Source organism: Emydura macquarii, unplaced genomic scaffold (assembly GCF_026122565.2).
Source record: "Emydura macquarii macquarii isolate MOO-44397 ecotype Brisbane River unplaced genomic scaffold, CSIRO-AGI_Emac_v2 contig_1119, whole genome shotgun sequence".
NCBI classification, from domain to species: Eukaryota; Metazoa; Chordata; order Testudines; family Chelidae; genus Emydura; species Emydura macquarii.
In genome coordinates, this window is record NW_027131256.1 from 13,772,694 (window position 1) to 13,838,514 (window position 65,821).

At 39.9% G+C, this 65,821-nt stretch overlaps 1 long non-coding RNA gene across 2 annotated transcripts; it reads left to right on the forward strand.

Moving 5' to 3' along the window:
* Positions 1-22,140: 22,140 nt before the first annotated feature.
* Positions 22,141-58,664, forward strand: LOC137151888 (uncharacterized). Of its 2 annotated transcripts, none has more exons than XR_010919395.1 (3): positions 22,141-22,772; positions 44,624-44,753; positions 57,372-58,664. It is a non-coding gene; the product is annotated as an uncharacterized lncRNA (long non-coding RNA). The 2 variants fall into 2 exon arrangements; XR_010919396.1 differs by lacking the exon at positions 57,372-58,664 and adding an exon at positions 45,213-45,247.
* Positions 58,665-65,821: the final 7,157 nt, after the last annotated feature.

Below are 65,821 nucleotides of genomic sequence, written 5' to 3' on the forward strand. Positions count from 1 at the left end.
AGAGGTAAATTCACCTGTCTACTGCTGCTCACCCTTCCCCTGTTTGTACATCCTCTGAGTGCATTAGACCTCTTTGCCACAGCATCAGACTAGAGTAGGAAATTAGAAGACCAAAACAAGTTCACCTGAGAAGCAGTGAACATAATCTTGGCCAAATCTCTGGAATATGAATACATATATTATGAAGTACTGCTTAGAAAGATACATTCTGTTGCCAGCTCTGACTAATTTGAGTGAAAATGTGTGTTGTGAAAAGATCTTATGCTTATATACATGTAGTAGAGAGGAAAAAGAGTGACACTTATTTGGTGACTGTCCAATACAAAACAGCATTGGAGCATTATATCATAGCTGCAGATACAATAATTAGACACAATGGAGAAAGGGGTCTGGAATTTATATTTTGAGGGAAAATGGTCAGAAATCCGGATAATTTTCCGCACTGACATGATTCATTACACATTGATCATCATTGGATACATGCACAAGAGCATAATGTGATGAGCAAGGCCAGGAGGGCAGCGGGAACACAATCCTGCATTAATGAGAACACGGCAGAATGAGCAACGTTACATCACCCTGTAGCAAGAACGAGTCCAAAGCAGGCAATGCATATCTATGTGCTTCATTTGCACGCAGTGGATCCCGCCTTCAGTCTGTCTCCTCAGACAACTGTTCCCACCCCTTTTTTAACCTGCACTTTGGAAATTAGGGGTTTGAAGTTTAGCCTAAAGTTGCTTCCTTGTGCAGCTTCCACACACCCTTGTGGTAGAGCACCACAGCGTGCTGTGAGCAGTGCAAGGGCATGCGGGATCAAGGCCAGGGAGTTTAAATTAGTTTATGATATACCAAGTTCTGCAAAGCGTCATTGTCTTGCATTAGTCCCATCAAATGAGGTCTGCTCCACGGGTCCTCTCCCTCCAAAGTGTTTTATTCAGTGCCATATCTTCTATCACACTGTAACAGAGTCCTTTGTGGTTCCTCTCTCAGGGGGCTGGGGGAACATGACCACACCCAGTCATCTATCCCAGGTGGTCACAACACAGGTCCAACTTCCCTAGTATTTGCAAGGGGGCTCTGCCCTTTGTGGGCCTCATTAAATCTCTCCAGCTAGGGAATCAAAATGAAAGTCCCAAATCCCCACTCGTTCAGGGACATATCCTCCCTGTGGCCTCAGCCAAGCAGCATCGGGGGAGCAGTGGAGTGTCTACAGTGCTGCCAACGATCCAGCTCCAATGTAATGGGTTTGGGGAAATCGCTCTGGTTGGGTTTCTGAGACCAACTCAGCCAGTCTGTCTGGGAGTCCATTGTCTCCCGTCAGGGTGAAGGTCTCCTGCCAAGGAGTTTCCTCCACAGCTTCAGGAGTCACTTCCACAGTCTTCTGTATAGAGCAATCCTGCTCCTTCCCTTCTCCCCTGCTGACTGCAGCTTCCTCCCTTTTAAAGGCCTCCTCCCTATCTTGCATGATTGACAGGGCTTGATGGGTGGGCCTAGCCCTACCCGCAGGGCCTCTCTGGCCTCCTTCCTCATCTGCACGGGGCCTAAACATCGCCCACACACCACATGCTAACGTGTCTTTCTTTTGTCAGTGACTGGGACGTGGGTGGGCATGCCTAGTGGCTGGGAGAGGAGTCAAGCTTAGTGTCCAGAGCAGGAGTTACTAGCCAGGAATTGGAGACCAGGGTCAGGACTGGAGTCAGAGACCCGAAGCCAGAGCCAAGGGTCAGAGCTGGAGTCATGGTCAGAACCACAGTCAGATGCCAGAGCCAAGGAGCAGAGCCAGAGCCCAGAATCAGAACCAGGTTACCTGCAAGGGCAGGGCTGGGAACAAGGCAGGCACAGGAGCTATTACAGTCATGAGCATGTTCTTTGCATAATCACTTTGCTGCTGCTGCTGTGCTTAAGAACCACTCTGCTGACCCTTCCACCCAATCAGGCTATGTAGCCAATCTGGCAGCCTACCACAGGCCAGCTGTGATACTTAGATTGTCCAGAGATTGGATCTGCTGCAGGCCCTGATTTCTGGCACCTTTAGGACATCCTACCACTTCTTCTTGGGTTGGCCTCTCCGGTCTTCTTCCTTCAATCTTCATCTGTTGGACTCTTGTATCACACAGGTGTCAAGATTGCACTTTACTTGACCAAGCCAACTGAGCCTCCAAGCCCTCTTTTTGTCATTTTCTGAGTGCTGCTTTGAGCAGGTCTCTAACATACATATTCTCATGTCTTTCTCGCTTACACTTCATCAACCACAACACTGACATTTCTGTGTTTGGTCATGTTTCTTCTTTCTTGCCCAACGCTCACCACCAGACATTTAAACTGGACTGACCACTGTTTTATAGACATTCCCTTTTTATCTTACTGGTCTCTGCCTGTCATTTACTAGACTAGTTATGTCTCTCAATCCAAGTCAGTCATTTATTATCCTAGCTCTAACTTTGTCCTCCATTTTCCCAGTTTCTGGAACCCAAATACTTGAAACTTTGCGTTGTCAGTATTGTGGGCCCATCTAGTTTCAAGGATAATTCCTCAATGTTCATAGCGTATACAAAATTCTGCAAATGATTCCTTAAATTAAAATGACCAAGAAAACATTTTAGGTTTCATAATTTTAAAATAACAGACAATATGGGCCATATGCTCTCAGCCACTGCACTGCTTTGCCTTGTTCTTCCAACAATCAGTCTGAAACCTAACTAGCTACTGGAGGATCCTCCCTGCACAGGGGAATCCCCCAGTGGCATTGGGTCATGGTAACACCTGGCCAGGCTAGGGGTCGTGGCCTTGGAAAAGGGTCACGGCCAACATGCTTTTGCTTACAAGCTATCCCAAGCTGCCTGAACAATCTTTTGATGTAGTTGGAAGCCTGGTGGAGGAAGGGAACGAACAAATCAGCTGCCTCTTACTCCTTATTTTATTGTTGTTGAATGGCAGAGTACTTTTCCATGGATATAAACAGCATGCCAGTTAGATCTGCCACTGGCGCAGACTCATATAAAAAGACTAGTGTGTTGGGACATATTTCCGTGGGTCACTCTAGTTAAATTAATTAGTCATAGGCTATGACACTAAGCCAGGTAAAACATGTCTTCCTGATTCTACTTCCTGGCTTGCATACTTACTCCTGGGCGCATGTGAAGTCCTTCATTTGTGCACAGAGGGATGTGTACTCACTAAACATCCTGACATTTAGATGCATATCTGAACCAAATTCTCAGCCACTTAAGAGTCATCCTATCCATTGCTGAGCCTCAATGGCTTTTTCCATCGGTAAAATATTGCAGTGGGCCATTTTTCCTCCTCCACGCTATACCAAGGGCTATATTTTTAATGATATTTACACTTAAAAATTTGACTCTAAGAACTTTTAAAGTTCACACTCCTATTTTCCTTTCCGTTAATTAGCATGGGTAACATGGTATTCTATTGCTTTTAGTTCTTATGTTTAATAAGATCCTTTCAGTGCCTTTTGCTATCCCCCAAGTGGTTGATTCCAAAGTCGGGTCATTTTAGTAATGCAGACTGTTATCAAGTAGTACCCCTTTTTGAGTATCATATTGGTATTCACTTCATACTGTGACAGGTGTCTCCCTGGCCCTGGATGCTTCCCTTTCATATAGATTTTACATTTGAAGAATTCATTTTTTAAAAAAGCTTGATTTATTAAAAGTTGTTTTAAGTGAGGACTTGATCTAACGTGCTGCACTACTCTAATGATTGAGAAATGCATTAAACCTGCTGTCAATTAGCCTAATAGATACAGAAACAAAATTGTGTCCCAGGAAGAAGGGAATTCCCAAGTGAATCTAATGAAAGACAAATTCAGTATAAAAGGAGTGGCGACTCAAGTGGGATATTTTTTGTAAGGGGGAATGAAAAGTATTTGCAGGAAAAAAACAGTGATTTTTTGTTTTCTCTCCTCTCCTTAAACTTAGCTAGGCAGTCTATCAGTTAAACAGAAGCTGATAAATGAACTGTGCCAACATAAATGTGCCATAGTCAAATGAAGGAAAAGAAACTTATTGATGTCTTTAAAATCCATGTCACATACCAAATAGATTTTAAACTGCTGTTGTTAATGAGGACATTTTTCCAGAAAGATTGACTTTGGCATCATGGTGAGAAATTCTTTATTAGTACAAATAATGTGTTTTTTTGAAGGCTAACGTGGCATTTCTCTAAATAGGCAATATTGTAGACAGTCTTTTTTTATGTAATGCTGGAGTTCTTGAAATATGAGATTTTCATAATTATATTTGTTTAATTCTAGACCATCTTTGCTAACAGTGGGTTGAAGTGATTGGTCAGTATTGGGTACTGAACTCAGCTTGCTCAGTGAACAAACAATTTTAGTATGGTGCTTGCCTTTAGAGCTACTTGCTCTCCATCTGTGCACATGGGATATGGACCAGAATCTCTGACATGATTTACTGATGTGCATTTTTGGAGGTACAGCACATTTCTCAAACATGCAGACTATGCAGTCTGCAGTTAACCTCTAGCTACTAGGACTTAAGAGGACACATCTCAGGAATAAGTTATCCCATCATTAGCTACTACAGGGTTTCATGGCTCTTTTCCTGAAGCGTCTAGTTCTGGCCACTATCAGAGACAGGATGCTGAACTAGATAGATCATTTGTCAAATCCAGTAGGACATTCACTATGTTTGCTATGTACAGTTGGGAAAGTAATTTATGTACATCAATTGAGTGTGTTTGAATTTCATCTTTTTTTCTAATACAATATAAGCATAATTTATTATTTACTAGAACTAGTTGCAAATATAAATAAGGAAATTGAATGTCACTTTGGAATTCAAACTAGCCATTATCAATTAGTCATGCACAATTAGAAGCACATGCATCTAATGTTATTGAGCATATTTTTAGCAATAAAATGTTTTAAATGTTGAGTTGACATACATCTCCGCTCTGCATGTTTGGCAATTATGACTTCTGTAGTAGAACAACTGAATTGTCAAAGCAGTTGGCCTTTGCGGTCCAATTTATCTTTTGTATCTTCAGCATCACTCAGATTCCTGTGTTCAGTGTTGCCATTTTATCTTGGCTTTAGAAGCAACACAATTCTGCTGTCTGTGATCCTTGTCAAATGATTTAATCACATCTATTCTCTTTCCATGTTCTGTCTTTCTTCATTGTTAACTCCTGACATTGCAGGTTTTGAAAAATAACCCATTCTCCCCCAAGACCTCTCAATATTTTTTCACATTCACCTGCATTTGTGGTTGTCTTTTTCTTCTGATATCAATTAATAGTGTTTTTAGGGGTTGATGCTGCATTGCTTTCCATTAAATTCCTTAGCATATATGCAACAGGGGTTGTTTCCCCTTTAATATGAGTCAAAGTATGTTCTCGAGTGGTACAACCTTTCCTGTTCTTTTACTTGTATTCACTGCTAGTACTGTGTCACCAATACTGTCAACTGACTCACTTTGTACTCCTTTAGCTTCTCACTTCCTATGCCAATATCTTTTCATGTATACCTGGAATATTTTGTACAGTTCTTTCTGAAATGGTGATTCTTTGGCTAGCCAGTCCTCCCATGCTTTTACTGCAAAGTTCCTTTTCTACACTCTACACTTTTCTACACAATCCACTCTGTCTCCAGCTGAGCGCTATCAGCACAACCATCCACACCTTATGGCACTGGTCTCTGCATATGCTGTGCAGCCACCTATCTGAAGCCAGTAAAGATCCCGTGTTATCTCTAAGATACAGTGCTGTTTGTTTGATTTGTTTGTTGTGATGATCTTACGGGGGCTTTATTGGATGCTCAGCACATGGTGACCTGGATGATCCACATGCATGCCCTGACATGTGCCACGACATAATTGCACATGATGTATCTGCCTTTTGTGGGAATACAATGCCATCAGCGCTGAATGGTGGTTCAATCCCTAATTACCCATTTTATCTAGTTCTTAAGCAACTGCTGAAAGTTGACATCCTGGATTCTGAACCAGAGAAAATGCTGATAATACTTAAAACATTCAGCTTTCACTCATGGAGATCAGCTTTGAAACTTGAAAAGGATAAATTACTAATCCATAGCCAGAGAACCTGTAAAACTTCTGCAGATGAAGCAAAGGCAAAGTTTCTTAAGCCTGGATGCTAAAGAACCTTGATCTTTCAGCCCTGGAGTAGAATTCCAACATCACAATTTCAATAAGAAATACATTTATTTCCCCACATTTACTTTCTTTATTATTCCCACACAACAACAAAATCTTTAAAGAGTTAAGGTTGAAAATGTGCTTCAGTGGAGTCCAGCGTAACACCCCAAAACACTACTACATTGCCTTTATAAAAGGTCTGCACCTTAAAAACCAAAACGATAGAAAGCCGGATGTCAGTATAGCTGTCTACTTGTATGGCTCTCATTGTATGAGAATCTGGCCATAGAGCAATCATTAATGGGTTTTTATCCTTGCAATATCCCTCTGAGTTATGGAAGTACTAGTCTCATTTCACTGATCGGAAACTTTGGAAGAGGATAGTTTAAATGACATGCCAAAAGTCTCACCCTTTGTTACCAACCCAGAAACCGAATCCAAGAATCCTGAGTTTCCAGTCCAGGACCCTAACCACTTGACATCCTTCATTCCATAATGAGCAGTTCATGGATACAGCTATTTCCTCACTGCCATACAATCCCTTCATTACTTCAACCACCCCACAACCTTCAGTTTGCATCTTTGTTTAGTTCTATAATGGCTGGCCTTGGCCATGATAAGTTTGGCAAACAGCTTTTTCCCCAACACATTCCTCCGCCACCCCCAGAAAAATCCTGACCCTTGTTCCAGCCCCAAAAAATTAACAACTGACTCTTGTCCTACATGTTCACATCCTATCATGCATCAATGTGAAGGAATAATACACAAGCTCAGTTTAGATAACCATGTGTCCCTAAAAACTGGGATGGTCTTGTTTTCAGGGTCTGTCTGTCAGTTTTTGTTCAAAACAGAGATTTGGGGAGGAGGGGTTTGTTGGTTTGTTCATTTTTGCAAACCCAAGCCAACGGAAGACCTGAAGGAGCTGCCAGTCAGCTGAAACTGCAGCCAGATCAGCTGTCCTGCCACCAAATGTAAGTGGCTACAGATCTGGACTGTTTGAAAACTGGAAATATAATTGTTTCAGCTTTTACTATGAGTCATTACCTCAACCCTGTGAAGCCAGGAGAACCTAAAATATTTAGTTGTGCTGGTGCCCGTGAAACATAACTTTCGATCTTTTGGTTCTGCACCACAATAAGGCTGTTCCTGAGCTTTCCTCAAGCTCCATGCTAAATATAGAACTACAGAAGATGTAAAACATGTAACCTCTTTAGGGGCTCAGTCCAACTCCCATTTAAATCAATGAGAGTTCATCCATAGATTTAAATGGGAATAAATATTTATTATGAACTGCTTATATTGCAATTTTACCCTGAGGCCCCTCCCAGGGATCAAGGCCCCAGTGTGCTAGGCGAGGCAGTTTACAAATATAGGATAAGCCCATCCCTGCCTTAAAATGGCCACGATCTAGGTTAGCGATGATGCAACAGATAAATAAGGAGAATGAATGGTTGGGGGTTGTGGATAGGAGAGAACAATTTAACAGTAATATGAGCATCATTTCATGCAGCACAGCTGTGCAGATGGATGATATTCCAGATTGTGTCATCTGCAGAGAATTAGTGGAACTTCTGGATTGAGGAACCAGGGATTTTAGCTCAAAACAGTGGTTCTCAACCTACTTACCATTGTGGGCTGCATATGCAGCTCTCTGTGTGTTATGTGGGCCACATCCACACAACATATACACTACCTGTATGGTCCTGAGGATGTCACATGGGCCACAGCTGTGTGCTGATTGGGTCGCAAGTGGCCCACAGGTTGAGAACCACTGGCTCAAGAATATAGCAGGCGGATAAACCTCTACTTGTGGAGTAGTCCTGATAGGGGGACAAAGCACCCCCTGTGTTAGCAGGAGATAAACACACACCTGGGTAGCTGTTATCAGCCAACATTGTGTTGTGGGCAGCATGGCAAAAGAGAGTCATCAGGAGCATTCAGAGTTCTTTCATGGAGTTTTTGTCATGCATAAGAGGCAACGTGGGAGAAAGTGCAGAGGTGTTGTGAGGGAAGTGGATTATTAGCAGTAAAGACTGGCTGCATAGGCAGTGGCTGATAAAGCACCATGGTGTGGTAGGTCGGATGAAACATCTTTGAGGATGAGGACAAGAAGTTTATAGCAAGCTTCAGGCAAGGAAGATGATTTTTGACAGCAGGGTTTTGAATGCAATTGAGCAGGACAAATCTTCAGTAGTCCAGTCCAGAGAGAAGGAGACTGCAGTAGTCAATATGTGAGATGAGAGTATTGGCAGTGTAGGCAGAGAGAGACTTTGAAGATGTTGGGACAAAAGAAGGAACTGGATCAGACCCTTAGACATTGTAACTTCTTCTTCTAAGTGAATCAACTGCACATACACTTTGCTTTATCAAGCTGTATGCGAACTGAGTAATGGACATCAGACTTTGACCTCTGTAGATTTACTACCAGCACAGTGCCTAGCATGGGGGAGGAGTGAAAGAGGGGGGCCTGATTTTGGGGCCTGTAATGCAACTGTAATAAAAATAGTAATAATAATGCTCCCAATCTAAACATGTATTATACAATGTTGAACAAGCTAGGAAGTGAGTAGATATATTTTTTAAAATGTTCCCCAGCTACACAATATCTTTGAAATATGAAATGTTCCTAATGATTCTACTTACAAGGTGTTACAGATTTATATCTCTCCCGTCAAAAATAAATTGCAAGCCTGTCACACGTCAATTCTTATTAAGGAATTACATCTGTAAACATTTTCAACACTGAAGTGACTTTCTGACATTAAGTAGAGTTCTTTGATCACTAGGAACATCAAGATACATTAAATATGAGCCCTTAAAAATAGCCAACATAAGCAACTCCAGCAGAGAGAAGTACTGGATCTTTTTTATTTTGGCCTACCTACTCTCCCTGTATTAACTAATCCCAATCCCATTTTGGTTGCCTATTTTTAAATATGTAAGTATTTCTACACTATTCTAATAACAAGCGGAGGTGCTTTGTTCCATGCATGTTTACACACATTGACACACACACCATTTAACACAATACCTCTCTCTCCAACAATCTAATTCTCCTCCCTCTCCTTTTCTCAAGGGAGGGTAAATAAATGTTACATTTTGATCTTCATTTTGTTGCCTCAGCTGTTGCTGTTTTATATGTATTCTTTCCCCCCCTGCTGTGTTGGTATTTTGGGAGTCATGGTTACATACCTGACCTGGGTAATCCAGTTTGAAAGCTGATGGACACACGGATGGAATTCTGAAAGTCAGCATTGGGAATGCTCATTTATAGGTAAATAACCAAAACACTCTTCCAGGTTATAGCGGTTCCGGGTTTGGAGCTCTGACAATAAAATGGATGCCTTTGGATGCCTTTGAACTGAGTTCTTTAATGTACTTTACAAAGCAATAAGAAATATTATCTATGGAATTACTGTCCCACTTGAGCCATACCTTTTCATCGATGACTTCTTCTGTTTTCAATAGATTATTCAGGATGAGTCAAATATTACTTTTTCCTAACAACTTAAATACTTTGAGCATCTATTTTTCCACCTACATTATGCTTCCATCCATGCAGTGGAAAGGCAACTGCATGCAACCCTATTTATCCCCAGCAGGATTACTTATCACAGAATATATTGAAGAATAAAGTAGAATGATGGTGCTTTGCTATTTGTCAGTTTTGTTTGTCTGATGTTTTTGTGTTTTTAAAAAACATTGTAAAGATTCTAAAATATTTATTTATAAAATGGGTTACTGAACAGACTTTCCTAACACAAGTCTGGGTAGCAATGATTTTAGGGATTAGGTATTTATTACACTGTTCAGTGCTTGAAAATTAACAGCAGGGGGCAATAGTATACCAAAAATGAATCAGGATTCTGTCACCGAGGAGCTGGGTGATTCAGCAAGGCTGCAGCATTTCATCTTTTTTACCTTCTTTCATGATTGAGTAGTTCAAAGGTTGCCTTAGCTCTGTCTATTGGTTTGTAATACTTTGCTCAGTGTTCACTTATGGTCTTAACTTGTCAATAGTTAATCAAACCAAATTAGTGCCAGAGAGAAAGGAAATCAGGTCCAGATTAACCAATATGCATTTGCACAGGGCACCCATCTCAGGGATGCCCTTCCCTCCCTCACCCCGACCCCTGTGGGGAGCTCTGCGACCCCACTCAATGCCACTCAGGTGGGCGGCCCTCCCAATTTCCGTAGTGCACAGGGCCCCAAAATTCTTTCATTTGCCACTGGAAGAAATCACCTCAAAATCTCTGCCTCAGGACCGGGAGAGGAAGGCCCAGTTTCTGAGCGGAAGGGCGGTGAGGTATAAAACGGAAATGGAAAGATGAATGGGCAGGTGTTGAAAGGGATGGTTTAGAAAGTGAATGCTACCCTTTAATTGTAATTTGCTCTTTATTCCCTCTCTGCCCCACCATTCTCCCTACCTTGTTCTCTTCTCCTTGCCAGGTTTTCTAGGTCTACTCTTTAAAAAAACAAAGTTGTTCCTGGAAAATTTCAGCTGGGAAAAAAAATGTCTTGACCTATGTGCTGACTAAACATTTGATCCTTAGTTAGAGCCTTAGTTTTGCCATAGGTTTTGATGGGAATAGGATCAAGCCCTAAAACCTTCATCCGTCAAACCACATAAGCACATGCTTACCTCTCAGCATGCGAGTAGTCCCACTGACTTCAGAGAGCAGCAAATCCATTCTCTGCTAAAGTAACTGTGTGCAGAATCAACAGGGTAGGAGAAACTTCATTTATTGATTCATGGATTCCAAGGCCAGAAGGGACCGTTGTGATCATCGAGTCTGACCTGCTGCATAACACAGGCCATAGAACTTCCCTAAAATAATTCCTAGAGCAGAACTTTTAGAAAAACATCCAATCTTGATTAAAAAGTTGTCAGTGATGGAGAATCCACCATGGCTCTTGGTAAATTGTTCCAGTGATTGATTGATTACCTTCTTTGATAAGAATGTGTCTTATTTCCAGTCTGAATTTGTCTAGCATCAACTTCCAGCCATTGGATCATCTTACACCTTTCTCTGCTAGATTGAAGAGCTCATGATTAAATATTTGTTCCCCATGGAGGTACTTACTGTAATCAGGTCACCCTTTACCCTTCCCTTTGTTAAGCTAAATAGATTGAGCTCCTTGAGTTCATCGCTATAAGACATGTTTTCTGATCTTTTAATCATTCTCATGGCTCTTTTCTGAACCCACTGCAATTTATCCTTCTTGAATTGTGGGTACCAGAACTGGATGCAGTATTCCAGCAGAAGTCCCATCAGAACTAAATACAGAGGTAAAATAACCTCTCTACTCCCGCTCCAGACTCCCCTCTTTATGCATTCAAGGATTGCATAAAGAGGGGAATCTGGCCAGAGTGCAACACATGTTCGCTGATTATCCACCACAACCCCCAAATCTTTTTTCAGTGTCATTGCTTCCCAGGATAGAGTCCCCCATCCTGTAAATATGACTTACATTCTTCGTTCCTAGATGTATACATTTATATTTAGTCATGTTCAAATGCATATTGTTTGCTTGTGCCCACCTTATCAAGCGATCCAGATCTCTCTATATTAGTGACCAGACATCTTCATGATTTACTGCTCCCCCCCATTTTTGTGTCATCTGCAAACTTTGTCAGTGATGATTTTCTGTTTTTTCTTCCAAGTCATTGATAAAAATATTAACTATCATAGTTCCTTAGATCTTCTTATTGTTTCAGTTAAAAAAAACACTTTTAAATCATTGGAATATTGTTGCCCACAAAACCTCCACAAAACAGACCCTGTATCTCTGTTAGTTATTTCTCAATATGCATTTCTTGACTGAGGAGTAACTCATGTTTATTGTGTACCTAGAGTTGGTTGCATGACCCTTTTCAAATACTTGATATAAATGTAGCCCCTTTCTAATTAACTGAATCTAGAGCTGGTAAAAAAACCTCACTTTTCCCTGTGAAAATTTTCAGACAAAAACTTTTCATTTAATTTTTTTGTTGTTTTTAAACTTTTTGATTGGGGGGGGGGGTTCAAAATGAAATTGAATGGAAAATTCATTTTGTTTGACTCAAATTCAAATTTTGGTTTTGGTTTTGAAAACTGAAACTTTCAACATTCTGAATTTTTGGTTTTTCCACTCTCTCTCCCTTTTTCTGCCACTGAATGATGGGTCGGGTTAGAGTTTGCAGAGTGTTTCAAGTACCTGGCATTCATATTCGTCACCAGAGTTACATGGTATTGTTTTTACTCCCGGGCTGGCTGACTGAAAGAGGAGATTAAAGATTGATGTAGAGCATACTCTATGTGAAACTCCAATATGAACTGACTCCTCACGGAGGTGGTCTATGTTGATTCTGGACACTTTGTGATCAGTGTGGTTACCAGTGAGACACGGTACGCCTGATTTGCAGATCAATAAGGTTTAATGTGCAAGGTTTTCTATAAATATACTATTTAGATACAAAGCCTAAAATTAATTACAATATATCATACTCACTAAGCCTGGAGAGCGTGTTACTCAGAAGGCTGTATACAGGAATGGCTTTTTTCAGGGGCCCCGCTAGGGAGTCAATGGATCCTCTGGTCCAACCGGAAGTACCTCCCGTGGAGTCAGATGTTGATGGACCGCCCCCCCCTTTGTCTAAGTGGTGACTACTTATACCCTTCCATAAACAACCTTCACCTAATTATCTCTCTCTCATCATATATGCTAATTACCTACACTAGGTTTCCACCCTTAACTACATTCCATTCTCACCATAATAATTGGGGTCGTCAAAAAAACATCTGGTGATAGGAGGGGCACAGTAAAAGTATGCCCCTTGGCAATAAAACAGTGTACCCCCAGACATTCAAGGATAACTTGTTGTTCCCATCACCATTATCTATGTGCAGCTGCAAGCATACAGTATCTGTATTTTGTCTTGTTATGTGCCGTGCTATGCAGAAACTGAGACATCTATAAGGTTATTCAGTCTCTGCCAACTGGAAGATGCCATGCTACAGGGGTCAGAATAGCCAAGCAAGCACTGATGCTATGCCAAGCCTGTAGGACTCAATTGTACTGAGCCTCCAACAGTCTAAAGCAGAGCTGGTATTCAGTAGCCACCATAGTATAGGCATCGGTTCCTGATGTGGTAACCATTCATGCCTATTCAGATGGGCCATGCACATGGTATTTGAACAGGTCTGTATGTCTATTACCACCATAAGATATTATCCATGTGCAGCATGCATTGGGGAAGCATGTGACTTCAGTATAATTAGTGCCATGCCAACAGGACAACATTACAGTTACAACCTGCCAGACACTCATTACTTGGCTGGGTGGGGGACATGGGGGAATGTGTCAGGTAGTGTGCTCCATGCTCACCAGAACTGATTTCCCTACTTAGCCAAATCCAACTACATTGGCCATCAGTAAGACTGCATAATTTTATACTGATTGTGGTACTGTGCATCTCTTTTTTTCTTATATTCCTCACCTGAGGCTTTCTCTTTCCAAACAGTGTTTCTTGTAGGAATGTCCGAAGGCTGTTAACATGGTGTACTCTGCAGCAATGAGTCAGAGATTCAGGTTCTTTGGCTCCCTGGTCTAGGATGTTATAAACGTGTTAATTTCTCCATTAATTCTTTAGTTTTTTACTGCCACAGCATTAACAGTCATTTGGATTTGGGGTTATGTTGGCAGACACTTGGTTTTGCCATGGCTTTTTGCACAACAATATACAAAAATGTGTTTGGAGCGTTCATTATACCCAGATGGGGGGAAACAGCAAAAATATATAAAACTCAAATAGGTCAAATGCACTTTTTATTTTAACAATCTCCCATAATCCCTTTCTCTAGGATCCTGATTCAAGGCCCTTTGAAAGTCAGTGGAAAGACTCCCACTGATTTCCATGGATTTTGGATCAAGCCCTATGTCTAGGGAAACTTTAAAAGGGGGGAAAAAACTTTGACAGTCTCTTACATGGAATCAAATATATAATCAGGTTAGACAGGAGCACTCAGTCTCTGCTGTTAAAGTCTGAACTTATTTTCTCTGAAGAGAAACACAAAAAAGAGGGAAGAGAAAAAAGACTAGCAAAAACAGCTTCTGTCTCTCGTGTGTGTAGTAGTGGTGTTGGAAGACCACAGAGAGTGCACAGTGACCCCGTGAGCTATTCCAGGAACCCCAGCTCTACTTCTCCCGGTTCTAGAAAACTTTTAGAGACCGTAAGTTGCTTTCATTTTTGTCTCACAGTAAAAAAAGTGTTTTTTACTGAGAACAGGCTACCTGTAATACTCTTGCATTTGCCAAGCAGTTACAACAAAATGGTGCAAGGTTAATTTCTATAGGCTAATAAGCTGAATTTTTATTAGACCAAAGATAAAGAGAATAGTAGGAAAGAGATAGTAAAGGAGGAAGAAGGTAGGTAGGATTGAAAATAAAACATGAGGATAGCAGGTTATCGGTTAACACTTCATGAGTTGCTTAGGACACGGCCCTAGAGGTGGTGGTGATCTTGTCTGGTTCCCCTTCTTTACCCATTCTGGTCAGAACATCTGTCAAGATCGGGGGGCAGGGAGATGAAGAAGGTCCCAGTGTGTGGTGGTAATGCTGATACTCTAGTCTCCCTGCTGAGCTGCATAGGTTGTCAAGTGCTGCCCAGAATAGAAATATTCAAAAGGGGCAACATCCTTGTCTCATCAAAAATACCCAGTCAAAGTAAGTTTCCCCTGGTCTGAATAAGAGCACTTTGTTTCTCCTAAAAATGGCTGTAGTCTATTGGGAGGACAATTTTGCAACCACACCAGAATCCTGAAAATCCCCACAACTAACAGTGCCTTTAAATCCTGCTCGATTTAAATTATGATTATAATTGATGATTTAAATTGCTTTGATTTAAATCAATCTACCCTGCTTGGGGTTGACATTTTAACCTGTCCAATGTGGGTGAAAGGTGGAAAGTTCATTTTAGCCCATAAAAAAGTTAGTATAATTGCTGTTGAAAGAAAACCCCAAATGAAAACAAAGGAAATATGTAAGCTGAGTTTGTCTCACTTAAAATATCAATTTTAATCATATTTTGCATTTGTACTTTTTTGTTTAGTTTCCTAAAGAAAAGTTGATTTTTACTTGTTGGTAACCATTAAAACATGTTGATTTGTAAAAATATAACCTTTACACTACATTTTTGTGTCTTTTTGCTAGCTAGTAGGATACACCATATTTATACACATTTATTTAAGCAATGATATAGCTTAACTTTTCACTAGTTGAACATTTTACTTGCAATTTGTATCAAGCTCTACTTGAACAGATATTCAAATACAATTAAAAATGCACAAAACCAGCATTTTATTTTATATTAAATAAAACGACCTTAAATGTCGTGCACATATAAGAAAAAAGTTTATCAAAACATATTTTGCACTTAAAACTAACTGATTAATTAAACAAAGAAAGTATTATCTGTAGCTAGTGAACTGAACTGATTATTTCTGGTCACCATGTCCTTCAAGATTTTAGTTTATTCATTGTTTGGAAGAGGAAAACAAGCTTTCATCTCCTTTTTCAACTGCCAATGGGTTTCTTAACTTTGAATGAACTATTCATTGAACGGAACTAGTTGAATAAACTGAAATGAAGAAAATATTCTCTCTGCACTTTCAGAAGAAGCCATTGCTGTCAAAAGCTGATTTAGCCCTTCAACAAACTCTGGTTCTGGGGGTTTAGTCAATGACTTCACCAGTTCAATGCTTTGACAGTCTTTAAAACTTGGCAGCAAACATATACTGTTTAACATTCTTTTTTGTATTTAATTTAAACTATTTGAATTATTTCTAAGTTTAGGCTTTAAATAAGTAGTCAATTTCAAATTTAATTTTAAATAGGATAAAATGTTTTAAAAAACCCTGTATTTCATTTTAATTAAATAAATCTGATTTAAATAAAAAACTATTTTTAATCAATTTTATCCACCCTGAACCGAGGGCTCAGTAAAGCAGCAGGAGCAAGCCTTAGCAAATGTTGTCAGCCTACAAGGATGTGTATTTCTCTAATTTCTCTGTCAGTGGGTTATTTATACAGCTTCTGATAGTATGCATGAAAGGAGCTTTACTTGACTCCTCTTTTGGCCTACACTAATCATCTTACAGCTCTTTCCATTGTCAGATTCCTAGGAAGGTCAGATAATGGCTTCACCGTTCAAGGTATCTACTGATGGGGCATCACTAATACCTGGATGAAATGGAACTAAGAAAATGTATAGATCCAAGATACTAGCACTGGATAACTGAGATAGTGACTGCAACCAGCTTGTCAGATAGGAGAGAGGTACCATCCTAGGCATATGCAATCTGCTTTCACATCAGCTTGCCCCACTACCTAATATATACATATCAGCCTGTGTTTGCAGAAAGTAATGGTTTCCCTGTGTATGCTCAGAAGTGTGTGACATTTCTCAACCCACAGCATTCAAGTGTGTCAGCCCTTCACAGATGCCATATCACTTCAGCATGCTGCGGATGATAATTGTTTTCCCTGTGACAAAAATTACATATGTGGTGAATTCTTTCAACTCTGGATTTCCTAAGATTTGGAGTTGCATATACTGCACGTGTTGCCATAGTTTCACCTGCATTAATAATAGGGAAATGTTTCCTTTCTAGAAACAGTTAATTATCAATAGCCAGATGGTGTATGACAGAGCATGTGTAGTGATGCATATGCTTGGGGGAATTTTCAGGTTTTGTTCATGATTCATTCAGTTTTGATTTGCCTGATTCAAAGGAGAGGACATCTCAGAATGTGATGATAATAATAATTATTATTATTAAGTAATATTAGTATTAATATTACATTAATTAATATTATTATTCTTATTATTATTAATAGTTAGCATTATTTAGCACTTTACACATTCCAATGTGTACTCATTGACCTACAGATTTTGGGAGACAGTCTGATGGATAATGCATAGTGTGATGTTAAATCTCACAGGATTGCACAGGCAGATTCCTATCAGGCTTCCTTGTTTGTGTCATACAAATGATAGGACGCATGAACCTTTTGTGAGATTTACTTTATCTTATTCCAAGGCCACTTTCAGCTGAGGGGGAGATGGTGGGTTGGGGCTCAGCTTTCCTAACAGTTCGTGGGTCTATTTGTATTCCTCAATTAATAATGACAATAATGCAAACGGTCACTCTCTTTTTATTCCAACGGCAAAGCTGGCTACTGATTGGCATCCTACAACCCAATACCATATTTGCATCCAAGAACACAGTCACTATAATGCCAACAGAGTGCTAAGGAATACAGTGGAATATCTTTTCAGCTTTCTGAAAATGTGCTTCTACTGTTGGCATCATGGGGCGCCTCCAAGACAACAGACGTGTCACATCAGTGTGCTGTGCGACCAGCAGCATCATTGCACTAAGAAGAGTCCCACTTCAGTTATGAAGTTGCAGTGGGTGCACTCTAGCCAGTCCAAAACATGGCTGAAATGAAAAAGTCGATTCATTAAGTTCATACTCCACAAATTTCCAGGTTCCCTGACGGAGCGGGGCTTCCCCCCTACCCCTAAAGCTATGAGCATGTTAACATGTCACTTGTTTGTGGATGTGTGTGGTTAGGTGGGTGTTGTGCTACAGTTAACATCAGTGCTTGTGTGACAATGTTTACAGCATCTGCGCCCAGTGTGTACTTCCTGCATTACTCTGTGTGACAAATTGTTTTTAATGCCATTAACTAATATGTTCTGTTGTTGCTCCAGAGATACCTTACTGTGTTCTTGGGCTGAGGTGTAACACTCCTCATTGGTGTATTCATGCTGGTATGTCCCCTCCTGTGTCTTTCACCTGCCTCATTCCTTTGATCCTGTCACTTGATGGGGTTCTAGGATGCTGCATTCATTCCCTTTCTGGGTCTCTCTCTGCACCCTGTCCAGTCTGTGACCCCAGGATATCTGAACATATTTTGTGGAACAGCCTGTGTGCTTTGCAACAATTGTATTACCCTCTCTCCTTCAAACCCTATGTACTGTCAGTGCTTTCCTCCATTGACTCCAACCTTGATGTCCCATTCATTTCTTCATCCCCCTGCAATCTATCTTTTTCTGACCTATAACACCTCTACAGGGGATGAGTTCTCTGTCCTCATTCAAGTCCCTCCTAAGGACACTGCTGTCGTGATGCCCACAAGAAGAAAATTAATAACATTAATTAAAAAAAAAAAGTCAATCCTTCATCTGAGATTCTTAGTTTCCAGTTATCTCTTTTTTATTATTATTATTTAGATTTTAAGCTTCTCAGGGCAGGAATTTGTCTCCTGTTGTTTTGTACAGCACTGAGTATGCTGTGGTCACTTCATAAATAATACCGCAGTAATTACAGTAACTTACTGTGCCTCTAAGATGATATCGCTATATGTACACAAGATATCCCAAATATAGTGCCAATTCTACACTTCTGCCTCCAAAGGTGCAAAGAAAATGTGGCATTTCAGAAATGCCATTATTTGCTTGTGTTATGGCAGCATTTATAGGTCTCAGCTGATATCAAGACCCCACTGTGGTGTGCTTTGGATGAGAGAAACAGTGAAAGAATTTCCCTGCTCTGGGGGTGGGAGGTATGACCCCAGACAGGTAATGAAAGAGTTAATTGGAGACAGAGCAATTAGTGCACCTGGAGGGTGGGCCAGGACCAAATGAAGAGGAGCTCCAGCTGCAGGAGGAGCTGGGTGGTTAGTATAAAGAGCAGAAGCATAGAGAAGAAAGGGGTTGCAGAGAAACACAATTTAAAATAGTTGAATCATTCAGAAGAGCCTTAACACTGTTCTCAGCTTTGCAGCTTGTATGCAAACTGAGATCGAAGGGACTTTCATTTTATGGTGAACCTACCTGCCATCTCTCTGTTCTGGAATGAGATCAGTATTCTCACCCTGTTGATATGGGGATTACTATTTACTCAAAAAATGTTGTTCGCTGTCTTATTTCTATCTTTTCAAAATATGAACTACAGCAGTCACATTATTCTAGCTGTCAACAATGAAATCACCCAAAAATGGGAGCATAAAAGCCCGTCCCAGTGTTTATGAACAACTGTAAAATGTTTGTTTGTTTTTACCTTGGAGAAACACTTATAAAATGTTTGTTTTCTAAGACTGATGATGTTCTATTTATTACATTGCCAACCCATAACAAATAGCTTGTTAAGAGTGCTTTGTCCAAATGTTAAAAAGACCCGAACAAGTGTACAAGACCAATATCTTATCCTACTATATTGTACACAAGAGAGAAAACATACAGCCAGACTTCTCTAAAATGTTGTCATAGGTTATCACAATTTAGAAGGAGCAAAGGATTATATTAGGTTACTTCAACTGGGAGCAACTAAAAGTACAGGGATGAAAATGAAGAAAGGAAAATTTTGCAGTAGATTTCCCAATATTTCCTAAAATAAAGGTCAGTTAGACCTCGGAATCATTTTCCAAAATAAATGATAGAACTGCAATGGCTGGAGTTCTTCGTGTTTAGGATAAACAGAATATTCAGGACTTTTCCAAAAATGTAACAGCGGTGAGGCAGCTGAAATGCTGAGATCACTGCTTATCATGCTGACCAGTGCTGTCTCATTTGTCCCTTGTGCTCCTCTTTCTGCACCTGTTGTCTTTGGTCTTAGACTTTGACTGCAAGCTCCTTAGGGCAGGGACTGTCTTTGGGGCTGGCCTTAAGGAAAATGGCACCCTGTGCACACTTTCTTTGGCACCCTTTAAATACTGCTCCCCCAGCAGCAGGCAGCCGCTCAGCAAACAGGGCAGCAGCAAGAGGGGCTGCAGGTGTCATGCTGCCGGGAGGGCAGAGAGGGGACTCATGTGAGTGCCTGGTTCCTGCCCTACAGCCACCTTTATCCCCTCCCCCCACCTCCTGGGTGAGCACAGACCTTCTGCAGCCTCTTGACCACGGCGCGCACACCCCCACCCCCGACCACGGCACCCGGGGCAGTCACCACGTCACCCACCCATAAGACTGGCCTAGACTGTCTTTTTTGTTCTGTGTTTGTACAGCGCCTGGGCTAGCACAATGGGGACTTGGTTCATGCCACAATGCAAACGTTATTAATTCTCCATGGAGAATAATTCTGCATTTCTAAGGGGGATGAACTGGATGTTCTAACACATCCCGTCTATTCCGAAATCCTAAAACCACGTGAATGCAAATGTTTCCCAGTGTTGCTACAGTTTGGCTGAGTTCTGTGTGCAGGAGTGCTAGTAAAGACAAGGCCAAAAAGCCTCTGAAGCCCGAGGCATCAAAAAGGGGAGAAACTGGCAATAACAAATTCAGAATTTCACAAAAATAATAAGGCCTCAGCAGAGTCAGTTGCCAATGGAACCTACCTAGCATCACATGCAGGAGTGTGACGTGTGGGCCTGAGAGCTGCTCTGTCACAGCTTTCAGCAACTAACTTTAGAAAGCGGTTTCTCTATATTGGATAAATTCTAAGGCGTCACTTAGGTGTTTGATACAATATTTACCACTATTTATAAAACGTTCCGATACATATCACTGTCCTAATCTAAAGGCATATACAGCAACCACACTTCCATACACCAGTGTTTTAGTGTACTTTTTTTAGCTTGCTTTCAAAGTAACCCAAGGTTTCATTTTGAAAATGACACGTTCAGGAATCTGTACGAAATTGCATAAGTAACATATCCCCGTCTTTGTCTGCTTGTAATAGAGTAATGAACTTCCAAGTCCTTCCGTCGTGCTCTTACAAGCATGACTAGAACCTGACAGACTTCAGCATCTGACTGAAGAGATCAAAAAGTGATCCATGTTGTCAAACACTGGCAGATTCATGTGCGGATAACACCTAAATGGCTGTCAAAAAAGGTCTCAGTGTATGAAATGTGCAGAGAAAGTGATGGGGTTGAGCAAGTCATTTTGTATTGATTGCGATATATACTGGTGTTCTTTGTTCATACCAAACTCCTTATTAATACCTTCATTTTGTCTGTTCTCCCACTCCTCTTTTTCTATTCACTGGATGTTCCTACCCCACCATAACTTCCCGAACTTTTTTTTTTTAATTTTGGGAAAGAAGCATGGCCCATTTCTCTGAGCATCTAGTATACTCTTTTTAATGTACATATCTTTCCCCTAGCCACGCACTTTTTCTAGACTGTTTCTGTTTACATACAACAATTATTCTCCTAACTGGTGAAAATATTTACTATATAATGAAAATTCATGCAATTGCGAATCAGATGTGTCTTTGGTGCTTTTATGTATAACAATCCAAGACTTCCTTTATACGACTGGTAACACTGTTGTCATTTTTAACTTTAAATGCTTTTAGAAAGCTCTGCTAGTTATGCATTATGTGACATTCCAGGAATAGTAACTGCCCCAGGATATACAGTGCATCTCGGCTCCCTACATTTAAAAAGAAATGGAATGTGTCAGAATGGAGAAACGCTTCAATTGACTAAGGTGTAATATTGTATATTATTGGGGGAGGGGAGGGAGATTGTGTGTATATGGCCACACATGCAATCAGATTATAATAATAATGCTGCAACTGTAGAGTGATCTTGTGATAGTACTGCTCCTGTGTGTGCATATATTATGCACCAGTGCCCTCTACTGGAATAAAATGGATAGAGCTTCACATACAAAATGAAAGTGACCAACTGGGTTTATTACACCTTATACACACAAAGTGGGGAAAATTTCCACTCCCCTCCCCCCAAAAATATTGTTTGAACATTGTCACAATCGGAAAACAGGTCCAAAAAAATAAACAAAACAAATCCTGACATGAGAGGTGAAGGTGTGCTTGATATTAACCCAAGAGATTAAGTAATTATCTGTTTCACCATGTTCTCACTGTGATGGGTTTACAGAGCTCACACTAGCCAGTAAGAGGTTAATGAAAGACTGCCCAGCTACACCTGCAAAAGCTGTCAAGCCTGGAGAAAAGGGGGAAGGCTCAGTGGGAGCTGATTGGGAGAAGGAGTTTGCTCCTGGAAAGAAAGGCTGGTTGGAGCTGGGGCCTAGCTGGAGACTATCTGAGAGAAGGCCTGTCTGAGGCCAGGAGTTTCCTAGGTGCTGTTAGAGGCCAGACACTCCTGAGGGAAGGTGGGCCTGCTATGGTACTCTGTACACTTGCTTTGATATCTGTGACTAATCTGTTTTCCCATTTTTGAAGCTGTGGAGTTGTGAGCCCAGAAAGAGGATGTAACAAAGGCCTAGAGACAGTCTGAGATAGGAAGCTGCCCAGGAAACAGGGCATCAGAGTAGACAGACTTTAGCTGCTCACTATAAGGTCTCTGGGCTGCAGCCCCTCAATAGAGGAAGGGGCCTGAGTTCCTCTATGGGCCCACTGATGAAGGTGGCATGAAGACCTCCAGAGACAAGGGGTGAAAGGACTACTGAGTTTGGATTTGCCTGAAGACTTTGCATGAGGCTGCTGGACTTTTGTGTTGTTGGATTCTCTTATCCTGGAAGGGGTTGGACTATCCATCACCTGGCTGGAGGGCTGAGTCAGGAGAAGATATAGACCAGTGCAAGGTTGGAGTATCTGTTGGCAGGGAGCACCAGAGAGACACTGCTCTGCCCTGCCCAGCTGTGAGGGGGCATGCTGGCTGGTGAGTTGCACTTCTACACTCAGATACAGCATTATATAATTGGCCATATGCCTTGCATTGAGACATCAGGCATGGGCAGGATATTAGATTTGATGTACATTGATCGGGGTGGAAAATCTTGTGGGTGAAATCCTGGCCCCACTGACTCCATTGAGGGTGAAATCCCTGCTCATGTCTTTGAGATTCATAACATAAATGGGTTAGGTCACCTTTCTGTTAAATTAGGGGAAAGGTACAGTATTCACATTCAGGGAAACTTGTTTAGCTTAGCCAAATGCCTGTTCTTCTTGATGTACTTTTTATTTAGTATTTGCTATTTGAAGTTGATTACCTAAGTCTTTTGCTTCTGGACAATTGAATGATTGAAACTTTAATGAGAATGGCAATTAGCAAATGACAAATAATGTGCTTCCAGTGTGAATTTACAAAGCTTTTGATTGATGAACATTTCAATGAATGATCTAAATATCTTCAAATAAGTAGGATAACATTCTGAATAGCAGTGAATTCTGGCGAGGCTGTTTATTCCATGAATCTAGTTCTTGTTACTGAACCAGCTCTGATACTTGGCTGCATACCTGCAAGTTTGTCTTGTCTTTTGTCAGTTCCCTGCAATCCTGTATTCCTGTTCTGTGGCTGCTTTTTGGTTGTTTAAACCCATTTTCCCCCTGTATGTGTTCCAGTTGTGGGTTTTTATTCAAATGATCTCAAGTTTCATGTAGATTTTTTTCATGTAGATTGTATTGATGCCTAATGAGTTAATTATTTGGGGTAAAATGTTCAGACATGCCTAAGTCTCACTTTCAAAAGTTACTTAAGTATGTATTTGCCTAAGTTTCACTGACAGTCAATGACCTTAGGCACTTCTGACAATTACCTTTGCCCTTAATTGATGTGCTGGGAGAGCATAGTGAATCCACTCACTTTTCTGTGTGTGGTTTATTGACAAGTGTATACATGCTTCAGCAAGGGTATAATAGCATAAACAATTACTTTATCGTTCAGATGTGGAACTGCAGCAAAACAGCTTCAGGTTTGTGTTCCAAAAAAACTCCTTCTCCTCAGACAAAGCTTTCAGCTCTGTGGGTCTTTCATAAAGCCACCTATTCCCAAATAACCCTCACCACACTTTCCTCCCCAAATGTACTTGGCCACATGGTTTTGGATGTTGGGCAAGTCAATTGGCCCAATGTTCCACAACCCAAAAGGAGCCTCCTAGAGTTCTGTAGTATATGAAAAGTTTACCTTCGCCATTATCTTCCCCACTGCTGTTCCGTGTTACTGTGACCTCCTAGAAACAAAGCAGTAAGTCTCCCTATTGAAGTATAATACTGAGTTTTTAAATCACATGTTAGTGTTGGACACATAGGACTTCAGGAGCTTAGTGAGCACTATCCCAGTATGCAAGAGTAAAACTTGGGATTGAATCTCCTCAGTGGATCTTACTATCTGGCCCTTTTACCATGGTTACTAGCATCTGAGAGGAACTGAATGCCAAAAAATTCACAATAGGCTGACTCAGTCTGGCTGGAAACCCCCTTTACTACTCTGACTTCCTGGAAAGGCTGTCCCTGTTCCAAGCAAACAAAGCCACACTGCTACATGGTATGGGCCTTTGTGTTAATACGCCAGTTGAAAGAACATAGAACCAAGAACTGAGTGAAATTGCAGATGTCTTAGTATGATTAGGCAGTTTTCTTGGTAGCACTCCCCCAAGATCCCTTTTACAGCCTATAGGCCTACAAAGGAAGGAATCCTTATGCTAAAGGTTCAAATCTGTTGTTTCAAACATTTAAAATTTGGAAAACTATTAAGGAAACAAACTAAGAGGGGAGAACCTACAGGAGCAGAAAATGGGAAATTTCCCATTGGGAAACTAATCCCCTCTTCTTCCCCCCGTCCCCCCCCCCCCTTTTTTTTTTAAATATAAAAAAATCTTCTTATCCCCCCTTTGACTCATAATTTTTTTCAGTTGGGAAAAAGGTGAAACAAAGTACAGTATCTCCTTTTTTTTTTTTTTTTTTTTTTTAAATTACATACTTAAGTGAGTGTCACTATTAAATGGTGAAGAGTAATGCTTTTTTAAGTGAGTGCTGCTTTTTCTCAGTTTAAAAAAAAAAAAATACTTTCCCCACTTCACCAGAAGGAGGTGGGAATTAAGTTAGTGAGGCTGGACACTTTTTTTGCAATTTCAAAAAAAAAATTTTTTTTTAATTGGAAAAAAATAAATGTATAAAGCCAATTTTTGGCTAAACACATTAACTGAAATTTTTCAGCCTTTTTTTTTTTTTCACCTTTTTTTTTTTTTTTTTTAAAGAATATAAACTACTACAGATTGTGTATGGTATAAAGGGAAATCCCTTCTGTACTTACTACATGCACAACTGAGTTTCTTGAAAGGCAGCTTTGTTCATAATGCCATCTAGAGTCACTTTCATATGGCATAGTGTGTAATCCACTATGCTAGATCTGAAAATCACCTACTCCTCATCAGCCAGGTCTCAATGTGCCCTTTAGAAGAGGGTCATCCTGATTTTGGCTGATATCCCCCAATTTCACCAGTCTATGCTGACTGACATACGTGGCATGATACTGGCTCAGCCTCCTCCCTTAACTATGCAAGTTATCATGGCATCAGTGGCTTGTGGTTGATGGTACTGGCAGACAAATCACAGATACAAAAGCAGACCATGAAGGCTGTGTTACAGTAGCCATGAAATAAGATGGCAACGACCCAGCAGACACAGTGGTGGTGTTTATAGGTCTTTGTGTCTCTAGGAATGGAAGCAGATAAAGAAATTTCAGACTGTATATCACCTGTTCATCTTGTATCTGAAGTCTCTGGAACGCTCACAGCCAGTTCTTCACTCTGCAGCTATTCTCTTATATTGCAGACATCAAAACTCCGCCTTTTGTTGAGGCTGGGCTAACCATTCATGACAATCAACTGCAGATAGGCTGCTGTGCAATGTCCATGCTGACAATTCAGGATTCTGTTCCAGGGTCCCAGCAAGCCATCGCAGACTAGCTGATTCTGGACTCCTAAGTATCTCGGTTGGAGTTGCTGAGCCTGCTTCCTTCCTTGCCCATCACCAAACACACAATCCAATTCTCCTTGTCCACTAGTGCCCTTCATCCATCAGTAAGCCAATGGGAACCTGCTTTCAGCAGGCAGCGACATTATATGGCAGCCATATACTCAGAAGGACCCCGTGCCAGTGAACTTTCTAACATGTTGATTGTGGCACCACTAATGACAGAAAATAATGACTATTAATAGACTGTATTTGTATAATGGTAGCACCCAAAGACCTCGTACAAGCTCAGGTCCCCAGTGTGCCAGGCATGGTATGAGAGGGTCCCTAACCCAACAAGCTTCCAATTCAATTTAGAGATCTGACAAATGAAGGACAAACATTAGGAGGGCAACAGGAGTGAGGATGAAGGCAACAGTAATAAGTTAACGTTGTTTCGAAGTCCAGATATGTGCACAAACTTGATGGTTCCCTTAGGAAAGAATAAATAGCTTGCTAGATGAGGAAGCCTACTGCTTCCACACATTAGCCCCAAATTAAGGTAATTCCCACAGTAGCAGTGCATTATAAACTAATAATGCCTGTGGACAATAGATACTAGCCTAGGAATAAACCAGAAATATGTCATTACTGATGTGGAGCCCTAAATCTAAACTGGACAAAAGAGATTAAAGGAATACAGTCATAAATATATATCATAATATAGATATATTAGCTACATGGAGTTAACTTTAATACATGCTCTTGCCACAAAATCCTATAAGCAGAATGTTAAGTGCATGATAAACACATGTTCGCCACTAGAATTTGTCAGATATATTTTCCTATTTTGTTCATAACAGCTATGCTCTGACTCTTACCATAAAATAATTGCTGGAGAGTATTCAAAGTGTTCAATGAAGCTTTTTCACAAAGATTTTTAAAAAAAATCTTTTACCAGTTTTTATTTACACTATATGCAAATAAACAGGACAAACTGCCCTTTATGCTGTGGTTTCTGAAAATATTGCTATACTGTGCATGGTTAAAATATAATTCCAATGCATATCAGATTCTCCAACTCCTTGTTTTGAAGACTGTTTCTCCAAAAGCATGTAAGCTATGCCTGGGTATCATTTTAAGTTATAAAATACCATCCAATAGTCATTTACCAACTGACACCAAAGGTATCTGCATTAGAAACACTTCAGGAATGCCCCATAACGTCACTTTCTACCATTACAACATTCTGATTCTCCCCTGAGAATTGAATTTCTAATGTAGATATTCACTAAAGTTTCCTTATCAAAAGATCTTCTAGAGAAAGAGAGACAGAGTGCTGTTTCCTTTTTGGAGCTCTGCTGCTTCCACTCCTCAGCACTTGCAGACACAGTACTGAACAGTCAGATACGCTGAGACACAGAAATTTTAATTTTTGATCAAAGAGACTAAAGCTTGTTGATCAACACACAAACCAAGAGATCTGTCTTAGACAAGAAAGGAGAGCAGGGATCTAGAGGGCAACATGAATATCTTATTTGAATAAGAAGCATAGCCTGCTTACGCTGAGAGCAGCTTTCTCACACTCCCCCTCCTAATGCAAAACCTGCTGTCTTTAAAGGGAAGATGTTCCCCATAAGGCTTTGCTAAAAGGGGAAGTGGAGGAGGGGAATTCCTCTTATAGCATCGCTGCAGGAGTCTAATAACCTTAACTGACCTCAGGTGTCACTGTTCCATCTCCGCATCTCATCTTTAGCTCATTTTGCAAGAGCTACTTAACCTAATTACTGAGAAAAGACTGCTCAAGACAGTGTGACTAGTAACAAGGGAAGGAAACAAAGCCAAACATGCTTTTGTCATGTGCTCTCATGCAGGATTTTAAATGATTAAAATGCCATATTGATTTAAAAATGGAAACTATATACATAACAGCAAACTAGGGAACAAGCAACAAAATGCATGCACAGGTTCTCTCTTCTAGGGCCCTAATTCAGGAAAGGATCTCCATTGAGGGAAGGACTTAAATATGAGCTTAAGTACTCTGCTGAATAGGAATGGACTGATGTTCAAATGGTTTCCTGAATTGGGAGCTAGAAAAACGAAGTCTTAGAGTAGTATCCCACATCACCTTCACAGCATCTCCCAAGAAATATCCAGTACTGCTTACTAGCGGCTTCTGTGTGTTCCTTTCTATAAGAGAGAAAATCTTCCAATGCACAGGCACCTATTCAATTTTGACATAAGTCTATTATAAATCAGTTGCACATAGCAAGTAATTTCTGTTGGGTCAGCATACCTGTCTTTTTATAAGTGTGCCATGAGAGCTTTTCCACCTTCTAAGAATCCATCTCCTTGCACAATCAAGTGCACTTGCCAATCCATTTCTTTAAGTGGCATTGACATTCCACATATCAAAGGAAAAATTATGTAGCTCATAAAGTTTGGCGTCAAGAGGCAATGTCTGATTCCATATCCCTTCTATAGACTACACACCCAGGCTATGAAAATGATTAGCGGAACAGAAAGGTTTTCTTGTGCGGAGACCCTGGTAAGATTAGGACTGTTTAGAGAAACGGAGGATATTAAAGCTAAGTAAAATAATGAATGGCACTGAGAGGATCACCTGGGTGTGCTTATTTAACCTCTCTCATAACACAAGAACAAGGGAACATTCAATTAAATAAACCAGATGAAAGGAGCTCTAGTTTTTACACAATGTATAGTTGACTTATGGAATTCGCTGCCTCAAGATATTATTGAGGTAATGAGCAGAGAGGATTTTTAAAAGGGCTAGACACTTACACAGAACATCTCTGATTACATGAGAAAATATTAAAACCAATTAAAAGGACACATTCCTTCATGCGTCGGGATATTAGGAAACAGCTAACTTCCTGGGGTTAGGAAGAAGTTTCTTCAATGGACAGGTTAATACATAACTGTCCACTGTGGAACTTCTTGCACATTCCTCTGAAGCATCTGGGTTTTACCACTCTTGGGGAGAGAATGGTGGACTGTCATAGGTAGACCACAGGTCAGAGCTGGAATCATAAGGCCCATGTTTTATTTACTGTAATCAAAAACTTCTTCTAACAGGGGATTGTCAAATAATGGCTCAAACTATCTCAATGTTATTATCTAGTAGGCACATTTAAACAAGTGCACAGGAATCCAAAAAAGTGTAAATGTTCTTTCATTTTAAACTTACTAATAGAGCTTTGTATGATAGTCCAATACATTGTTTCTTATAAAAGCATATATGTGTCTATAAAAATACACACACACAGAGCTTGCCCTAGACCAAATGGTGCCCCAGATGAGGAACATCTTCGGTGCCCATCCCCCTCTATTTTATATTATGGTGTAGATAGGGGTTCGATGGATACCTCTGGCATCTCATTAAATACGTCCTTTATTAGTCGCTACTTACACTCTTCAAATCTTAAAACACAAGTGCACTTTCACAATTACACAGTAAAACAAGGTTTACAATATCACAGCTGGGCTCTAACTTCACTTCAGTTTGTTCTTTTATCTCACTGACCTTATCTACTGGCAAGGACATGGCTGACAACATTCTAGGCCGTTCAAAGAAACTGTAGTTCTCAAAGTCTGGAAGGTTCCACGAAATTCTACAAAGGTCCAGAACATTCTTGCAAGTTAGTGAAAAATGAATCCACATACGGAACACCTGTGTGAAACATTTTACTTCAAACATTCTAATTTCCCTTTTGTCGCTAACAATAAAAACAGCACCCCACACCCAGTGCCCCCCAATCTTGGTACCCCACATAGTCGCCTGGATCGCCCGCCCCTAAATCCAGTTCTGCGCACACATGCCCTTGCATTCCTGTTCCTTGCTGAGAAACTGAAATGCACAAGGTAGAATAAAATAACCCAAATAACATTGCATACAATTTTGAAACTAGATGAGAAGAGGAGGAATGTGTTCCTATTGAAAGAGCTATAGGTAATAGCTCTGGGGCAAAATCTTGGCCTCAGTGAAGTTAGTGACAAAACTCATGCTGACTTCAGTGGGGCCAGGATTTCATCCCTGGCATTTTAGGCAAGCAGGAATGCACATAGCTTGATATTACTTGAAATCTCAGTTGTTGATTGCTTCCCAATATAAAACATTTTGCAAGGAATGCTGCTAAGGCCCCAGGTATAAATTCCCAAGAGGAAGATTATCCCTGCCAATTCCCATTCCTTCCAACAAAAATAACTTGATTTTTTTATTTTAGCATTGTTCGTTATAAATGATGATTTAATTCTGATCTATTTATGTGCCATTACACAAATGCCCTTCTTATACTATAAATCTGTGTATGTGAGCATTTTCATTGGTGAAGGTAGGGCAGGACTGCACTGGAAAATATACCATTTCTAGAGTTCCTGAGTACAAAAATGGTTCAGTAGCTCTCAGAATTCCTTGAGTCTATTATGAATGGCCATTTGCAATACAATATAGTCCTGTGTTTGGAAGTTCTGAGCCACCTTTTGTTTCATTAAACTCTTGGGGTTTTTCCCTTCCTATTGAACTCATACACAAACTTCTTTTGAATTAAGGGGGTGGAATTTTCATGGCAGCATACTGAATAAATCAGTTGCAGAACTTGCTATTATTTTGCCAGTATATCTTTTGCCCACAAAGAGTATATTCAATAACTAAACTGACACTAAAATATGGGAGACAGGGTGGTTTTGCAGGTAGGAGACTGCATTGAATTGGGACTTGGGAGATCTGGATTCAATTCCTGGTTTTGCTACAGATTTCCTGTGTGACTTTGGAAAGCCACTTAAGCCCTCTATGCCTCAGTTCCCCACCTGTAAGATGAGGATAATATACTTTTCTCCCATCCTTTGTCTTATCTCTTTAGATCAACTCTTTGAGGTAGGGGCTGCCTCTTACTGTGCTTGTGCAATATCTAGCACAACTGGGCATCGGTTTCAGTTGTGGCTTCTAGGTACTACTCTAATACTAACAATAGCAGGTCTGATTGTGTCCCAGTGTAAAGTGGGAAAAGACAGAACAACTGTATAAATTATTATCTTGAGAGTCCTGATCATGCCAGAGTATGCCTAACAAGGAGATTTGACTGTTTTCCTGAATAATTGCCAACCAACGTATCTACTCTTAGGAAGTTGTATAGTCCTTGCCTTAGGATGTCATCACCTCCACAACACATTCTCTGGTTCAGTCCAGACCCCTACTTGGGGTATGTAAATCACTGATGTGTACAATAGGAATTTTATGAAAACATTGACTTGCCGAAGTATTTTGGGAATTTAATTCACTCAAGATCAACCTCTATTCTGAATACTCCAAGCCTATTAAAACTCAAAGCACTATAATGGTAAAAGTGGAATTGAAAAGTAAAGATAGGAACTGGAGAGAAACAGTCAAATGAGAAAGATTCCCATTCAGTTACATCAGATGAAGGCAGACCATTAAATACTGACAAATTTTATAAGTGCTAGAAGTCTAAATACTAAGATGGGTGAACTTGAGTGCCTAGTATTAAATGAGGATATTGATATAAAAGGCATGACAGAAACTTGGTGGAATGATGACAATCAATGGGACACTGTAATACCAAAGTACAAAATATATAGGAATGACAGAATAGGTCATGCTGGTGGGGAAGTGGCACTATATGTGAAAGAAAGCTTAGAGTCAAATATATTAAAAATCTTAAATGAATCAAACTCTGCCATAGAATCTCTATGGATAGAAATTATATGCTGGAATAATAAGAGTATAGCCATAGGAACTGACCTCCTGACCAGAATGGTGATGGTGATTGTGAAATATTCAGGGAGATTAGAAAGGCCATAAAAATAGAAAACTCAATAATAACGGGGGATTTGAATTATCCCCATATTGACTGGGTACATGTCACCTGAGGAGGAAATGCAGAAATAAAGTTTCTAGATACCATTAATGACTGCTTCCTGGAGCAGCTAGTCCTGGAACCCACAAGGGGAGAGGCAATTCCTGTGTGCCACTCAAGATCTGGTCAAAGAGGTGAACATAGCTGAACCACTTGGTAATAACGACCATAATAGAATTAAATTTAACATCCTCCATAAACAAAAAAAAAAAGCCCATCACAGTAGCATTTAACTTCAAAAAGAGAAACTACACAAAACTGAGGAAGCTAATTAAATGGAAATTAAAAGGAACAAGCTGCATGGGAATTTATTAAAAACAGCATAAAAGAGGCTCAAATTAAACACATACCCCAAATTACAAAGAGTAGTAAGAAGACCAAAAAAATCCCACCATGGCTAAACAACAGAGTAAAAAAAGCGGTTAGAAGCAAAATGACATCCTTTAAAAATTGGAAATCAAATTCTGCTGATGAAAATTAGAAAGGAGCATAAACTCTGGAAGTCAAGCATAAGAGTATAATTAGTCAGACCAAAAAAAAATCTGAAGAGTAACCAGCAAAGAATCAAAAATTAACAGCAAAAAATGTTAAGTACATCAGAAGCAGGAAGCCCACCAAACAATCATTGGGGTCACCGGATGATTGATGTGCTAAAAGAGCACTCAAGGAAGACAAGGCCATTGTGGAGAAGCTAAATGAATTCTTAGCATCAGCCTCCACTGCACAAGATGTGAGGGAGATTGCCTCACCTAAGTTATTCTTTTTAGGTGACAAATTCTGAGGAACTGTCCAAGATTGACGTGTCAGCAGAGGAGGTTTTGGAACAAATCCATAAATTAAACAGTAATAAATTACCAGGGACCAGATTATATTCACCTAAGAGTTCTAAAGGAAGTCAAATATGAAATTGCAGTACTACTAACTGTTTTATGTAACCTTTCACTTAGAGCAGTTTCTTCACTTCGATCTTTCTTTCACTTAGATCACCCTTCAGATGACAGGAGGGTAGCTAATGTGATGCCAATTTTTAAAAAAGGCTCCAGGGGCCATCCTGGCAATTGCAGCCCAGTAAGCCTAACTTCAGTATCAGGTCAATTGCTTGACACTATAGTAAAGAACAGAATTATCAGACACATGGATGAACATGATTTGCTGGGGAAAAGTCAGCATAGCTTTTGTACAGGGAAACCATGCCTCACCAATCTATTAGAATTCTTTGACGGGGTCAACAAACTTGTGGACAAGGGTGATCCAGTGAATATAGTGTACTTGGACTTTCAGGAATTCTTTGACAAGGTCCCACACCAAAGACTCTTAAGGAAACTAAGTCACGGGATAAGATGGAAGATCTTCTCCCAGATCAGTAACTAGTTAAAAGATAGGAAACAAAGGGGAAGAATAAAAGGTCATTTTTCAGAATGGAGAGAGTGGTGTCCTCCAAGATTCTGTACTGGGACCAGTGCTGTTCAACATATTCATAAATAATCTGAAAAAAGCGGTAAACAGTGATATGGCAAAGTTTGCAGATGATACAAAATTACTCAAGACAGTTAAGTTCAAAGCTGACTAACGAGTTGCAAAGGAATCTGACAAAACTGGTTGACTAGGCAACAAGATGGCGGATGAAATTCAATGTTGATCAATACAAAGCAATACACATTGGAAAACATAATCCCAACTATCCATAGAAAATGATGGGGTCTAAATTGTCTATTACCATTCACGAAAGAGACCTTGGGATCATTGTAAATAGTTCTCTGAAAACATCTGTTCAATGTGCAGTGGCAGTGAAAAAGGCTAATAAAATGTTAGGAACCATTAGGAAAGGGATAGATAATAAGACAGAAAATAACCATAATGCCACTATATAAATTCATGGTACACCTTCACCTGGAATACTACATGCAGTTCTGTTTGCCCCATCTCAAAAAAAGATATATTAGAAATAGAAAAGACCATAAAAATGATTAAAGGTATGGAACAACTTCCAGATGACAAAAGATTAAAGACTGGAACTATTCAGCTTGGGGAAAAAATGCCTAAGTGGGATATGATAGAGGTCTATAAAACTATGGATGATATAGAGAAAGTGAAGAAGAAAGTGTTATTTAGCCATTCATATAGGCAGCATGTTTAAAACAAACAAAAGGAAGTACTGCTTCACACAATGCACAGTCTACCTGTGGAACTCCTTGCCAGAGAATGTTGTGAAGGTCAAAACTATAGTGGGGTTCAAAAAAGAATTAGATAAGTTCATGGAGGATAGGTCCATCAATGACTATTAGCCAGAATAGTCAAGGATGCAACCCCTAGGCCTCTGACTGCCAGATACTGTGACAGGACAATAGGGGAGGTTGGCTTGATGATTACTCTTTTCTGTTCATTCCTTTTGAAGCATCTGGCATTGGCCACTGTTGGGAGACAGCACTGGGCTAGATGGACCATTGGTCTGACCCAGTATGGCCATTCCTACGTAGGTCTCAGTGCAGTGTTTTTGTACCAAGAAAGCCTCTCTATTGAAGGGAGTATACAATTTGCAAGTTCTCTAGCCCACAGCATTCTGTGATATTTGTACAAACCAAAAGGGCAGATGGAGAGGTGGACTCTAAAATGGCATCTCACCAAGGGAAGGACTTAATATTTGGCTTATTTGGTACAGTCTTATCTTCTCTTCAGTTTAGAGGGAGAAATGATACAAGATCATTCTGACCAAATGTCTTTCAGGAAAATATTATGTTATGGTTACTCAGTTTGTTGTCCCCTCCATGTGTCTTCGAACTTAGACTAGAAATCTACAGAAATGCTTATTCCTATACTAAGGGCCAAATCTTCTAAAACAACTTTATAAATTTGCAGGTGTTCTGTAAATTGTGCCCAGACTTCACAGAATCCTTGCACTCAGTTCCACAGACTTCGTTTGAGAAGCGTTTGTTTAGATTTGATATAATATTGGCACTCGCTATATATGTTCAGTCCTTGATGTGATGCAGAAGATTCCAAGAGCATACTTATGATTTGAAACTTGATATATATCACATTTAGAATTCTCTTGCTTGCTACATTTGAATGTGGGATCCTACAAGAGCATCTAATAGAACTTTTTTCTCCTGCATTTGTGCTGATTGCATGTGGTCTGACCTCTAGTGGCAGCAGGCGTAAATTACTGACCCCCCCCCCCCCCCCCCCCCCCCCCCCCATACATAGGAATTGTATGTTACAATTAGAACTGGCTGGGACTTCTCAAACAAAACGTTTTTTCTTCTGAAAATCCAGATGCTTCAAAACTAAAATTATCTGCAAGAAAAGGTCAGTTTTGATAAATCTCTCTTTTTGGGGGGAAAAATATTTTGATAAAGTTTCAAAATTGTCAATGTCCCATTTCAATATTTTTTTTAAAATAGAAAAGTTTGAGTTTTCAATTTGAAACAACTTTTTAGTTTTGATATTTTAGTTGCTTCAGAATACAAGGAGTCAACACTGAAGCAATGTTTCAATGGATCTAATTAAAAAAATTAGCTTATCACTCTGCAAAATTTTTTGCTATTTTTACTTTTCATCCTTATTTGAGATGAGGAAAAAATTCAAAAGCTTGAAAGTGCTAGTGGGACAGGAAAATCTTTTCCTGCCCAACTCTAGTTGCAATGACCAGTCATAGTTTCATTTGGAGCCATGCAGAAAAAGACCTGTGTCTTGTTTTTAAAAATGCAAATGAACAACATTTAAAACAATTTGGAGCATGTTTTGAGTAAACAAGTATTGATATTAAGAGCTCAGATAACATATAGCAACATGGAATTTAATAGGACTATTTCTGTTCATTTTGTTCAATGTGAGTTAGTGATGCAGAATTGGACCCACAGGATGTAAGCGCTGGACTCATAAAAGACTTAACTGTCACTTTAGGTGTCTAAAGCCCAGAATCAGGCCCCACTGGGATTCACAAAACCCCTGCTCAGCTGCCCCCAATATCTGTAGGTGCCGATACTTACTCTGTCCTTAAATTTTGCAAGAGAAGTTCCCTAGATGCCTATGTTTCTGCGCACATGCACTGCAGCCCCACACCAGGCATCCGGACGCCCAAGCCCCAGAGCAAGGCACAATCTAGTCAAAGATAGGCACTCCTCTGCCTGCCTAACTCACCCACGGGCCCTGATCTGGTAAGCATGATCAGAACTCCCCTACTGGATTTCGCCCCTATAGGCGAGTTGACACAAAACAACTGTGGCAGAGTGTTGGACTTGCCTCAACTTTTAGCCCAATGATGAGGGTTCCCATCTCCACCTGGGGGGGGGGCGAGAGAATTTGAACAGGGCTCTGTTACCTCTCAGGTGAGTGCACTAACAACTGGGTATGGGATATTCTGCTGTAGGGCTGCCTCAGTCTCGCCTATTGAAGCTGTTTCATTGTGAATAAATAATTCATTGGTGCAGGGGGACTGGATCTTTGTCTCCTCAGTGAGTGCTCTAATCACCAGGCTAAACAGTCATTCTCACACTTGCATGTGTGCTCGCTCGCTTGCTCTCTCTGGCCCAATATCGAAGAAGCTATTTCTCTGTCGATAAATAATGAAAGAATCATTGGTCCAGAGAGAATGAGCACGTATGAGTGACTTTGTAGCCTAGTGGTTAAAGCACTCACCTGGGAGACCCAGGATCAAGTCCCCCCTCTGATTTTCTACTTGCCTAAAAGTTGGGTGCGGTGAACATCACCACACAAGTTTCTTTGTGAATCTTGCCCTATATGCAGGAGCTCAGTTTAGCAGCTGTAATCACTGTATAGTTGGATCTGATATTACCTTTTAAAGTGACTTTACCAGGAGTAATATTATGGATATGAATTTCAAAAGGGCAAACTGTAAAACTGTATAAAAAGAGTACTTAGGAGTAGTGTGAATAGTAAGGGGCCAGGAGCAAACCCCATACACAGCAGAGGCACTTGGAGCCTATTTAAGAACGCTGAATTAGAAGCAGAGTTGACTTGTGTGTCTGTGAGTAGAGGTGGAAAAAGAGAGTAAAACTTGCATGGTTAAATAGAACAGTGCATGCATTTTATCCCTATTTTACAGATGAGGAACTGAGGCACTGACAGATATAGGGTAGGTCTACACTTTATGGCAGCGTGTAGAGTACAGACATTGTGTGCTCAGCTAGCATGAGTATAAATAGCATTGTGAGGCACTGCTAAAGTGTGTAGAGTACAGACACACCAGAACCCTAGGCTGTATACCGTACACAGATCTTTACAGGCCCACGCAGTGCCTCCTACATCTATAACTACTCTTTTTAGCACTGTAGTGTCCCACAGCCACCCCACTGCCAGAACCTTGCCCCGCTGTCTCCCCACCACCACCACCATCAAAGCTTTTACTGCCATGTGTAGCTACACACAGCAGTGTGGACGCAGCCTACTTTTTACTGCAGTGTGTACTACACGTACCCTACACAGCATTGTCAATGTAGACAAGATCTTAGTGATGTGCCCAAGCTCACACTTGAAGACTGTGGCCAAGCCAGGAACTGAGCTGTGGTCTCCTGAGCCCCAGTGCTATGACTCAAACACAAAACCATCTTTCACTTTGATTAGATGGTTTTCCAGGAGCCTGAGCAGACTTAGTTTTAGCTGGGTGCTCCTGAAGTTGATATAAATACCGTCTTTCTCTCCAATCAATCTGTTCCTGAGCATTTGCTCAACACTACAAAAATTAAATGAAAAGCAATTAACAGTTTTTTGAACTTGATAAAATGGTTGAGCAAATTCTAAATTAATCCAAACCTAATTAGTCATCCTTAAAATCACAGAACCAACCTCATCTTAATTCTCTCAGCAAGAAAATATTACTAAATAACACTTTCCAAGTTCTGTGTTTAGTTAAAAATAGTTAAGATAATTTATTTTATCTCTAGTTCTATCCCAAACCCATAGAGTAACTTTTGCTGAAGAATGTGCATAGATTTCGGAAGGGTGTGATTATAATTATTATTATTATTTATTAATCCATGGTAGCCTAGCAATGTTTTCACTGTCACAATTTTCTTGTTCAATAAAAACCCATTGTTTGGCTCAGTAAAGCGCCCCCAGCTCATTACTGCTTTGAGCTTAATAATACCATAGAATATTTGGAAAAGTTTGTCCACTTTGTTTAATGAAACTGTACAAAGTATCTGTGCTCTTGGTCTTTTCTTATTCTTTATAAATTCTATCAATATCCTCTGTATTCCTATTAGGATTTTATTTGAGAGGATTACCGAAAGATTTTGAAACAAAGATATTCTTGGCAAAATCTTCAGTGGCTGTTCTTACCAACCAAGAAATTGTATACTTCCACTAGCAGGCCAGATATTTTTTTCATTTGCTGAAGTAGTGGTTTGACATTTAAATCAGAGAGCTCTTCTCACCAATTAGACCCATTGCAAATAATACAGACCTTAACCCAAAGCACAAACCAGACTGCTTAAAAGACTGGGAGAGCCATGGAATACAAATAGTTGGCCAGCTATTGAGCAAAGAAACTTTTCTAACTTTAAGTGGCCCACTCGCCCATGGTACCACTACTTTCAAGTTAGCCATTGTTTCTCAACCTTCTAGAAAAATTGTATTATACAGACAGCTTACTTTAATAGAAGTGATTGTGTCTGGTTAATTAGGAAACAAAAACAATTATAACTCATTTGCACCAATCTTTGCATACAACATTCCTAACAAAAAACATCCATATATACCAGGCTGAAAGAAGTATGTGGATAGACAAACCCCAAAGGAATGGTGTTCTATCTGGAAAGAGAGGACCAACAAGCTCAGTCAGTAGCATGAAAAAAGAAAATGTTTTAAAGATACTGTTTAAATGGTGCCTCACACCAGTCAGGTTAACCTGTATACATAGACTGAATGGTGATAAATGCTGGAGAAATTGTAGTGAAAGAGGAGATTTTTATGCATATATGGTGAACAAGTCCAGTCATTAGAGTATTGGGATGCAATTTGTAACCAAATATCACAACTTGTTGGATATTTATTACCAAATGATCTTTTAGTAATCCTCCTGGGGCTTCCTGGTGGATGTGGTCACACACAAGAAAATGCAGAATTAATCTCTCATCTGTTAGTAGCTGCTGGGCTACTGATAGCCTCCTTTGGAAAAAGAAAACTAGATCAGCCATAGAGGAATGGTTCAAAAATATGGCAGGTTGTAGTTATTGAAAAATTAATACATCACTTAGCAGCAAAATTGACAAAGGACAACTAGATCCTTAGGTATTTGATTACCTTTCATTCAGTTCTCAGACAAAGTGCATTTGCTTGCCAAAAAACACCAACCTGTCCAATGTTTTTTACTATTAACACTTGTTAGACATGCGTAGTCTGTTAAATGTGTAATGGGCGATTTCACTCAGTTTAATGCAGTCATTAGAAATGACAGTCATGGGTAGTGTATAGGTGCTCGCTCTGTCACAGGCCCGCCGACAGAGAGGGACAAGAGGACAATTGCCCAGGGACCTGACGATCTAAAAGGGGCCAGGCGGATGGGAGGATAGATATGTAACCCCCTCTTCTCTACACACACCTCTTTCCCCGAAGCCCCCGCCGCTCACGCTATCCGCCTCTCCCCTGAGCCATGCAGGTTCCCGAGCAGCTGAGGAGATGGTATCTGCTATTCAGCTTCCAGGGTTTATCAGTAATCTGTCTGGGAAGACCAAGGGACCCAAGAAGCTGAGTAGCAGATATTGCTGCCTCAGTCGCCCGGGAATCTGCATGGCACATATTAAATAAGTAAAAAACTTGTGGCAGAAGTCCACTCGGACCTCAGCCATCTCCATTGACTGTTCTGCCCTGGGCTGGGGCCCAGAATTGCTGTTGGTGGGCCTGCTCTGTAACATGGTAATACCCTGTTATATAGAAATCCAATGATTATATTGTTGCATAAAGTTTTCTTTAAACAAAAGTTCTCTATTGTAATGATTGTTGTATTGTCTCAGATATTTGCATCGCAAAGATTTCCCAATTAAAGTGTCCTAAATAAAAAGTTTTTTAAAAATAGTTTTAGAAATGCGATGCTAGAAATTCTAAGCATCATTTTGGCAATATTAGAAAATTCAGAGTCAAATACTTGCCCTACTGAAATCGGTGGGAGTTTAGCCATTGGGTGAAATCCTGATTCCACTGAAATCAGTGTCCTTTTGGAACATAGAAATTCCCATGCTGCATCAGACCAGTTATCAGTTCCATTCACTCACCTGACTGTGGCACTGACCATTTGGAAATGCTTCAGTGGAAGATACAAGAATCCCTGAAATAGACAATTATGGAGTAACCTGCATGCATAGGAAGTTTTTTCTTAACCCAATGCAATTAGTAGTTGACTTATGCTGTGAAGCATAAAGGTTTATATTCCCTATATAATTTTTATCTTTTCTAATGAAACTGTGGTTATTTTCCATTATACATACAAATGTATAATACTTCTTTTGAATATTGCTAAGCTCTTGGACTCAATGAAATTCCATGACAGCAAGTTCTATGGGTTTAATTATGCATTGTGTATAAAATTATTTCCTTTTAACAGTGCTAAATGTACTGTCTTTCACTTTAATTAGATATGCCCTTATTGCAAGAGAAAAAAGGCAAATAGTACAGCTGGTTTAAAAAGAAAAAAGAAAAGGAATTTCAAAACTTCCATTTTCCAGTGACCATTTTCAACTTTTTGCTAAACATTTCAACAATTATTTTAATGAAATTGAAATGGTCAAAATCATTTTCAAACATGTTTTTGACACTATTTCAATAAGTTTTGAGTGTTTTTTAAAAAGCTTTGTGGAACTTTCATGAAAAATGAACATTTCAAATATGACAAATTTTTGTGAAAAAGTTCAGTGTTCAAAAAGAGGCCATTTTTCTTCTGAAAAACTTTTCACTTGGCTCTAGCAAATAGGAGGCCCTGATTCACTTTCTTAAACCACTCATTATTGTATATACCGCTATCATATGCCCTGTTACTCATCTCAGGTAAAATTTTCCAAAGCACCTAACTGATTTAATAATATATAATGCTTCTCATCCATAGATCTCAAAGCCCTTTATGAAGGCAGTCGCTATCATTATCCTCATTTTACAGATGGGGAACCTGAGCCATAGGGAAGAAAGTGACTTGCCCAAGGTCATTCCTGGGGCCAGTAGCAGAGCCAGGAATAGACTCCTAGACTTCAAGGCCAGAAGTGATCCTTTACTCTGACTCCTCACATATTGTAGGCCACAGAATCTCATTCACCAACTCCTATAATATACCCATAACCTCTGACTGAGTTACTGAAGTCCTCAAATCATGATTTACAAAGTCTTCGAGTTACAGAGAATCCACCATTTATATTAGTTTAAACCTGCAAATGACCCGCATCCCACGCTGCAGAGGAAGGCAAAAAAACCCCAGGACCTGGGGCAAAAGTCCTTCTTGACCCCAGATATGGCCATCAGTTAGACCCTGAGCATGTGGGCAAGACTCACCAGCCAGACACCTTGGAAAGAATTCTCTGTAGTAACTCAGAGCCCTCTCCATCTATTGTCCCATCACCGGCCATTGGAGTTATTTGCTGCTAGCAGTCACAGATATGAAGATACTGCCTACAATGGCATGTAGCCTACCATCCCCTCCTTAAACTTATCATGCTCAGTCTTGAAGCCCATTAGGTTTTTTGGCTCAGTACACCCCTTGGACGACTGTTCCAGAACTTCATTCCTTTTGATGGTTAGAAACCGTTGTCCACTTTCAAGCCTAAATTTGTTGATGGCTGGTTTATATCCATTTGTTCTTATGTCCACATTGGCACTTACCTTAAGTAACATCTCTCTCTCCCTGGTATTTATCCCTCTGATATATTTATAGAGAGCAATAATATCTCCCCTCAGCCTTCTTTGGGTTAAGCTAAATAAGCCAAGCTCTTTGAGTCTCTTCTCATAAGATAGTTTTTCCGTTCTTTGCATCATCCTAGTAGCCCTTCTCTGCACCTGTTCCAGTTTGAATTCCTCTTTCTTCCACAGGGCAGACCAGAACTGCACACAGGATTCCAGATGAAGTCTCACCAGTGCTTTTTACAATGGTACTAACTCTTCCCTGTCTCTCCTGGAAATACCTCACCTGATGCATCCTAGGACTGCACTAGCCTTTTTCATAGCTTTTTCATTGGTGGCTCATAGTCATCTTGTGATCAAACAATATACCCAGGTCTTTCTCCTTCTTTGTTACTCCCAACTGATAAATCCTCAGTTTATAGCAAAAATTCTTGTTGTTAGTCCCTAAGTGCATGACTTTGCACTATTAATTTCATCCCATTTCTATTACTCCAGTTTTCAAGATTGTCTAGATCTTCTTGTATGATATTCTGGTCCTTCTCTATACTAGTGATACCTCCCAACTTTGTGTCATCCCCAAATTTTATTAGCCCACACTCTCTCTTTTTGTGCCAAGGTCATTAATAAAAATGCTAAATAAGATTTGGTCCCAAGACAATCCCTGAGGAACTCCACTAGTAACCACTCTCCAGCCTGACAGTATGACCTGTTGTAGTCTCCCCTTTAACCCATTCCTTATCCATCTTTCAGTTCTCATATTAATCCCCATATTCTCTGATGTAAATAATAATTTCCCATGTGGAACTGTAACAAATGCCTTACTGAAATCCAGGTATAGTAGATCTACTGCATTTCCTTTGTCTAAAAAACCAGTTATCTTCTCAAAGGAGATCAGGTTGGTCTGGCATGATTTACTGTTTGTAAAACCATGTTGCATTTTATCCCAATTACCATTTACCTCTAGGTCCTTAACTACTTTTCTACCAAAATTTGTTCCAAGACCTTGCATACAATTGAGGTCAAACTAACAGGCCTGTCGTTTCCCAGATCACTTTATTCCCCTTTCTTAAAAATAGAAACTATATTAACAATTCTCCAGTCATAGGATACCACCCTCAAGTTTACAGATTAATTAAAAATCCTTTTTGCAATCCTTGCAATTTCATGTGCCAGTTCCTTTAATAGTCTTGGATGGTGACTATCCAGGCCCCCCCGATTTAGTCCCATTAAGCTGTTTGAGTTCGACTTCCACCTCAGATGTGGTAATTTCTACCTCCATATCCTTGTTCCCATTAGCCACCCTGCCCCAACCCCTAAATTCTTTGTTAGCTTTATTAAAAACTGAGGCAAAGTATTTGTTTAAGTATTGGGCCATGCCTAAATTATCTTTAATCTCCACGCCATCCTCAGGCATAGGCCCAATGGCCATAGAAATGTCTGTATATAAGTAAATCCTGCATTTTGCCAGATTATGGACTGCAGGACGAGGTTCTTAGGCTTTAAAAAGTCAGATAGCACTGACTGACACAAACAGAGAGCTACAAATGCTGCTTCTATTGTTTATGGTTTTTCTTGCTTATTTGCACTTTAATAAGTTTATTACTATTATTGTCCAGAATAGGGGACAAAACTGCATAAATGAAATGCAGAGATGCCCCCTGTATAGTCAGGACTTCCGTCCTATTTATCCTTTTTAAAGGAATTTATTTCCAGTTATCCATTCTGCAAAAGCTTTTAAAGGTCTCAAACTGTAACAATATGTTGCCCTCATTTAAAGTGACCTGGAATGGACCCCATTTGCCAAATATAAAGATGCTAATTATTTTATGTATGGGCCTTAACATGATTACAGCTAGCATTGACATTGTTATTTGTTGTTATAGCAATATGAATTAAATTATACTTGTGCCGGCATAATTAAGATATCAAGCCAGTAACCTGTGGTGCTATTTTAGTGTGCCATTATAGAAACATGATAAAAATGACACTTTCACTTGAGCTTACTTTTTTTAAAGGCTGATCTCCTAAAAAAGTTGGGTTTTCATTAACAAAGATGGAGGTGGTGTTTCCTTTAAATTTAATTCCCATAGTTGACTTCCCTGCCTCAGGGAATTAAATAAATAAATAAAATTCCATTTAAAAAACTTGAAACTAAGGTTGCAAAACCAAAATGTTTGTCATGTCCCTTGTCTTATAAACTGAATGATCCACACAGTTAAAACTACGGTGCCACTGAAGTTCTCAGCCAGGTAAAAATAATGAACTGTAAGCCTGCCGCTGCTGATTAATCAAAAAAATGTTTAGAGCAAGGAGCCCTAAAATGTACCACAGCTGGATTGATAAATTGACACCAAGGGAATGAGTTCCACAGAAAAAAGAGCTCTTGACTAATAGTGCTCTGCCTGTGGCCCCTGACAATGTAGTTCCAAAAACCATCAGCAAAGATGGCCCAGCAGCTCTTAAGTACAGTAAGAAGAGTTAGGGTTAGGGTCTCTTTCACCAATAGAAGTTGGTCCAATACAAGATATTCCCTCACCCACCTTGTTTCTATAAAAGGATTCGGGCAGTTTCTTGGTTTATGCAGTCCTAAATAATTTAAGGAATTTAAGGTACATAACCAACAGCCCAAGTTGTACCTGGAACCAAATAAGTAGCTCACATGGCACCAGTATGATATGCTCTCCTAGCAACTCACCCCATATAAGAGCTAAGTCAGAGCCCACTGAAGTCAATGGGAGGCTTTTCTAAATTTTCAGGCTCCAGTTGAAGCTTGGTGGGTTTTTTTTTTTTTAAGGGTAACCCCAAGTAGTGCACTACAAGGATTCTAGCCTGGACGTGACTTAAGCATGGGTCCCAGTGGTGAGCTCTACATTCAAGTGAATGATCCCCAGTGATCTGGCAATCTTTATATTAAAAAGTCACTTTGTGAGTCGCCACAGACTATAGACTGTATCTGCAAAGGACAGGCATATACTTCTTCCTATGTCCTCCTAATCTGGGAATAATTCCTCTATCTAGCCCACCATAAATATACTTGGGAAATGGCAAAAGTGTGCTCATCTGATTAGCTAACACCCTCCTATTTCTCTCATTCTTTCCCCAGAGCAAGGAGTGGCGAATGGTGGGCAAATAAAGAAAAGAATGAGGCTTTAAAAGGAGAGCAGGCTGATATGCCCCTAGAGCTGTAAAATGACCTGCAATTCACTACCCCCAGAATCCAACATCAAGGAAGGGTAATTTTACAAACATTAAATATCATTTACAGTTGTTCATGTTGTTAAAATATGTTTAATTAGATCTGCTGTTCCAGAGTATAAACTACCAACCATCTGGCTCATCAAGGAGTTTTTTTCCCTGTCCCAAACCCATGCTCAGGATTGCACTGGTAGCCAAGGTGAATTACTGAGGGGTAGAGGATTGTGTCCACTGAAGTATCAGGTGTGGGCTAATGCCAGAGACAAGGTTACCAGACTAGGGACATGATCCAAAGCTCCTTGTAGTCAATGGAGCCTATCAGTTGATTTCATTGGGCTTTGGATCAGGCTCTAAATGAACCCATGGGCTGCTCTGGATATGGACATTCATGCATCCTAAGCTATAGTTTCAAGAAAGTGACTTGCATGTGTGTATGCATCTCTTTCTCTCTCCCCTCCCCTCTCTTCCCACATCATCTATCCACCGTGGTGCTTCAGGATAGAATGTCAGACCTGCTCATGGGAGAGTGACTGTGTCCTGTCATGTGGGACACATCAAGAAGATATGTCCCTGTACTACACAAGCATGAGAATTTCCTCAGGTTGCCTAATAACTACAGCTGGTTGAAAATTGGGAACAATTTTTCACACAGACTTCATTGTTGTTGAAACTGTTTTTTTTTTTATCAACATTGGCAAGATTTTCATCCACCGCTATAAATAATATTTTCATACTATCACTGCAGTGAAACCCCATGCAGTGACACCAGGGATACATTTAGCACAGATATCTGGGCACAGTGCAAGGAGTGCTCCCTTAGTGTGTCAATCAATTATGATGACTTCATTATATCTTGATTCAATCTATGACTATGACTTTTAATATAGATTTTTGTTCCCTGAGATTAAATACTATTCTTGTGAATGCACTGCTTCTTGGAACATTTCAATGAGTTTATTATAAAAGCACTCATGAAATTGCAGGGTGGGAAGCTATTTTAGGAATCTAAACTGAACTCTTGATATTTAGTATAGAACAGCCTTATGAATCTTCAGATTTTTTTTTTTTTTAAAGAAATCAGACTGCAATAAGAAAAAATGCATCAAATATAATTCTTAATATTACATGTATCAATGTACAATGCCTAGTAAAGACCGCACATTCTAAGTAGGACTGTATGAACTTATGAAATAGGTTTTCATAAGCTAAGTTGACGCTGCAGGGCAAAGAGTAGATACAACTTACTACTTTACTGAGCTAACATGACACAAAATATAGAGAGAGGGTACATACATACAATATTATGACTTCATTTTTACACTGACAGTGCGCTTTATTTGAAGGAAATGAATAAAAATAGTACATTATTTCTTCACAAGTCTCATGATGATAGTGCAGTCTAAATGCCACTGAAGTTAGTACAACTGAATCCTCTGGGTATTTTAAAATAGTTTGACTTTTACTATCCCTTGATGAGTTATTTACTTGTAATTCTTGCTCTCTCACTATAGTAGCCATTATCTCTCAGCACCATGGGACTGTTCATGTACCTGAGACAGGGATCAGAATATTCCTTAGCTATTAAGTTATCTCACCACTAGATGGTATGTGTCTCTACTCGTGAAAAAACGGGTATCTTCCATCTAAAATATTTCTATGTGCACATAGCTATTTGGCACATGTTGGCAGCATAGATCTGTGGTCTTAATTAGGGATAGAATTCGGGATCATATGTGTACAATTTTCAAAAGCAGTAACCATGGGCCTAACTCTGCTTCCACTGAAGTCACTTTTTGAAACTCTGCTTCCACTGAGTATTTTTGAAAACCCCATCTTCTATACTTAAAACATAGGCCTTTACCCCTTCAGCTAAAGGAGAATCTCCAGAAGTTATAATAACATCTGGACACTTATTCTATGTGGTCTTCCCACTGGGGGTAACATAGTTATACATCCTTCAGCAGGTCTGACCTTCCATCTAATAGACGACTATAGGCCATTCATTCTCTCTCTCACACACACACATTCCTCACAAATGTACATTCCTCCTTGACCAAATGCTTGAGAGGGAAAATATATAAAATGATCAATATTTTCCAACAACACAGTAAGATGGATAGGAAAGATAAGAGGCACTGAGGTCAGGGCAGAAAAAAGACCATAGGTATAATGTAAACGTGATCATCTGAACCTACGCTGAGATAGTAGGAAGGATGGCATATCTAACTCAGTCATGTAATTTATACAGGAGGACATGTAGCAGCTGTGTGAGCAGAATAACATGGAAACAAAAATTACACTTATTTGAATCCAGTAATGGATATTATCCAAAAATACTCCTCACATCCCCAAAATATCAGCAACTGCATACTAAGAAATGAATCTTACATGCCTAGGAAAAGATCTCGCATCACAAATTTATGGTATGTCCATCCTCTTGTATTACATCTGCACGGTTCCCAGTTACCCCCTCCAAGTCTATAATTTTTAGCCAAAGGAATCCATTTCTTCATGGTGGTGACATGAAATATGCATACATTATTTAAAGTTGCATTATTAATGTGCAAACTCCAATGTGAGAACTTGGAGGCAGTGTCATCTGGACGTATAAAAGCAAGTTGGGAGTCAAAGAGCCTAAGTGCTAATCCTGCCTCTGAAATTCACTTGTGTGACCTCAGCTGAATCACTTCATCACCGTGCTTCAGTTTTCCTACCTGTGAAAAAAGGATAATAGTTAATTAAGTATCTCACAGGGCTGTTGTGAAGATTGATTAATGGTTATACTGCTTAGAAAGTGCTTTATATATATATAGATATATTCTAATTATGTGTATTATGAAGATTCACTCAGAATCTCGTTTTCAGGAAGGTAAAGGTCCTCTGATATTTTGTCAGAGAATATGTTGTTCACAGGGGTCAAATGGTAAAGCATAAATGCAGAACATGCAGTCTTGTATAGATACATAGGAATTGCCTAACTAGAACAGACTGATGTATCTAGTCCAGCACCATATCTCAGGCATTGGCCCTTGCAGGATGCTTCAAAAGAAAAGGATTACAAATCCCACATAACTCATTGAGTCAGGTGGGCAATATTTGACCATGGGGAGAATAGACATTCCTGACCCACCCAAGACTCATCTTATGCCAAGCAAGAGGATTATAACAAATATCCTAGGAAATGTAACAGCAAATGTGAATCTTCATAGCCATAGCCTACCATGTTCTATATTTTAGTACAGAACAATCTGGTTTCTGAGACTTCCCTAAGATTTTCAAAAGTGTCTAAATCCATGCAATGGGAAGTCAGTGTAACCTGTGCTCCTCAACAGAGTTGGGCAAAAAATGGATTTTTTGGTTGGTTGGCAATTCCAAAAAGTTGGGGAGGAAAAATCATTTTAGGTCAAATCGGTGACAAAAAACTTTGAAATTTTTGACAAACCAAAAAGTTTCAAGAAAATGAATTTTGGATCAAATAAAATTTTTCAATTCAACCATTTAAAAATTTTTTTTTTTATTTTTTAAATAAAATTGAAGAAAATTTGAAGTCATTTCAAACCAAAAAATTGAAATCTCCTCTTGTTTTGAAACGATGAAATGAAAAGTTTTGATTTATTTTCTTCAATTTTTGGCTTTTCTTTTCAAAACAATTTTGGTGAAACCAACACAAATTTGCAAATCATTTTGGTGTTGCGAAAGCTGCAATTTTTTTTAATTCATAAATATGTTTCAGCCAAAAAATTCCACCAAGGCCTTTGAAATATTTTAGGAACATTTGAAATTCTCCACTCCTTATGGTTTATTAATATGCTACTGTCCAGACAAGATATTGACCCACTGAGGATTACAACACTTAACAGGTTCATCACTCTCAGACAAGAAATATCCCACTCATTCCATTATTTTATTCACTTATCCTTATCACACTTCTCTGGCCATTGGCCAAGTACCCTTGTTATTTGGCATATTGAAGTTCTGTGCATCTTGGGTTCACCCAGAATACCCACCTGAAATGTCAGCATGGCAGAACACATGCATAGCTATATTGTGGAAATGCTTTAGATTTAGGCATAGTTCTTCATCTTTGCCTGGTCTTGGGGTAGAGGAATGTGACACTATGATACAGATAAATCTAGCTTGTTCAATAAGAGGATGTGAGGACCTGCTCTTGCACCAGTAATCTTAGAACACAGGGAATCCAAATGACATGTAACCTCAGTGCAGCAGTCCAAATACAGACCTCACCCAGAGGATTTGGGAGACAGCCTCATTTCTAATTATTGCAGAATAAAGAGATATCAGTATAATATAGGCACTGCACTGAAATCAGCAGCAGCTATGTTAGACACACACAATGCACGGCAGTGAGAGAAGGAAAGGGTACATTATATATGGATAATAGCATGTCTCAGGAAAGTCACATCCAAATTCAGTTAGTGAATTAACAATTTTAGCAGCTGTTCCCACTGGGTTTACTCTCCTGAAGGAGCGGATAAAAGGAAACTAGGAACACAAGAACCTATGTAATGGAGTCCTTAATATCAAACAGTGCACTGAACTATAACTGTAATATTGATTTCCACAATGTCTCCCACACACGAACAGCACTTCTGAACATTAAAATTGGCCACTGGAGGAATGCTACCTAAGATAATACAGCTGTTTGTAACCGGGTGACTGACACAATTGATTTCCATGTGAATCCCATGAAGCTGGGATATTGAAATCTCATATTTGTTCATTAAGGATAGAGCTATGTACAGGTGTTTGGATGGGATCCTGAGGTGTTCATAGATTCTAAGGCCAGAAGGGACCATTGTGATCATCTAATCTGATGTCCAGTATGCCACAGACCTAAAATAATTCAGAGAGAATATTTTTCAGAAAAAACATCCAATTTCAATTTGAAAATTGACAATGATGGAGAAACCACCATGACCCTTGGAAAATTGTTCCAATGGTTAATTACTCTCACTGTTAAACATTTACACCTTATTTCATTTTGTCTAGCTTCAACATCCAGCCCTTAGATCATATTATATCTTTCTCTGCTAGATTGAAGAGACCATTCTCAAATATTTGTTTCTCATCTAGGTACTGATAGACTGTGATCAAGTCACCCCTTAACTTTCTCTTTGTTAAACTAAATAAATTGAGCTTCTTGAGTCTATCACTATAAGGCCTGTTTTCTAATCCTTTAATCATTCTCATGGCTCCTTTCTGAACCCTCTCCAATTTATCAACATCCTTCTTGAATTGTGGTCACTAGAACTGGACACAGTATTCGAGCAATGGTCACACCAATGCCAAAATGACCTATCGACTCCTACTTGAAATTCCCCCATTTATGCATCCGAGGATCACATTAAATCTTTGACCACACTATCACACTGGGAGCTTGTGTTCAGCTGGTTATCCACCCTGACACTGATCCAGATTGCTCTGCATAAGTGACTTTGACCTTTCCATCTAATATCACCAAGAGGTTAGTCTTTTTTTTTTTTTTTTTTTTTTTAATTCCAATTAGAAGCAGTGAAATTCCCTTTTAAGCTGCAGTTTTTTAATGTGCTACACCTTTCCTATGGTCCTCTGATTACAGGAAAAATAAAAATTTGAAATTTGTTATTTCTATCATCTGTCACCAAACAGTCATCAGTATGACAATTTATCTATTTTTCTACCAGCTAGTCATGAATTCTCTAAATGTTGAGAAAGTAAGGTAATCTGAGGTCATCAGTTCTATTTGTTGAGAAATTTCCTGACGAAATCCCAAAGAGAAGCAAGTGCACTGCAGGCATTGATGCTGATAGCCACATTTAGCCAAAGGTTCCTCTGTAGCCATCTAGCAAGCTACGAACAGGCAATTAGTTCTGTACTAGGAGAGCCTCATTCTGGAAGTCTCAACTCTACATCTCACAGGTGTGAAGAAACCTCTTAAATATATAACAATTTACTTATTCACAGTGCATTCCTTGTTAACTTTATCCCTGATTCAGCAAGGGACCCACATAAACTTAAGCATGTGAGTAATCTAATGTCATAACACCGACACTTTCTTCTATCCCTGCCAATAGCCATGTCACAAAGGAAATCAAGCTAATTTGGGCATATACTGTATTGACTAAAACAAACACTCCAGGAGAAAGGAATGAGAGGAAAGAGATTATGATGACAAGCCTAGAAAAGACTCGTATATACCCTCATTCCATGTCCTTGTTTGCACATGTCAGAAACACAAAACCCCCTCTAAGGAGAGAACTAATTTTGTAACCGTTTCTCATAGAACGGCTTGCAAGCAGAGGTGCTACTGGATACAAATGCCTCCATTCCTTAAAAGCTCCTTAAGATAAGCCAGGGCAAAGCAATAAGTGGGAGCAGATGTTGTCCCACCTGTTTGAGCAAAGATCTTGGCAATGGAACAAGATCTAGGCTGCCACACATGGGAAAAGCATGAATATTGATCAGTAATCAAAATTTAACCCACATGACCTGGCCAAGTTAAACAGTGAAGTATGTTCATATGCCTGACACTCAACGGTGTGTCTTTCATGTACTGTGCAAATGCTTTGTTCAGCCTAAGCTCTTTTTTCCAGGGTCTATGTTACCTCCCATTTGCATTAGTGTAAAGGAGACCAGAATGTGACCCTGTCGCACGTGTGCTCTAGCAATTGGCTGCATTGCGAACATATTCCCATTTACTTTATACATATACAATATAAAACTTAACATTTAAATGAATTATGTGAAAATTATTTTGTCAGTTAAAATATTGTGCTACCACATCTTAGGAGGAAAAGCTAAGTTAATAATTGTCTTATTGTTTACGTGTCCTTCCCATCGATCTATATCCATCTGTCATCTTGTGTTATATTTTAGATTATAAGACCCTCCGGGCAAGGACTGTGTTTTGGTTCGGTGTTTGTACAGCACCTACCATAATAGAGTCCTGGTCCCTGACTAGCACTTCTAGGTGCAAGGGTAAAACAAATAATAATAACAACTATAGACCTTTTTCCTAAAGTACATTCTCTTATTTAAAAGTAATGACATTCAGAAAATATTGTGCTGCTTTTGCACCAGGATCTGGTAATAAACATGCATTTCCAGTCAATAAACCTGCAATCTGAGCCTCTTTCTTGCCTCTTTCATTTGGCTCTAACCAGGACTGAGAATCATGACAGGTCCTAAAGACAATCTCCGAAGGAAAAGTTGGCATTGGGGTCCTGTGATGTTTAGTTTCATTTAATAGCCAAACTTTTTCTGTCTGCTAATGGGTGGCCTAGAGAATAAACAGACTTAATCAATTAGCAAAATATCCCACCACCACCCCCAACCTATGGTTCATATTACACTTTATGACTGTGAAGCATTGCAACTGGAAGATCCCAGTGCAAAGGCAGCATTGCTGCCATGGTGAGCCAAAAGGGATCCTCCCCCCTGGCTGAGCCTATGGCAGCTGCACTGATCTTATCTCAGTGGGTAGTAACTAGCTGCATATCTTACAGCCAAATGGGCTGTATTTTTTTTTTTTTTTCTGTCCAGCAGCTTCTGGCTCACGGTAAAGAAATGGCTGATCTTTGCTGGCTTCATCATGCTGAGTAAGCCCTTGTCCTGCTCCTGCTTGTAGCTACAGCCGTGCGAGGGATAAACAACTCAATTTCACTCAGACAGGTTGACTTAATTAATTTCAAATTCCAGTTGTGGATGCGATTGATTCTCTTGATAACTCCCCATGGCTGAGGAACACACACCTTCCCAGGCCACAATTCACTGGCAGGCAGGAAACCTGAATTAAGTCAGGAAATCACGTTTCTGATGATGCTTTTAGCACTTAGGTTTGAGGGAGTCAGCATGGTCTGTTTTTTCAGCATCCCTTAGCAAATAGGAAGGAATAACTATGAAAAGACTGCTTGTACTGCTTTGTGCTGCACTACCGGCAGGCCCTTTACTGGGTGGTAAGAGGAGTTCAGGGTGCCACTGTGATGCTCCCCCCGGGGGACCCAGGCAGGGCCAGATTTAGGGACAGGCCACCCAGGCAACTACCTGTGGTGTCAGGCTTGGCGTAGTCTTTTTGTTAGCGACAAAAGGGAAAATAAAATGTTTCGGGTATTCCGCATGAGAATTCATTTTTCACTAATCTCCTACAATGTTCCGCACCTTTGTAGAATCTTATGGGCCAGATTAAGGAGCAGGCGACCCCGGTGTAATAGGTGTCACCTACTGTAACATTATTTAATACTGGTCCACCGAATGTTGGTGCACAGTTCAATTTCTTGATATTCGTACATTTCAGTTATTGTTCAAATTAAAAAGTTTCTATATGCTTAGAGGAAAAGAAATGTTTTGAATTTGCTTATATATGGCATGAAAAAACACAGATTTACAGATCCCAGTGTGCAAATGTATTGTCTTATATGACAGGGATAGATCATACATGCAAATTGTGCATCAAAGTTGTGACATGGACTACAGATGCAATAAAAAATAAGTTATTCAAAAGTATAATGAATGGAGGGGTGGGGCGCCAAAGACACTCCTTGCCTGGGGCACCATTTGGTCAAGGACCTGCCCTGTACCCACGGTTGTGAGGCACCTGTTAGTGTGAAGGAGTCTTTTCTGTGCCTGCTGTGGGTCAGCTCTCTGAAACCAACAGCTTCTGGCAGCAAAAGCACTGCCTTCCAATCAAATCTCCACAGGCGTCACTCTCTCTCTACAGGTACAGTCCGGCACACACCAACTCACAAGCCCTCTCTGAGCATTCCCTGTAGTCTCCAGCCCCCATCCACTGAATGCTCTCAGAAGCACCAGGCCTGCTGTTCCGAAAGGAACAGTAAGATTCAGCTCAGGGCCAGCACTTGACTTAACACCACAGCACTGAGATATAGTTATAGTGAAAACAAGAATAAGTTTATTATGGTAAATTCAAGCCATAGTGAGTAATTATACTGGAAGCAAATGGTTAAATATAAAACAAAATCCTAATATGCTTTCTGGAGACTAAACTTAACTAACAGGTTAACCTCCTGTTTAAAGAACTTTGTCACCCAAAATCATTGTCAGCATTTTCAGCCGAGGCTGACTGAGTCCCCTTTTACGTGAACGTAAGCTGCTGTCCATTTTACTTCCTAGGTGCAGCCTTCTAGAAATACCCCTGAAGTTCATTGTCTTTACTCAAAGATAGGATAACCCCCTCTGGTCTGTCTTTTCCTATGTGCGCCTTCCCTGTTCATTTCATCTCTCTTCATTAACAGTTGACTTTGTCTATCGAATGGCCATCCATTGTTAGCATGTAATGATTAAGTTACATCCTGACAGAGGGAGATACATTGCTTACCTCCCGTATGGAGGAAAACCTGTTTTTCACCTTTGCTGGTGACTACTACCTTGAGACAGACTCTAAGAACATATTTTCACTGTACATATATAACTTCTGACATAGCAGCTATTCATACATTTTACAATTATATTAACATCTAGCATGAAACTGGCTTTCATCTGAGACCTCACATGACATTCTTTGAACCAGAATGTACACACCAGAATCAGGGAATTCCTATAATCCTCTTGCCAGTTGGCATTAAGAGGCCTTTGGGTCACAGCCATGCCACTTTCCCCTCAACTCATCCCTCAAGCTATTCCACACGTCATGGCACTGGTGGAAGAAGTGAATCTGGTTCCTTGTTATCTCTTCCAATGCTGTGGTTATTCAACAATGCAATTTCCCCATTGTACACAAATGGGCTTTTCAGGACCCTCAGGGTCTGTTGAATCAAGGGGATGGTGGCATTTTGAATCCTAGAATTAAAGGTCCTCCCATGAAAATGCTCAGCTCCTAGCAGATATTGAAAGCTAGGGAGGTTTAGCCGAAGCACCTTAATTGATTTCACCTGCCAACGTAGTGTATGTGGGGAGAGGCCTTTCTGAGATAGGCCCAAATCATATATGGCTTTATGATGGCACATTTGTGGAGTGACAGTTCATCAGAATGTAGGAATGGGTGAATCCTTTGATTTTACATACACAGGGCTAGTACCAGCCAATCCCTGGCTTAGAAAAGATTTCAGGAATAGGGATTTTCTAATTCTATGGATAGTTCAAGGTTTCCATAATTTCTAACTACTAATTTCTAAGGAAGTTCTACATTAGGAAATGAAGAAATACCATGCTAATTCAGATAAAGGGACTGAATTTTCCACATTATTTCAGCATCTTTTCAGGAGGCTATCCAGAGAAGGGCAGAGCCTGATCACCTTATTCATGATAAATAGCACTTTTAGTCCAGGAGTCACAATAATACCTAGCTCTTAGTGCTTTTCATCTGTAGGTCTCAAAGCACTTTACATAACAGAAAAGTATCAGTCTCACAGGATACATCTCCGTAGCAATTAAACACCTGCCACTGGCCCGGGTCAGCTGAAACAAGGCAGGAGGGTCCCAGAGCCTGGGCTCCATCCTGAGGCCCAACATCTGCAGAGCAATCTTACAGCATGAGCCCCAGTCAGCTGACTCAGGCCAGCCTTGGCCGTGCTGCAGGTTCTTTTATTTCAGTGTAGTTGTACCCACAGTGACTTCAATGGGACTATTCTTTTGAGTAACAGCTTGCTATTGGGAGTAAGAGGTTCCAAAAATAATGGTGGGAAAAGTGACTAGTGGCAATTCTCTTGTTTGCCCAACTGTACTGTGGAGTGATTAAGAAACTTTCATTGCACTAAAGAGTCACCGTGCTTGCCTGCGGCCTGCAAGTGCTTTTTCAAGAATGTGTTGATACTATAGCTACTTCCTGTACAGCACTCCTTGCCCTTCTTTTCAGTAGTTCTATTTCCTAAATAACTGCCTTTTTTTTTTTGTTCCTTGCTCTTCACAAAGGGTTGACTGGTATGTCTTGTATAATCGCCGATCTATTTGGAAGTTAATGGCTCATAACTGAAGTCTGTTGTAGGATTGGGACCACAAGCAGTAAGCTAGACTGTCTTAAAATGACTCAGTGTGTTTTGAAGATGCCAAAGATTACTACTTCCAAAGTAAGATACTGCTCAATATCAAGAAGCATATCAGATTCTTAGTCTTTTAATACATATTCTGGGCCTATTAGTATCTATAAACACACTGCAAAATAAAATTAAAAATTACTAATCTGTGAAATAAGACTCTAAAAACCTCCCAAATCAGCCCACAAATAAACCTGAGTAGCTAGATAGGCACTGAAGTGGGTCTCAAGGTTCACCAAACTCTGGCCATGATTCAAAGCATCCCTATTCAAGACAGCACTTAAGCACATGTTTAAATTACATCTAGATCATGAGTAAATGTGTAAGTGCTATCCTGACCAGAGATGGACTTAATCATGTGTGTAAGTGCTTCCCTGCATTAAAGCCAATGAGAAATAAATTCCTGAGTCCAATGAGCATTTCAAAGCACCCCCATTTCAAAGCACCTCATCTGATTACAATTGCCAGGTAGTATGTTGGGGGAGGTAGTTTTTAAAACGTTGCCATCATTTCTTCCTGACTGATGTTTATGAGCTCAGTTCTTTCGGGAGGGTCAATGCTTCCACCTAGAGGTAGTTTTCCATAAGCGTGTGTAATTTATGTTATGTTCTTTATGTTGACATTTTTGTAGTCTTTCTGCAAAAAAAATGAGTAGACTGGATATTGAGGAAGAGCCAGAGCCTGTTGAAGCCAATTGTTCTCAGTTGGCAGGGGTCTGTCAAAATCTTTCCTTCAGGTTTTAAGTGTTTCGGTTTCTCACCACCGATGGGTCCACTGCAGGTTTGGGGTTTAAACTAATGTGAAAACACAAAGCAAAACTCAGCCAAAACCACAACATTTCACCTGGTTACACTGTGAAACATGGACGGAGTTCTAAAGGTCAGGTGATTTTTCTTTTTTTCTTTTTCACCTTTTAAAACATCAGGAATATCAAATCATGTCTTCCCTGTTTTTTTCTAGGGGACTAGAGAACCAAAGAGAGAGATTATTAACCTCTGATGGCATAATCATGAGCGGTCAAGTCTGAAGTTTCTGCTCATACAGGATGAAATTCACCCCTGCACAGAGAGGAACTAGCACAAGCCATTTGCACAACTTAAGCCCTACTTAAATCCTCAAAATATAGTTTAAGTGATGCACAGGGCCTTCCATACAGAGCTTCATTTTAACCCTATATAGCATTTGATTTCTGTCCATTCCCATCTTGCCTCCATAAATCTGTTATGTTCTCCTTAATTCAGAACTCGGGAGTTAGCTTAATATTTCTGCAATCAGTTGGTCTGATTCAGTTCTAATTTACTCTACTTTTACATTACTCCTGGTTTTACTTTGGTTTAACTGAAAGAAGTCAAGGCCCTAACTCCAAATTCTGCTAATTTTATAAAACATAAAAGGTATTTCATAACTGAAATGTAAGGAGGTGAGGCAAAGAGAGCATTTGTTTATTTATATTAAACTAATCAGTGTTTTCAGCCTAAAAATTCCTTAGAATTATATATGATAAAATTCAACTTTAGACTCATTTTGACTTTCTTAATTATGAAAACACACAACAATTGTATTATTTTAAGGACACCAGGAGAGTTAAGATTTTTATTTCTTTTTAAGAGAAGCCATCAAAAGCAAGGAAATTGACACCAATAGCAAAATTTCCATTTATTTCAATAGGATCAAGATTTCATCCTAAAACTTCAGCACTTAGAAACTGTGAAGTACTGCGCACAGTGCCCTACTATGGAAACTACTTGGTATTTCACTGTTGAATTTGAACTGGAAATTTCTGAAAAGTCTGGACTGTAAGTTTCCTACTTTGTCTGGGTTTTTTTTTTTAACTGTAGTTCTTTTTATATGAATGTATCCAAAGGAACAAGCTGGAATCCTAAATCCATGTCTAAGTATCTAAATCTGTAGCATGATTTTTCAGAAATGCTGAGCACCCACTAGCTGCCACTGTGCTTAATGGACAACAGAGCTGCAGACTGAAGAGCTAAATACTGATAGACATTATTGGTGTCTGGAGCATAACGAAGCACTTGGGCCCTCACAGACCAGAATTTTAAAATGCAGAGTTTTTTAAAAGAACAACCACCTCCCCTCTGCACAGTGCTTTCAGCACACTGCTGTGGTGTTGCACTGTTAGCACATTGCTAATACACGAGCTGCCTTACAGCCATATAAAAATTTACTTAAGAGCTGCAAATTAAAGCACTGATTAGAAGCCTGCCACCTTGCACTTTGCCCTACTGAAGAGCACCAAATCCTTGCTCTGCTGAACCACAAGAGGGGGAACAAGTTCCACAGATAAGGCCCCTTTTACTGAAAACACCCCTCTGCCTGTTTTAATGAGTTGTCTCTCAGGATCTGACAGAAGTACCTCGGTTAATGTTAATTTATGTTGGAGCAGATGGCTGGAAATCAGAAGACCTGGATTCTATCCCTGGTTCTAACACAGGCTTCCTAACACAGGCCATGGATAAGTAATTTAACCTTTCAGTGCCTCCATTTCCCATCTATAAAATAGAAATAATACACCCCTACCTGATGGGAAGCTTGTAAGAATTAATCAATGCTTGGGATGTGCTTTGAGATCCTCTGATGGAAGGTCATAGTGTCATGACATCAGCGTCATGGTTGCTCACCATCCACACTACCTATTTTCTATACCACACAAATCACTTGACAAGTTCAGGCGGTGACACTTGTGTCCACATGTGTCAAACATCTCTTAAACCTGCTCCACCTGATAGCCATTTAAAAGGTTTTTTTCAAGTGCAAGTCCGCCCTGTATTGGAGAGTGGCAGCAGAGACTACAAGAAATGATGTTGTAATGAGCAAAGCCGGTCAGAAAACTTTGAGTAAAACAAACTTCCAATAACAGAACTAAAATTTCACTAACAGTTTTGTAAAGAATTTTTTTCCTTTTCATACTTATTAGAGCTAGTACAAAGGCAGCTATATAAAGGCAACTTTAATGGCTAACTATAACAGCCTACTACTTGCTCACATCTGTAGGAGTTATTCTTCTAGCTCCAAAGTGGTAAGGGTTTGAGTTTTGGTGCATAAAGTCCAGGGCACAACACCTGCTGCAGGGTATTTGTGTTTAAATTATACATATGTAGCCCGGTTGCCTGGAGAAATTCATCTCAATAGTTTGACAATTCCATGGTGGCATGCTCTCGCACATTATGGATGACGGTGAGTCATCTGAACCATTCCTACTCACCAATGGAGTCAAGCAGGGCAGTGTGTTGGCCCCAACCAGGCCTGCCGACAGGGGAGGGCAAGTGGGACAACTGCCCAGAGGCCCAGCGATTTAAAAGAGCCCTGCTCTCCGTTCCTCCCCTCCCCGAGCTTATTTATTATCATAGAATCATAGAATCTTAGAGTTGGAAGGGACCTCAGAGGTCATCTAGTCCAACCCCCTGCTCAAAGCAGAACTAAGGTCAGCTATATCATCCCAGCCAGGGCTTTGTCAAGCCTCAGCTTAAAAACTTCTCAAGATGGAGATTCCACCACCTCCCTAGGTAACCCATTCCAATGCTTCACCACCCTCCTAGTGAAAAACTTTTTCCTAATGTCCAACCTAGACCTCCCCAACTGCAACTTGAGACCGTTGCTCCTTGTTCTGTCATCTGCCACCACCGAGAACAACCTAGCCCCATCCTCCCTGGAACCCCCTTTCAGGTAGTTAAAGGCTGCTATCAAATCCCCCCTCATTCTTCTCTTTTGCAAACTAAACAAGCCCAGTTTCCTCAGCCTCTCTTCATAAGTCCTGTGCTCCAGCCCCCTAATCATTTTTGTTGCCCTCCGCTGGACTCTCTCCAACTTGTCTACATCCTTTTTGTAGTGGGGGGCCCAAAACTGGACACAATACTCTAAATGCGGCCTTACCAATGCCGAATAGAGGGGAATAATCACTTCCCGTGATCTGCTGGCAATGCTCCTCCTAATGCAGCCCAATATGCTATTAGCCTTCTTGACAACTAGGGCACACTTGACTTACATCCAGCTTTTTATCCACTGTTATCCCCAGGTCCTTTTCTGCAGAACTGCTGCCTAGCTCGTCGGTCCCCAGTCTATAGCTGTGCATGGGATTCTTCCTTTCTAAGTGCAGGACTCTGCACTTGTCCTTGTTGAACCTCATTAGATTTCTTTTGGCCCAATCCTCCAGTTTGTTTAGGCCCTTCTGTATCCTATCCCTACCTTCCAGGGTATCTACCACTCCCCGCAGCTTAGTGTCATCCACAAACTTGCTGAGGGTGCAATATACCCCATCTTCCAGATCATTAATGAAGATGTTGAACAAAACCGGCCCCAGGACCGACCCCTGGGGCTCTCCACTTGTGACCAGTTGCCAGCTAGACACAGAGCCATTGATTACTACTCGTTGAGCCCTATACTCTAGCCAGTTCTCTATACATTTTATAGTCCATTCATCCAACCCATACTTCTTTAACTTGCTAATAAGAATACTGTGAGAGACCGTATCAAAAGTTTTGCTAAAGTCAAGGTATATCACGTCCACCGCCTTCCCTAAATCCCTATTTATTATGCACCATGCAGTTTTGCTGGCGGCTCAGGAGGTGGTATCTGCTACTCAGCTTCACAGGTTCATCAGTAATCTGCCTGGGGCATCCAAGGGACCCGGGAAGCCAAGTAGGAGATACTGCTGCCTCAGCCGCCTGGGAACCTGCATGGCACATACTAAATAAGTAAAAACTTGTGGCAGAAGCCCACCCGGACTTCAGCCATTCCTTTTCTAGGGGGGCCATTGACTGTTCCGCCCTTGGGCCCGGAATTGCTGTCAGTGGGCCTGGCCCCAGCCCTCTTCAATGTGATGTTTTCTGCCATGCTTACGATGCCTTTCGTGACTGTGACATGGGATTGGCATCAGATATCAGACTGATGGCAAGCTTTTCAATATGAGGAGGCTACAGGCAAAGACAAAGGTACAAGAAGTGACTGTTCGTGATCTTCTGTTTGCTGATGACTGTTCCCTGAATGCCAGATCTGAGTCTGACATGCAGCAGAGTGTGCACTATTTCTCTTCAGCTTGTGACAATTTTGGTCTCCCAATCAACATCAAGAAGACAGAAGTGATGTACCAGCCTGCACCAGGGAAGTCTTATGTAGCACCTACTATCCCAATGAATGGCCAAAGCCTCTAGGCAGTGGACAAGTTCACCTACTGTAACAGTGCACGGTCACGTGCCGTTCACATTGATGATGAAACCAATGCCAGAATGGCCAAAGGAAGCGTGGCCTTTGGCAGACTATGTGCAAATGTGAGGGAGCGCAGAGGCATTAGTCAACAAATAAAACTGAGAGTCTACAAAGCCATCATGTTACCAACTTTGATATAGGCATGCAAAACCCGGACAGTGTATAGATGCCATGTTATGAAGCTGACTCAGGTGTCTGAGGCAACTGATGAGGCTAAAATGGCAAGACAAGGTTCCAGATGCTGAGGTTCTCATATAATCCCAGCCTCCACGCTCTGTTGATGAAATCACAGATGAGATGTGGGCCACATCACCAGAATGTCAGATGAGCGACCGCCGAAGAAGATCTTTTATGGTGAGCTAAAGAAGGAAAAGTGTTCACAGGGAGGCCAGACGAAATGTTTCAAAGACACCCTGATGTTCTCCTTGAGGTGTTTCAACATTGACCCACAGTTCTGGGAAGATCTCACTCAGGATCGTTCTATCTGGTGAAGCCTCATCCATACTGGAGCCTCAGTCTATGAGCAGAGCTGAGGCAGAGCAGAAGCACCAGCAGCATAAAGCTCATAACAGCAGTATCTCCGCAGTTAATCAAGTAACCCATAGCAGCATCTTTTGTTCAATGTGCCACAGACAGTTCAAAGCTCAAATTGTCCTGATCAGCCACTCATGTGTTCACACAAACCAAACCAATCAGTGATGTCACGGTCATCTTCGAACTCGAAGGACGAACAACAACAACGTGTAGCTTCAGTTGGTTATAGTTTAGCTAAAGGACAAAAGGCCCTGTCTGTACTAGAAAGTTGTACCACTTTAACTATGCAGTTAAAGCAGTATAATCCTCTTTAGTGTGGATGCAGTTATCAGTATAAAGGTGCATATCCGTACAGCTACTCCCTTATGCTAATAGGAATAAGCTGTACTGATACAACTTCATCCACCATAGGAGTTGCACTGGTATAACTGTGTCAGTAGAAAATCACACCCCTAACCAAAACTGTTATACTGGTATGAAAATTGTGTGTAGACCAAATTCTAGTGAAGCTGGATGTGAGAAATGTTTTCAGATTTCCACACTCTTCATGATTTTGACTATGCTAAACCAAGCAATCTCTTTATACGGTAGACAAAATAAGAAGCAAGTTCACTTCCGCCACAGACTAATCTGTTCTCATTGACCTCGGTGATGCAGGATGAAGCCTGATGTGTTAACTCCATGCACAATCGTAATATTATTTTTTGGAGATGCAATTGATTCGTGACTTCTATTAGCATTAGACAATGCACAAAAGTTTGTGATACCAAATCCGCGGATTAACTAGCTAAGACAAAGAAAGACTGACTAAGACTGATGCTCTGCTTGAAGACAGAGAAGAGCACAGTCACAGACTGAAACAAGCCTTTTAGAGACCAAGGGGAATTTAAAGCTCAATAGAGAGAAAAGCAAGATCACTATCAAGGAAATTAAGTATTTATGTTGCACAGTGAACCTACAAGGCCTATAGTCAGACAACTGAAAGGCCAAACAGTGCAGAGATGGATCTACCTCTGAGAATTAGATATTTATAGGTATGATCATAATACCCGAGGGACTTTTATCTTTAGACTTAGCAGAATTGTATGTGTTTTTTATTAATAATTTCAACGGATATCTAAGTTTATTTTTAAGCTTTTTAAAATTTTTATCAGTTTACATTTTCACAGTTGCAGGAAGTTATGGGGGGGGGGTCAGACAATAATTATTTAATGACAGGCACTAAGATTCAAAAAGTTAAAGCTTTATAACCATTAAAACACAAATTGTCAACATCATATGTCAAAATACATAAAGTAAATAGCCTTAAATCAAATGCTAACAAGTTTTCAAGCAGAATTTTTCTTATTTTGTCTATCTGTAAATATTGATTATTATCAATGGAAATATTTTTTTGTCAGTTTGTGTGAGTACAGTGAAATCAATGTTTGTCGATATTTGCCACTAAAAATCTAATCCTTCCAAGCCTATTCGTACTCAAGCTATCTAACTGGACAACCCCACCCAGATAGAAGCTGTAAACTGCACAACATGGGGGGAAAAGCTGTAACTATGATTTTTGGTAATACTATGTTATGTACTCTAGCAAGTTAGCAAGGTAAATGTTGATAAACATTGAATTCACTGTACACACACACAAACTGACAAATATATTTTAATCGATAATCAAAATATACAGATAAGCAAAAAAAGAAAAATGCTGCTTGAGAACTTATTAGAGTTTGGCGTAAGGATATTTACTTCATATATTTTTACATATGATGTTAACAGTTCATGTTTTAAGGGTTATACCGTCACTTCATGATTCTCTGCTTCCCCATTGTCTGACACCTCCCCCCCCCCCCAATTTCCTGCAACTGTGAAAATTTAAATCAATTAAAATAGAAAAAATGCTTAAAAATAAATATATTATCCATAAAAATTATTTTAAAAACAGAATTCTGCCAAGCCTAATTATTGTTTATCCTTCTAGCATTAAGTGAAATAATGTCAATAAAACAAGAAAAACCACTTGGGAATTCAAAAATAAATAGCTGCTTTATGAGGACAAACATTTGAAGTCTTGTGATTTAACAGAGCACATTCTTTTAACCTCTTCAGGAAAAGCTCAACATTATTTATTTTATAAACACTCATTTTCTACAGATACCTTGAACAATCAAAATCTTCAAGAATTGTAGGACGAGGAATAGATATTTATCATAATTACTAGAAAAAATATAATTCTTTTAACAGTCGTAGGTAATCTGTTTTTCTAAGTGACAGTTGTGATGAACTCTGGATTGTAAAATAAATTGGGATATTACATCTTTTATTGGTTTATCCCAGCAGGTCCATAGTATCTATATCACGATCTTTGATCCAATGACTAATTGTGTTTGTAGTTTGCTGATTTTAAATGGGCAGAAGTCATCAAATCATTACTTTCTTATCTGTACGAAGGTATTCTCTCAATATAGGCCTCTAAGCCAAAGAATGCAATTATTTACAAGAACTATCAAATATTACAGAAAAATTCATCCTCAAAAGTTTTTAATCGAATTCCTCAACAATAAAATTCACTCTCAATAATTCAGGATTCCCATGGAAAAAACTACAGATGGAAGACCGTGGACTCAGGAAATTCAATAAGGTGAATTATTTTGGAGTCTCCAAGTAATTGTCGTGTACCCACTGGTGTATGCTTTTGTTGACAAATGTCTACAGTTCCTTCCCCACTAACATATGGAGGTGGGTTCATTACACTTACCTGACGTGGGAGGTGTCATCTGACAATGGTAAAGCATAACTAGGAGTGACTTTAGTAGCATAAAGAAAACAGTTGGTGCCCAAAGCTTTTCTCTTTCTCTCTCTGCTGTGCTATCTAGAGCCTTAGCCGGATTCCTCTTTCTTGACATCCTGTTACAGATTTAAAGAAACAGTACACACATTCTCACATTAGGAGGTAGACTGTAGTGCCTCCTTTTTTTTACATATCCATGAGAGCCTGCACATAGGACTGGGTCTTTCAATGTTGGACTCTTTAGTATTACAGCACCTTCAGGAGCTAAGTCCTGCTATAATTCCAGAGTTGGTCATTGAAGGACCCAATAAGAGTTAATTTTGCCTGAAGTGGCATTAATACACAAACACTTTTCGATCAGAAATCTTTGAATGATGCTATGGAGACCATCTGGTCCCCATTCCTGGCATACCTCAGAATCTTCAGCAGAGGAACTCTGTAAAATTGGGGAAAGCCAGGATGATCTTGTGGAGTTGCCATTTTTCTCACTCCCTCCTTGGGCAGGTCCAATGGGTCTGATTCCCCTCTTCTCATATAGATGGGGAAATTTAGCCTGTAGATTAGGCAACTTTAGCAGCTCAAGCCAAAACTGTAGGAGTTAATGTTTGAGAAAGTTAACCAAATGGACTAGCTCACTGTCAATAAAAGTAAATGATCTAAAACATTGTCTAAATCATGAAGAGAAGAATACTCCGAGCAAATGAGTTTCAATAAAAAACTGGTCTGGAAATATGAAATTCCCTGAGTGATTTTGTAGAAGAGAACACATAGTAAAGCAAAGCCATAAGTCTAAATAGTACCAGAAGTTGTCTGAATTAATTCTTTTCCAATAGAAAATCTATCAATGGTGCTTATTTCTTGGAAAAGAATGAGTTGAGTCTCTTTCAAAGAATTTAAACTTTGTATCCTATGTTATGAGATTTGTGTAGATTATTTGAGGCATTTAAAATGTAATGCTTATATTCTTAGAATTTAAAACCCTGCAGAGGTCACCAAATATGAGATGGGAATCTCCCAATAAAGATCAAATTCAGTGGTAAACTAAATGGTGGTGTAAATTGCATGTCAACAATCTGAATCCAATCTTTCACTACAATGGTGTAAATCAGGATTAACTCCACTGGACTCAGTGGCGTTACAGTGCTGTAAATGAAAGTAGAATCGGGGACCAGATGAAACCTGACCACAGAATGAATGCAAATGATAAAATAGCAACTTCCACTGATTTAGTAACAAATTCTGCTTTTACACCAATGTAAATCTGGGGTAACTCCACTGAATTTAAAGGGAGTTATTCCAAATGTACACTGGGGAGCAATTAGTGGCTATACAAGATCACCCATTTGGTATTATAAAAGGACCAAATTTGGTGCTGGAATAAATCCCACCAAAACCACTTATGCCAGGGCTGAATTTTCCCCCGAGCAATGAGGGTGCTATGGACATACATTAAATTAGGGAGAAGCCTGTTCTACCATACTCATTGTTACCTCCCACACTTCTGTCTCCTTGATGTAGGTTACGTTCTGTTTGTGTGACTCCAACATGGGGCAAGTTGCAATATTTAGCTACTTATATC